Source organism: Rutidosis leptorrhynchoides, chromosome 4 (assembly GCF_046630445.1).
Source record: "Rutidosis leptorrhynchoides isolate AG116_Rl617_1_P2 chromosome 4, CSIRO_AGI_Rlap_v1, whole genome shotgun sequence".
In the NCBI taxonomy this organism is placed as follows: Eukaryota; Viridiplantae; Streptophyta; class Magnoliopsida; order Asterales; family Asteraceae; genus Rutidosis; species Rutidosis leptorrhynchoides.
Window position 1 is genome coordinate 12,192,261 of NC_092336.1, and position 72,089 is coordinate 12,264,349.

Below are 72,089 nucleotides of genomic sequence, written 5' to 3' on the forward strand. Positions count from 1 at the left end.
CTCTTGACCCGCAAACACTTATAACGCCTATCATACATCGTTGGAAAGGTATTTTGACGAGTAAAACAACTAAACACATATCATCAATCAAACTTCCACTTGCAACAACCAAAAACCGCAATTAATGTTCCTCATTCAATGCATACAAGTCATAAATGCAATTTAATGATTTGGCAACCAAATTACATGAACGATATGCCGTTTCGAAGGTAATTAAGCATACAACACAGCCTAACACTTACAATTAACATTATCAAGCATTTAATGCATCAAGATTCAATTTACTTCTATCAAACCCTAACCCAAAATCACAAATTCAACAATCATGATTATGAAACTAATCCATGTCAACCTACATACCAATTTGAAGCTAGTGATGTTAGGAACACAATTAAAACATGAACTTTCATCATCAAACAACATATGAACACCTAAAACTCAAGATTATGCAAGTATTCTTTCATAATGAACTAGTTACATCAAAATTGCAAGAACAAGCATACAAATCACATAATCATACTAGACTTGAGCCATAGACACTAATTAACAACTTTATAACTCAAAAATCTCAAGAACACATAAAATTAGTGATTTTAGAAAGTTACCCAAAATTGATGAAATCGGTATGGAATCGAAGAGGAGATCACGAGGAATTCAAATATGTAATTTGTTTTGATTGAATCCTTCTTGAACGAATTTGGATGATGATTTCCTTTTGATGAAATTAGAGAAAAATATGGAAGTATTTTAGAAAAAGAGAAATGAATGGATAATGGTGGGGAGGTGGTTGACTTAGTCAAAAGCTAGTCACCACTTTGGTGTTTTGGCAGAACTAGTCCCTCGAGTTCGGTTGCGGGTGCGTTAAATTACCTAAACATGATAATTTAAAACGCGTATTAACGAGATGTGTTATAAACATATAACGGAACTTAAATAGTTAAACGGAAAATTGACGGAAAAAGGCGGGATGTTACATTAAAACACTACATGTATATACATTTTAACTGAGTCGTTAAGTCATCGTTAGTCGTTACATGTAAGTGTTGTTTTGAAACCTTTAGGTTAACGATCTTGTTAAATGTTGTTAACCCAATGTTTATAATATCAAATTAGATTTTAAATTATTATATTATCATGATATTATCATGTATGAATATCTCTTAATATGATATATATACATTAAATGTCTTTACAACGATAATCGTTACATATATGTCTCGTTTAAAAATCATTAGTAGTCTTGTTTTTACATATGTAGTTTATTGTTAATATACTTAATGATATGTTTAATTATCATAGTATCATGTTAACTATATATATATATATCCATATATATGTCATCATATAGTTTTTACAAGTTTTAACGTTCGTGAATCACCGGTCAACTTGGGTGGTCAATTGTCTATATGAAACATATTTCAATTAATCAAGTCTTAACAAGTTTGATTGCTTAACATGTTGGAAATATTTAATCATGTAAATATCAATCTCAATTAATATATATAAACATGGAAAAGTTCGGGTCACTACACTCGGGACCAGTTAATTGTCGATCTCCTACTTCATTCCAACAGATAGGGGATCTACACTTCCTTCCATACAGTGCTTCAAATGGTGCAGCTTTAATGCTCGCATGATAACTGTTATTATACGAGAATTCTGCTAATGGTAGATACTTATCCCATCCGTTTCCAAAATCGATCACACATGCCCTGAGCATGTCTTCAAGAGTCTGAATTGTTCTTTCACTCTGCCCGTCAGTTTGTGGATGATATGCGGTGCTCATATCCAAACGAGTTCCCAGGGCCTCCTGTAGTGATTGCCAAAACTTTGATGTAAATCTACTATCACGATCGGATATAATGGAAATAGGTATTCCATGACTTTAAACAATCTCCTTTATGTATAATCGTAATAGTTTCTCCATTCTATCTGTTTCCTTTATAGGCAAGAAATGTGCAGATTTGGTGAGACGATCAACTATTACCCAAATGGTGTCATAACCCCAGGCAGTCTTAGGTAACTTTGTGATGAAATCCATGGTAATACTGTCCCATTTCCATTCTGGGATTTCTGGTTGTTGAAGTAACCCTGACGGCTTCTGGTGTTCTGCTTTGACTTTGGAACAAGTTAAACATTCCCCAACATATGTTGCAACATCTGTCTTTAAATTAGGCCACCAATAATGCGTCTTAAGATCTTGATACATCTTTCCAACTCCAGGATGTATCGAGTATCTTGTCTTATGTGCCTCATTCAATATCAACTTCCTTAATCCACCCAACTTCGGTACCCAAATACGGTTTGCAAAATATTGAATTCCGTCTTCCCGCATAACGAGTTGCTTCTCATACTTCTTCATTATTTCATTTCCTATGTTTTCTTTAGTAAGAGCTTCTCATTGACCCTCTTTGATTTGTGAGTTGAGATTCATGCGAATTTTTTTGTTCATTGCTCGTACTCGAATTGGTTCCCGTTCCTTTCTGCTTAGAGCGTCGGCCACTATATTCGCTTTCCCGGGATGATAGCGAATCTCACAATCATAGTCTTTTATCAGCTCGACCCACCTACGTTGCCTCATGTTCAGCTGTTTCTGATCGAAGATATGTTGAAGGCTTTTATGATCGGTAAACACAGTGCATTTAACCCCATATAAGTAGTGTCTCCATATCTTCAATGCAAACACTACTGCTCCCAGTTCTAGATCATGCGTCGTGTAATTCCGCTCGTGAATCTTCAATTGACGAGATGCGTATGCAATAACTTTCTTCCGTTGCATAAGGACACAACCAAAACCTTGTCGCGAAGCGTCACAATATATCTCAAAATCATCGTTCCCTTCAGGTAACGATAAAATAGGTGCTGTAGTCAACTTCTTCTTCAGAAATTGAAATGCACTCTCCTACTCAGAAGTCCATTCGTACTTCTTCCCTTTTTGTGTTAATGCTGTTAATGGTTTAGCTATTCGGGAAAAATCTTGAATAAACCTTCTATAATAACCAGCAAAACCCAAAAATTGGCGTATCTGCGTTGGTGTCTTAGGAGTCTCCCATTTTTCAATGGCCTCAATTTTAGCTGGATCAACCTGAATTCCTTTGCTACTAACAACGTGGCCAAGAAATTGCACTTCTTTCAACCAAAAGGCACACTTAGAAAATTTGGCGTATAACTGTTCTTTTCTTAACAATTCTAATACCAACCTTAAATGCTGCTCATGCTCTTGCTCACTCTTGGAATAGATAAGAATATCTTCAATGAAAACGATAACAAACTTATCTAAATACGGACTACAAACTCGATTCATGAGGTCCATGAATACAGCTGGCGCATTAGTCAACCCAAACGACATAACCAAAAATTCGTAATGACCATAACGTGTCCGAAAAGCAGTTTTCGGAAAATCTTCTTCTTTGACGCGTAGTTGATGATAGCCCGACCTTAAGTCAATTTTCGAGTACACACATGATCCTTGCAGTTGATCAAATAAGTCGTCAATTCTCGGTAGTGGATACCGATTCTTGATAGTTAACTTATTTAATTAACAATAATCTATACACATCCTAAAAGATCCATCTTTCTTCTTGACGAATAAAATCGGAGCTCCCCACGGTGAAGTACTTGGTAGTATGAATCCACGGTCCAGTAATTCTTTTAACTGGCTTTGTAACTCTTTCATCTCAGATGGTGCAAGTCTATATAGAGCACGAGCCACTGGTGTAGCTCCCGGTACTAGATTTATTTAAAATTCTACAGATCTAAATGGAGGTAATCTCGGCAACTCTTCCGGAAAGACTTCAGGAAAATCTCTTGCCACAGGCACGCCATTGATGCTCTTCACTTTTTCCTTCGTTTCGAATTTATTAACATGTGCTAAGATAGCATAACACCCTTTCTTCAAGCACTTTTGAGCTTTCAAACAACTAATGAGTTTTAGCTTTGAGTTACCCTTCTTTCCATAAATTATTACTGGCGTTTAATCCTTACGAGGAATGCGAATTGCCTTCTTGGCACACACAACTTCAGCTCCTATTTTGGACATCCAGTCCATGCCGACTATTACATCAAAACTTCCTAATTCTACGGGTATCAAATCAATCTTAAATATTTCTCCGGCTAAATTTATTTTACAATCACGGCAAATTTTATCGGCTTTAATTAGTTTACCATTAGCTAACGTAATCATGTACTTAGCATCTAGAGGTAATGAGGAACAATTCAATTTAGCGTGAAAGTCTCTACACACGTAACTTCTATCGGCACCAGTATCAAATATAATAGATGCGGATAAGTTATTAATGGTAAACGTACCCGTAACAAGCTCCGGGTCTTCGCACGCCTCTCTAGCATTAATAACAAATGCTCTTCCACGTGCAGATCCGTTATTCTTCTCTGAATTCGGGCACTGACTCTTATAATGACCCTGTTTCCCACACCCATAACAAGTAACAGTGGCCAAGGCAGTTCTATTTGCATTGGTGGCAGGAGTCTTGGTACCGTTTGTATTTGTAGCGGGAACCCTACAATCTTCAGCAAGATGACCTTTTCGATTACAATTGTTGCACACCACATTACAATAACCAGAGTGATGTTTGTGGCATCTGTTACATAAAGGATTTCGTCCCTTGTAACCTGAGTTCGAACCGCTACCCGCACCTTGCGTGGTTTCTTGTTTCTTGTTGGATTGTTGATGATTACCTTCCCACTTTCTTTTATTTCCCGATGTCTTGACATCAGTGTTCTTATCTAGAATAATCTGGTCCATCAACTCTTTCGCCGTGGTGATAGCTTCATGAATAGTCTTGGGTTTGGATGCTGTAACATTTGCCTTGACCTTTTTAGGCAAACCATCTTTGTACAGTTCAATCTTCCGTTCTTCGGTTGGTACTAATTCGGGACATAGCAAAGCTAATTCCATGAATCGCTGATTGTAGTTGGTGAGTTCAGTACCAACAACTTTCAGGCTTCGTAATTCAGCTTCCAACTTCCTAACCTCGTTCCTTGGACAATACTCGTTGATTAGCATTGTTTTGAATTCTTCCCAGGGAGTATCATAAGCTACATCTCCTCCTACGGCCTTCACGTAGTTTTTCCACCATGTGAGTGCACTATCTTATAAGGTGCACGATGCATACTTGGTCATGTCCTTCTCAATACAACCACTGATTTTAAACACAGACTCAATCTTTTCGATCCACCGGGTTAAACCGACTGGTCCTTTTGTTCCACTGAATGATGAGGGCTTGCAACCTTGAAAAGTTTTGTAAGTACATCTCACACGAGGATTTGGGTTAACTGCAGCACCTCTCACAGCCTCGACCCATAACATTCTGTCGTCCACTCGCTGATTGATGAGTTCCTCGATTTCTTGTTCCGTCATTCGGTTCAATCGCGCCATAATCTTCAATAAGAATGAAAAAAAAATAATTATTCACATGGAATATTATAGATGTATTATGTATTTACAGTACATCGTAGCTTATTAATAATATGAACCAGTTATTATTATAAAAGCCTTTTCTTCTTATTAGCGTTTTATAATTATATCTAGGGTAGTACCTACCCGTTAAAGTTCATACTTAATAGCTTAGTACAGAAATCAATTACTATCACCCAAATAATACTCAACCATGGAAAATTATTGCATTTCACACTTCACTATTTTACATATGCTTATCTTACATCAAACATTAAGCAAACCACACTAGTAATATAATACAAAACGTTATATGATCCCATGGTTTAAAACAACAGCGCATCATTTAACCCAAAACGTTTGTGTTCAAAGAAATCGCTTATAGGTTATCTTGACTTTCTCCCTGCGTTTTGGCGGAGGGGCTGAAGAACTGGATGCCGAGATAGAACTAATAGGAATAGCGGGAATAGGGGTGGAAGTGTCTGGTGGAGTTGGTGCCACAACATCCTCTCTAGACTCGGGATTTGGATTTTCCAATTCAGTAGCCTTTCGTTTCTTTCCTCTTTCAAACTTGTCTTTCGTAATTTCCTGTATTTCTTCCTCCTCAGGATCACTTTCCGGTTCCTCTTCAATTGATTCATCCGAAAATTGTGAGTCTTCCCCAAAGGTATCGTTTTCATCATCGGACAGGTTAATGACTGGAACACCATCTGAAGATTCTGGTTCGGAGTCGCTGAATGTGATAACAAGTTCTAAGCCAGACATCTATCACATAACAACTAGCACGTTAGTACCACATAATATTTACATATTAATTTTTTTTTAACCAACAAGGATAAGCAATAGTTTTCGAAATCAAACACGGTCAAAGTCCAGACTCACTAATGCATCCTAACAAACTCGATAAGACACACTAATGCAAATTTTCTGGTTCTCTAAGACCAACGCTCTGATACCACATGTCATAACCCGACCTTAACCATAAGGACGAATACAATAACATATGATTTCATCGCGAGGTATTGACCTCTATATGCGACATTTTTCAAAAACTGCATTCGGTTTTACAATACAAACCATAGCTTTTATTACAAATACAAGGTTTAAACAACTTAATAATGATTATCGTTTAGCGATAATCTTAGACTTACAAACTTTACATGTGATAATAACAATACGACTTCCAACATATTTTACATTACAAATCCTCCGATATGCAGTTTTATTTTTGACACAAATATGCATACTCAAGATCTTGCTTAAATTCAACATGTTGCAGCGAAAGCTTTTAGTTATCACCTGAGAATAAACATGCTTAAAACTTCAACATAAAGTTGGTGAGATATAGGTTTAATGCCGGCAGCGTTATAAATATAGACCACAAGATTTCATATATAAACGTTTTAATAAAAATATTCTAAGTTGTTGAGCACTTGATAACCATACTTAACATTTAATCAACGTCGCATATTCCCTTTATTATGAAATCTTACTACACCGTACCAAGTGTAGTCACCGAAACGAAGTACTGTGCAACCGTTGAATACTGGTCGTCCAGTCCGGTTGGGGTTGTCAGGCCCGATAGATCTATCAACAGGATTCGCGTTTACAATACCTCATGTAAATAATAGTTACTAAGTTACAGGGAAGTATGCCAGTGGTACAACTCAACGTAGAATATATATTTTTAATCACTTGTGTCCATAACGTAAATCATAAAATGCATGTATTCTCATCCCGAAATATTTAGAGTTTAAAAGTGGGACTATATACTCACTTTTGCCTTGAAGGTATTTATCACAACTTGGTCTCCGATAGATATCACGAACCTAACCATATATATAATATATCAACATATTTTTGTTTTAAGTAATCGTTATATATATATATATATATATATATATATATATATATATATATATATATATATATATATATATATATATATATATATATATACTTTTAATACTTTTAATATTTTTTTAGTCCGTAGTTAGCAGTCCGATGTTAGTGGTCCACAATTAGTTGCTTAAATAAAATAAATAAAGACCCCATCGTATTCGTATTGATCAGAATTAATCTCGACCCATGGTACCATGTTGTCAAGTGACGTGTTGCGTACATAAAGTACCGTGTTGTCAAATGACGTGTTGCGTACAATCATGAGGTCTTATGATTAATCTTCTCGTGTTGTTTACGGGTGGCCTTAAATATATAAAATCAAATCATAAGTAAATATATATGAAATATCATATTAATTAGAAATATATGATTAATTTAATTTTTATCCAAATATTTTCGTAGCTAAACTAGCTTCGGATACCCGATCTTGTTTTAGTCGTAGTTTCTTCATTACAACTCCGTTTTTGTTGGTTCAACTTGCCACTTCATTAGAACGAGTCAAATTTTAAGAATATGAACTGAAAATACCTTAGGTTGTATTCGAAATCACAGGTTATAGGTCAAACTTTGGTGAAACTTATGAAAGTGATCATTTTCCACCATAAAAACAACATTTAATGATCATTTTTCTAAAAATACTTACACTTTGAGTTAAACCATGAAATTTTTATGTGTTAACATATTCATAAGAAATATCATTTTTCCAGAACATGAACTTCCAATTCAAAGCTTAAGATGGTTTTTAATTATCCAACCCAAAACAGCCCCCGGTTGCACTCCGACGACGTAGATTCAGTTTTTAAGATGTTCCTTGTAAAACCAAGTTATATCTTGTTAAGTTAGCATATAATTATGATATATTACAGGTCTTGAAGTGTTTTAAAAGTTAAGTTAGAAGGATCTATTTAGTTTGCAAACAAGTTTAAAATCATTCAAACTATGTTCTTGTTGTTAAAATTTTACAACACAAAATAAGATAGCTATATAAATATGAATCGAATAAGGTTATGAACAAGGTTACTACCTCAAGTTACTTGAACAAAGTTACTGTAAAAGATGAGAAAAATCTTAGAACCAAAAGAGTGGTGGAGTTGGATCAAAAGGTTGGAAGTAAACTTGTATTTTTGGAAGGATTATTGAAGTTTTCTTGTAAGGAATTTATTATGATGATTAAGGCTTGTTTTTGAAGCTAGATATTCATGGTTATTTGCTGAGATTGTGAAGAACACTTAAGGTTCCTAAGAGTGTGTTTTTGGTTAGAGAAAATGTGTAGTAAAAATGAAATTGGAATGGAGTATAAATGGTGGTGAAAAGATGTATAAATTTGTAATATTGTGCAAAAGTCTTGTAATATGCCAAATTGATTAATCATGCATGCTAAGATCCAAAATTGGCTGACTCATGGCTGCTAATAAAGTGATTGTGATGTGTATATACTAATAGTAAATACGTATAGGAGCTGGGTATGATACGAGTACATATACTCTAGGTATACGTGTAGAAATTTTGAGGAGACGGAACGAGAATTCAAATATAGCTATCTTTTGTAAATATACTTATATTGTTTTATGTATATAAGCCCTTTAAAAGTGATTAAATACATATTTATACGATACTTGTATAAGTATTATAGGTTAAAGGTATATATGTCAAATAACGTTACGTATAGTTATCATTTTGAAAACTTAAGTTAGTAGTCTCAAAGTATACTTATAACTTATTGTTATTAGTACACAATGAGATGTTAAACCATTCTTAGATCATGTTAAATATATATAAATACATATATATACACAAACGTATAATTATCGTTTGTTATATAGTTCGTGATATCATCGGTCAAATTGGACGGTCAAACGTTGTGTAAAACTCTTTTTAAAAACATAAATCTCAACAATTTAGATTACTTATCATGTTGGTAAGGTTTAATTTATGTAAATATTAATCTCATAGGTATAAAATGATCGGAAAAATCCGGGTCGTTACACACGGAGCCGGTAGCATCGAAGTGTGAACCACGGAGCCAGTAGCACTATAAAATAAAGTGTGAACCACGGAGCCAGTAGCACTATAAAAGAGTATGACTTAAATGCATAGTGACGTGAACCACGGAGCCGGTAGCGTCATAGCATTGCGTATGGTGTGAACCACAGAGCCGGTAGCACCATGACGCGAAAACGGTTAACCATATAGTTGTTTATGTTTACGTTGACGTTGTAAAGTAGAATATTATATTGTCATGGAGTATATGATGTTGATTCATGCTAGTCGTGGTAATTGGAGGTGATTAGCTTATACTTGGAGTTTGTATGCTAATTGTTAATACTAGCGAATATGCGGTGTGTGTGTGTAAGTGTATGCAAGTAGGTATATTATATATGTATATGTATAATTTCTGCATTCACTAAGCTTTGCTTACCCTATCGTTGTTTATCTTTTTATAGGCCCCGGCGTTGACAAGGGTAAGGGCATTCGATTGGATTAGAGATCCCGCTTGTTGTTTAGGGGACGCTTTTAGGTTATGATAGCTTTTGGAGTCTGACCGAGACTTGGGTAGTTTAACCCCCAAACACCATGCTCATAGTGTCGTTTGGAAATTAAACTAATGTGGTCGAAACTCATGATTTGTACGAAACTCGTAAAACGGCCGATGTGGGCCCCGTTTTGTAAAACTCGTTTCGATGTTGGAAATCTATTAGTTTTACTTAAATTGATATGTTGTAAAAAGGTTTTCGTTTAATAGTGCTGGGAAGCGGGATTTCCGCTCACGTAATTGAGCACGGGGATCAGTCCCTGACAGTGAAATGGGACGCCGTCCAAAAAGGCTGGACGCCGTCCAGGCCTTCAGTACTGGATGCCGTCCAGGCCTTCAGTACTGGACGCCGTCCAAGAACTTGGACGCCGTCCAGATGTACAGGTCCAGAAAAAAAAAATATGGCGTATTTTTGGTATAACGGAGACGGGTCGTTACAGTCCAGCAGATATGTTTTCACATGCATGATCCGAAGGTTAGTCACATGCAAGCACTGCGTCATGTTATTCGTTACTTACAAGGGACTATTTCCTTCGGTCTTCAGCTCACACGATCATCTCTTCATTCCTTAGTATCATACACGGATGCAGATTGGGGTGGATGTCCAGATACACGAAGATCGACTTCAGGTTATTGTGTATTTTTTGGTAATAGTTTAGTATCCTGGTCCGCCAAGCGTCAACCGACAGTTTCTCGTTCCAATGCCGAAGCAGAATATCGGGGTGTCGCAAATGTTGTTTCGGAATCCTGTTGGCTACGCAACCTTCTTCTAGAGCTTCATTGTCCCATCTCTAAGGCGACAATCGTTTTTTGTGATAACGTTAGTGCTATTTATTTATCCAAGAATCCAGTTCAGCATCAGCGTACCAAGCACATTGAAATGGATATCCACTTTGTTCGTGAGAAAGTGGCCCGTGGGCATGTTCGCGTACTACATATACCGACACGTTTTCAAATTGCTGACATCTTCACTAAAGGCTTGCCTCTTGTTTTATTTGAGATTTCAGAAACAGTTTAAGCGTTTAGCCACCTCCCGCTCAAACTGAGGGGTTATATTAGACATAGTCAACTGTACAAAATATGGAATAGATATAGTGTATATTGTAAAGAGATTAGGATTGATATCTTTACCTTATTTGTAGCATTGAAAACGCGTAGGACAAGCTGTATATATACCGATGCATATTATCAATAAAATTCATTCGATCATTATCATATAACACATACATATTTTTCAAATGTACATGTGAATGTGGTTTGATACATGTAACCTACATGAATGTTCACTGTGATACCGGATTTCTTTTTGAAAAAATATGAATGCTATTAATTACCATTTATAAACTAATCATTAGTTCTCCATTGCAATTCCACATCAAGCTGACTCATTCCTCTTTGAAGCTTGTATGTATGGATGATCCGTTTGTGGTTCACCACCTCCGCAAGGCTTAAATCAATATCCGCTATAGATTCCTAACGAAAAGAGCATTGGGTTTGCATTAGAAAAGTCGAAGTTTCAAGTTTTAGACTCATACGAATTAAGATAGATGATTCGTTACAAATACCGTTCGTTGAATTGGTTCTATCCATGGAGTATTAGTGACTTTCAGATGCAAAGTTTCGTCCATCGGTGGCTGTTTTAAGATGAAAGTGAAGACTTCTTCCCATATTGGATCTTTGTTGTTCATCATAGTCTGAAGAAATTCAAACAAACAGAATATACAAGTAAAATGATAGCGAAATCTAAGAAGCTTTTGCAACATGTTACTAGCAGGGCGTCTTCGACACATGTGCAAAGTGTGCAACAGAACATGACCAAAAATTTTGAAGGGGTCCAAGATTTTGAAGATGCATATATTTATATACAAAAGCGGAATATTATTCAAATAGAGATATGACCATAAGATATAAATGTGTAGCCCTTTAAATTGCGAGCGTTTAAGCTTATGAATCAACTAAATTCGTATATGTATGAAGGAGATATGACCAAAATGATGAGAACCTACAAACATTGCAAGCCTTCATTATCTTGATCATGTCTCATATTCAAAAATTCTAAACATTTGTAACTCAATTTAATACAAGTTTCATCTTTATTTCGTGGGCCACAACCCCTCCCTGCTCAAAAAGCTCACTTTTTGCCTCAAATAATAAGGGTCCATTTATACATATCTAACAGGGTCTTCGAAAATAGTGAGATGAACCTGATTACTAGTAAAGTCACTACAAGTATGTAGTAAAAAACATACCACAGTTTTTCTTAATTCCCGTCCGAAAAGGACCCATACGCGTGGATTTATGTAATATTTTCCTTGAAGAGATCTGGCTTCATGGATGATAACGATAAGCATTCCTCCACCACGAACCAGTTCATTCTGAATTGCACTGTTAAGTTCTATTTGAGTCGGGATTAGATCAACTGCGTAAGGTTGGTACGCCATCTCAATAATGAGATTTCCCATTATGCTGTAATTTGTACCCATGTTAATATAATTCATACCCATGCTAATGTAACTCATACCGAAGATATGAAGATCTCGATAATCTTGATGTTCAGAACTAAGATTTGTCAATGACAAAAAGTTCTCTCCTATCATGTCATGCTTCTTTACCTACAAAACATATACTATCAATATTCATCACTTTAACTACTCGTGACACACTACTAATATCTCTACATTCAAGATACATAACCATCATGTAACAACAAGATTGAACTTCTTATAACGAACTTCAGCAAGTTCATGAGTCTAAACGAGCCTTTCATTTATATACATTAATTATCATTTTGACAAGACTATATTATATAACCACATAACTTATAATTAATCTATGTAAATATAAACGAAGACGTGTTTGAGCCGAGCTCGAGTTTGAATCATATCAAATGATCTAAAATCGAGCTTTATATATCAGGCTTGAAACGAACCGAGGTCGAGCTCTTTGAATTTTAAACGAACTGTGCTAGAGGTTTGTCGAGCTCGAGTCTAGTCGAGATCAAGCTTGATCTCGACTCAACTCATTTACACTCTTATCCTCTCTGTTAAAATCAATCCGACAACGATAATTTAATGACATCTTAGTATAAGGGGAAGAAAAGATTTATTAATGTTAATTTGTATTGATTGAAAATTAAACTTGTTATGGCCATGTGTCTAGTGGTATCGAGTTAATCCATCAATTTTGAATTTGTCGGTATAAGTCCTAAAGTGAAACTATTTTTAAATTTAAAAGGTTATTCGTGATATGGTGTATGTTTACCTATAAAAATGTTAAAACTTTGTATTATATATTAGTCATAATTACATAGTACACCTTGCAACTATATAACTTTTACCCCTAATTTACTTCTAGGTACACTTGGGCACTTGGCTTAGATTATTTGTAATGGTAATAGTGACGTGATAAGGCGTTAGGGTTTTTTGGATGATGACGGTGACGTGACATAGGTTTTGGATTGAAGGTAAGTAGTGAAGAAAGTGTTAGGGAAAGATGTTGTAAAAGATTTGGATGTTATGTGAGGTTAAGGTTGAAAGTTGAGTGTAAAATAGAATAAAGGTAACAAAGTAATCAACCACGTCTGGTATATGTCATGTGTTTCCATCCGACCAACACACCCCTAGAAAATGTCTCCAGCACACCACACACACCAATACTTATGTGTTTATCAGACACCACTAAATATAATTATGAGACCTCATATGTTTTTAAGATTTATGATTTTATGGTATGAACCATTAAGGTATATAAGATTAAGTCATTTAGAGATTAGCCACTGGCCCAAAACCTCTTATAAGTGTATTCAAGAGTTAATTTACTTGTTTGGGTTTCTAGTAACATACCGACGTTGCGTTCATAACAGATATATGTAAACATTGAAAGTCAAGATCTTCCACATATAAAGTGAATTCTTCATTCCACTCAGGAGTCGTCGTGTCCTTTACACTAGTTTTCTTTGCGCATTGAAGACTACTTTGAGTTAGTTTCAGAATCACATAAGGCATTGTGGAGGTTAAAAAGTTCATTCTTTTGAGATTCAAAGCTCTTATAACTTTCACCTTTAAGATTCCGAATTTTCGGCCACTCTACAAAAAATTTGTTGATAGTAATCAGTATAAAAGAAGGTTGTTAGACTCTCCCTATCATAACTAACATAACTGAACTTCTTAATTCCCAAATCAACACTACACAATACCTATCATAACTAAATAATCCCACAATTAAACTCCACAAACTTTAAATAACACAAATAAAATAAAGAACTGAGAATTCGTGAGGTAGAGAACAAAGGGGTTTAAACGGAAGCCATAACCCTTATGCCTTCTGTGTCCATGCTACCTTGAAAATGGCGAACCAAACCTCTCATTCACAAAGCTTTTAACGAAGCAAAGGGAGTGATCTTACTACGTTGAATTTGGCTAGTTCAAAAGTACCGAACAAGAGCCCACATTGACTTGGTAAACAATTTGAGAATTTCAAACCCTACCATTTCCTTATAAATATATCCTTTTGGAACAGTTTGTTTTTTTAATGGGGAACATTTTTGAAGATTTTTTTCATAATAGATACTATTAGTTGGGGTTAAGTGTTTCCATATGTAGTTAACATCATATATTATCGCTTTCGCTCTTTCTCCCTTTACTTATTAGAATGTATCGAATTAATCAAACTTCAACAACTTTTGTACTTATTTTGTTGACACAACAACTTATAACGTGCAACGTGACAAATGGTACTAATAAAAGTACAATAAATCACATACAAAAGTAAAGACAACTTACTTGACATTTAAGTGCAACCTCAAGTGCTTTCACGATTTGCGTCATCAATGGACGTTCTTCACGGTTTCTATGTAAACACTGATAAGCTATTTCCGTAAAGACTTTCAATGAACCCGGTTGTATTTCCTCTTTTATACTATCATGTACTAACTCATTTACCACATTATTTTCATAGGCTTGTCTCACTAATCCAATTAAAGGCTTACGTTTGTTGTTACCAAAACACAACCTCCCACATAACACCTCAAACAAAACCACACCAAAAGAGTAAACATCCGACTCTTTCGTTAAAAAACCTAACTCTGCGTACAGAGGATCACAATAACCAAATGTTCCTACGGCATCAGAGACGAGATATGTGAATAGTTGATTCGCAGGACCAAATTTAGAGAGGCCGAAATCAGAGATTTTAGCATTCCAATTTTCGTCTAATAAAATATTAGAACTCTTAATATCACGATGCAATACTCTAAGTTGCGTCTCAGAAGGAGCATGAAGATACTCTAGTCCACGAGCCGCCCCTATGCATATATTAAGGCGTCGAACCCAAGTTAAATCATCGTTGTCTAGATGCAAGTCAAGACTTCTTTTAGATGCGTACTCGTACGCAAGGATCTTTTCATTTTGATCGTCACAATACCCTAGAAGAGAGATGATATTCTCATGTTTATAAAACGAAAGCATCATTATTTCTTTCCAAAATTCGGGGTCTCCTTGACCAAATGCACGAATTAGACGCTTCCAAGCAACCGTCATCTCGCCCTTGGAACTGTCCACAATTTTGCCTTGATAAACCTTCCCAAATCCACCTTTTCCGATACAATTTTCATCAGCGAAGTTGTTGGTTGCTGAGTTTATGACTTGTAGTTGTATTTTGAGATGTTGAAATTGCTTCAAGTGGGCCATAATTTTGGTCCACCGGTGACTAGATAACACAAAACACGAAGTATGAGCTCCTCTGTTTTATTAATGAAGATGTTGATTGTAAAACGACATTAACAAATGTATGTGTTTGTTTAATTTATCTCTCGCTTTCACATACTAGACTTCTTATTTTTTTTTAGTTAATTTAACTAATTTGCTTTGATAATTCAACGATTCTATCCATTCTATATATTATTTGTTGCTAGGTTGCCGATTAACACTATTCACTAGTAATAATAATATAATTGTAGTTCTCTCTAGTTCCATTCTCACAACGACTTTGAAGATTTCAAACGTTTCATCACCGATTACGTGTCTAATGTTTCCTTTTCTATTACCATGTACTATTTTTAAGAATTCAGTGACTTAATTTGACCCAAAAAAAATCTAGAATGATATGATAAGATGTGTTCAGTGGCGGAACTTGAACCCGAATACAGATGGGTCGAGTGTAAAAATTAAATAAATTTTTCATCGTCATGAGGGGTAAACACTAAAAAAACCTTAGTTTTTTAGTAATTTTTTTTTTTTAGTGTAAAAATTTTTTCCCGTGAAATCCAGGTGGCGCGAATACCCCTTTTGGGTTATACTAAGTAGCGCCACTGGATGTGTTATCGAAGCGAATATTTTCACACCCCACATCTCCAGTTTACTGATAAGTCATCGGCGTTAAGAAAACGAATTATGAATACAAGAAATCTATATGGCAACTCTGACGATCGCTCCAAATCCACTTGGACGAATACGTCATTCATCGATTTCATTGCGAGGTATTTGACCTCTATATGATACGTTTTATAAACATTGCATTCTTTTGAAAAGGTACACCATAAATGAATATTTAAATCCAAGGTCTTCGACATCTTATGATTTCTACTTATAGACAATCACCGTAAATAATAGTTTACAATAATACATCTGTTGACAATGCAGTCGAAATAGATACATAATGATGGTTTTGTGAATGCAACGTTTTCTTGAATAAAGCATGTATGACTCCATGCACAAAGTTTGTCTAACATATAAGCAAACAGCGGAAGACTTCAAGGAACCTGAGAATAAACATGCTTGAAAGTGTCAACACAAAGGTTGGTGAGTTCATAGTTTTAATGTTTCGCATAATCTGTATATAAAGGTGGATCACAAGATTTCAGTTGTTTCATCCAGAAACGTTTATCAAAATATTCTACAAAATTGAGCACCCTGGTAACTAAACTTAACGTATATATAATTTATACCCTTTGTATAATCATCTTAATAATACACGCAAACCAACGTGTACGCTTCTCAAATATCATACGTCCGTTAAAAGGCTAGTGCTCTAGCTCGGACGGGGATATCAAGCCCTATGGATCCATATACTACTACTCGCGCTCACCAATTCTTATAACCGGCAGTTACTAGTTACCAAAGCTAAGGGATTTTCAGTTCAAACTCGGTGTAGAATTTAGTATGTACTTGTATCCATTGCGTTTAAAAATAAAGTGCATGTATTCTCAGCCCAAAAATATAGATTGCAAAAGCAATTAAAAAGGGAGCAAATGAAACTCACATTAGCAGCATATAAAGTCGTTCACCAAAATGTGACTGAAACTCGGATTACCAAATAACCGTAGATCTCAACCTAGAGAACATATGTTGGTCAATAAATGTCTTTCAAGCTAGGTCAAGTCATAGTGTATCACAATCCTAATGCTCGAGATCGACATACAAGAGTTATCAAAAGTCAATTTCAAAAAGTCAATCTGACTCAATACAATAGTTGAATGATCATGGCAATCGAAACATTTTAACATTTCACATAGTTTCCCAATTCTTGTAGAATTAAACTATAGTTTTTATAAGGCTTTAAAATATGATAAAACAATCAGTTTTGACAATTGTTCAACAAAACGAGACGTGCCTTATATAAGATTTCATTTACTCGGCTGGTAATATTTAAAAATTCATTTTATCAATCTCGTAAACAAGTTGTTTAAATCTTAATTGCAGATTCAAAAGCAATTTCAATTAACGTCATTCATAATTCAGTTGATCATATCTTTTAATCCGTTCATCGAAACTATTCGATATCTAAATGAAAATTTATTGATTTTTCGCCAGCTTTCCAAAAACATGCATATCATATACATTTTATCAGTAATATATGTATTTAATTCGTGATTCATCATAAACTGTTTAACGACGAAATTTAGCATACAAGCATGCCTAAACATATATACTCGAGCACTAGACATGTATACACTATTAATATATAAAAGATAAGATATGAATGCTCACGTATCAATATTGTGATTCAATATTGCAGGAAAGTACGTAGACGCAACAGAGATGATAAACACTAGGTTTGACTTGCGAACAGTACCCATGAATATTACCCATAACCTCCATAGCTATAACCCATAGTTTCCTTATCTCTATCCCGCTCGAAAACCCATTTTAAAAATGACACGCTCATAACCTCGTCGTAGTATTTTATGTATAATACTACTAATAATAATAATAAGATTAATAATAATAATATTAATCTTAATAATAATAATAATAATAATAATAATAATAATAATAATAATAATAATAATAATAATAATAATATATATATATATATATATATATATATATATATATATATATATATATATATATATATGTACGGAGATAGAGAGGAGTGAATGAGCAAACAAAACAAAGAATTCGATCGAATTTATAGCACTTGGCCTGTCCCAGCCCTCCATGCGATCGCATGGTTTTTGGGCATCAAGGCCATGCGATCGCATGGCCCTCTGATCCAGTTCACATTCGTTTAACTTCTAGTTTGTCGACATATTTAAATATTAATATGATATATATAATTTAAATTAATTAATTATATATTATATTATATTCTCGTGTATAGGTGTCTTGTAATTTTCATTCCGATAAGTCGTACGTCGTCACTCGACTCTTGTCTTGGTTTCGGTTTTTCGAACGTCTTTTCGTACGTTGAGAAAACTTGCATTTTTCGTTTCGTGACTCGTACATTTGTCAAAATATAAACTTAAATTATCCATAAACTAGTCACTCAAAGTATATCTTAAACTTTCGAGTGTTTTGGTCATTTACTTCTATAAATCATTGTCTCGCTATTAGTGAATATATATAATATCAAATCGTTTTATGACCAAGTTAAAATATATTTTTAATATTCATAAACACATTCTAAAATACACATCGCACGTTATTCATATATCTAATTCTAACAGTTAATATTCCTTATTATTGTATATGTCCAAATTACAAAATTTAAACAAACACACTTAATTAACAAATTCTATTATATCGAAGAATGTTTTCGAACGTTTGAAACAAAATCAATTGTATGTTATGCAGTTTAGTTCTCCATTAACTTTTATCTAACTTTCATTATCTAACACTTTACCATTTATTCCGAATATCATTAAAAAGGAATGATTTCTCAAATCAGCGTGGACCTTATAACAGAGACCCGTAATAATATCATAATTCTTAAGGGACTCAGTAAATATCTTTTAATTCAATTGTTTGGCATAATCTTTTAACTTTGTAGCTGGATATATCAATCAGATAATCAAACCAATAAGTTTAACGCACAGTATCATTTACCTAACACTTTGTTACGTTTTCAAGTTATAGTATATATATTTATCTATTTACATATAATTGTTCGCGAATCGTTGAGAACAATCGAAGGGTATCTGAATAGTTCAAGAATTTTGAGATTCAACTTTACAGACTTTGTTTATCGTGTCAGAAACGTTAAAGATTAAGTTTAAATTTGGTCAGAAATTTCCGGGTCATCACAGTACCTCCCCGTTAAAGAAATTTCGTCCCGAAATTTGAGTGAGGTCATCATGGCTAACAATAAAAATGTTTTCATGGCGTACATGAGTTGATAAATAGAGTTTTATTACTGTTGAATAATATGGATAAAACAATCCAATTACTCGAAGCGTATGAGAGAAGTTATCGTAAAAGAGTGAAATGAGGAAATAGAGATTCGTTTTAACTTTTGACGTAGTAACGATTGATTTCCGGAATTTAAGAAATAGAAAATCTTCATTATCTAAATAAGATTTGATTTTTCGGAATTTGCAAAAATTAGGATTTTCTTTGATTAAATGCGTAATCTGCCTCGATTGCTATGTCTGATATTTCGAGATAAATTGACCTCTTCCGTTTCATTTATCTTCACTACTCCTATAATCTCCTCCCTTATTTCATACTTCCAAAAGATTGTAAAAATGCTTCATCCAGTTCTGATTCTTGATATACTCCTAACTTTCATATCCGTCATTCTTCTTTTTCATCTACCACCAGAGGAAGTTATTTTCTTCTACCATTACCTTGGGGTTATAGTGTTTTTCATTCTCCCGTGTCTTTATATTGCTATACGCATTGATATATACGGTTTGTAATTTCTGGTTTGTTTTCGGGCTTTATATTTTCCATTATATTTCGGAGCTTCATACTTTCGTTTTCTCTTCCCAACCTTAAGTCAAGCGAATAATGGTCCAGAATTCGTAGGTATGAAGTTTCAGATGAACATAACTAATGTGCTAAGAAAGAAATGGTAATCGCACGGTCTTGATTTGTCAAATTACCAGAATATTCGGAAAAGACCGAATCATCAAGAAAATTATTTTCTTGATATGTCGAGAGGTTAAATAGAATGGAAGAGTTATGTTACATGGTTCATGATGAGGGTGTGATCTGTGAACCTTTATCACATTCCATTAGAAACTTAGCATGACTTACTGTAATATAATTACGTTGATTAAGTGTCATTATATTATACTAACTCATGCTTTAATTTCCAACATTACTTCAAAACATCTATTTTTCGAATTTTTCAGATTTTAGAAACTAAAATAGTTTCTTTTATGATGTAACACAGATAGCGCGAAGAGATGAATGATTTCAGATAAGAATGGTTATAAAAAAATATATTCAGAAATATGGAGGATATTTATAATGGAAGATACGATGATATCTTAGAATATTTAAGATAAGATGATGATGAAGAATATTGTCCACAAAGGTTTTAGAATAAGGAGCAAGGTATTCGTTAATATCTTCAGCAGATACTGAATCATTTGGATTCTTTGAAGGCAGGTTTAGTCTTTGTGATTTGTCCACAGCTTCCTTCATGATTTGCTCAATCCGTTTTCCAGTTCCAAACCTTCTCTTTTTCTGAGCTTTGCCAACACACAATTCTTTATCATCAAACTTTTGGCTGTTAAAGTCGTTTACAGTTTTTGCTGCTTCATCAGCTTTTTCAACATTCAGGGTATTGATTCGTAAACTGGTTGCTTTTCAGAATTTCAGAATGAAAGCTCATAATTCTAAGAGATGAATGTTATATGTTTACATATGATGTTCTAGTACAGTTTTGAATTCAAAGTATGGCATTTGAAAGATGTAAGAATCTAAGAGTGATGTTTTCGGTTAAATCTGGGCTTGGATTCTGATTTTTTTCAAAATCAGAATATGTAATCAAATTTGGATGCGAATGGTTGTTTTGATTTCTATGAAAGAATGTATATTGTTGTGAAAGTAGTGAATATAGTTGATGATTGCTGAATCAGATTCGAAAAATGTAACATATTATTTGTGAATTTATATATCTTTTGGGTATTACCTGCCCGTTAAAAGTTTCACAAATAATATTTTGTACAAGAGAATTTTATCACAATTTTTATGAAAATATTAGTATGTATATTTTCTTCAAATGTAATACAGATTTAATGAGTTAATATCATATTAAGCTCATTTAATTTTCAGCTGGAACTATAAATGAATAATCTCTAAAACTTTAGAAATTTCGTAATCTTCGTGGATTATCTCTTCAACGTAAATGAAATTATGAATCAATACTTCGTTATTCATTTTTATTGATATTTCCTCGGTGAATGATGTTAGTGCTTGTGGAATTCTTATGAACTTCATAAGATATAAATGATGTTTTCTAGAAAGTTTCGAGTACATCGAAGATAAAAGTGTAAAATCAAACATGTAGTTGATTAATATACTAAGTTTATTATGAAATGGAATTTATTGAGTTGAAACAGATATTGTAGTTAACGATGGTTAAGTCGTTAACGAAGGATGTACATCATAGCATATTAGTAATATGAATTAGCCGAGTAGTACCTACTAGTTAAGATTCACACGTAATAGCTTAGTACGAAAAGATTTATTTTGATCTCAGAATTCATATATATATATAAAATATACATATAATTTCTTTAGAGGGAATGAGTTAATACTTCATAACTCGTTGATACGATATACGCCTTGTTGATTAGTGATTATGTTTGCGGTGATTATGGATCTGGCGGAGCTTGTGGTTGTTGTAGATGCTGCTGATGCTGACGATGCTGATGGTACTGACGGTGCTGCTGCTAACAGATCTAGCTTGTAAATCGTGCACCATTCCTATCAGGATTTTATTTCATTATTTCTATTCGCTCACTCATCTGGTTTACAATCAGAACTATAATAAGTAATCTCTAAAACTTTTTGACACTACATATGTAACATCCCGCCTTTTTCCGTTTACTTATTTAAAGTCCGTTATATGTTTATAACATCTCCCGTTGATACGCGTTTTAAATTATCTCGTTTAGGTAATTCACGCACTCGAATGAAACTTGAAGTACCAAACTTGCCAAATGACCAAACCTTTGACTAGGTCAAAGTGGTCAAACCATCCTCATCCATTCATCACTCCTCTTTCATCTTTACTACTTCCTCCATTTTCTCTCAACACCCAATTTCAAAGAATCATCATCCAAATCCGAGCTAGCGGGTGTTTTGCAAAACAAATTACATTTTTGAAATCCTTGCAACTTCCTCTTCGATTCTATACCGATTTCATTACATTTGGGTAACTTTCTAAAATCACTAGATTTTGTGTTCTTGATGTTTTTAACTTATAAAGTTGTTAATTAGTGTCTATGGCTCAAGTCTAACATGAATATATGATTTATATGCTCGATCTCGTTGTTTTAGTGTAACTAGCATGAACATGAAAAGTGTGTGTTTGATTTCGAGTTTTGGATGATTTACATGTTGTTGATATGATAAAGTGCAAGTATTAAATGTGTTCCTAATATCACTAGTTTCAATTTGATGTGTAGGTTGCTTTAGAAAACTTCATGAACTTGATTATTGATTTTGGCAAATTTGGGCTAGGGTTTGATGAACTTTAAATGGACTTTGGATGCTTTGAATGACATGAGATGTTATTAGTAAGTGTTAGGTTGTATTGTTTGCTTGATTACCTACGAAATGGCGTATTGAATGTAGGTAGTAAGTTTTCGAATCATTAATTTGCATTTATGAGCTTGAATGTCATTAATGTTGAGCATTCAATGTGATTTTGGTTGTTGTAAGTGGTAGATTGATTGATGAAATGTGCTTGGTTGTTTTCATTGTCAAAATACCTTTCCGATGATATAAAATACATGTTATAAGTGTTTGCGGATCATAAATTGTGTTTGGTTGCGTTTTGGTTCGTGCACTTGTGTGTTTTCAGCATAGCAGACCTGTATACCAATCTGGACGCCGTCCAGATTATTGGACGCCGTCCAGGCCTTCAATACTGGACACCGTCCAGCCTTTTTGGACGCCGTCCAGTTTGCCTATCAGGGGACTGTCCAACTTGGTCATTTTATGAAAAATGTTTGCCATGCTATGGACCTCCGATTCACATGTAACTTGTTCTAGCATGCTCATATATGATTAAAAACCTCAGAAAAATAGTTCGGGACCCGACCCGAACGTGTTGACTTTTTCATTGACTTTGACCCGACCAAAGTTGACTTTTAATCAAACTTAACCAAATGTTTGTGCAATCGTTCTAACATGCTTTTATACTTGTACCTTGCATGAAACATGCCAATTTGATTCACATGCTATTATAATCGAGTCTTACGAGCCATAGGACTAATTGAACACTTTGACCGACCGTGTTTACCGATATTGATACAAACCTATTTGTTTAGGTCAAGACTAGCACTCGTTCTTGCACACGTTTACTTGTTGAAGTACCTTTTAATACGTGCACTCAAGGTGAGATCATAGTCCCACTTTACTCTTTTGAACTTACATTTGGGATGAGAAAACATAAACGTTTCTTTTTACTAAGTGAACACAAGTACAGGAAAACAAACATTCTACATACGAGTTTGAACAAAAATCCTCAATTCGATTATCATTAGTTACACTTGCCGGGTGTAAGCGAGAACTTATGTTATATGGACATATAGGTTTGACAAACCCTCATTCAGACGGTTCGCTACCGTTTACGAATGGAATATATTTTCGAGAAACAATGTATGTTCTAACACTATTGTGATGGGGTTCTATGGAAGGAATGTTAAGCATTGATAATTGGGTGCTCGTGAATATTACTTTTGGAATGTATTACTATTATATCACTGTTACAAAATCTTGTGGTTCACTTGTACATACTTACTTAAACCTATGATTTTACCAACGTTTTCGTTGACAGATTTCTATGTTTTTCTCAGGTCCTTGAACGTTTTGTGATACATGCTTCCGCTCATTACTTTTGATACTTGCTTGGATGTCGAGTATACATGCATAAGTGGAGCGTCTTTTGGCTACTTTCAAATTGTGTCGCATATGTTTCAATTGTACTTTAAACTTTGTTATGTAACTAATTGTCGAACTACTTTATAAACCTTGAAACATCTTTACTTTTGAAATGAATGCGACATACTTTTGGTCAAACGTTATTTTAAAGACTTATGACCACGTAACGGGACCTAAGTAGACGGCGCCGTCAATGCCAATTTTGTCGGGTCGCTACAGATGGTATCAGAGCGTTGGTTGTAGGGATTTAGAGTTCATTGGTGTCAACCCCGAGTTATAGGGTACATTAGTGAGTCTAGACTACAACCGGCATATAGACTTGAAGTAGGAATTACTTGACTACTTGTGCATTTATACTCGAACGTTTCTACTCATATCTACTCTTATTTCATCTTAATCTCACAACGTTTAATTTGATTGGCACGCCACCTTGACTTAGTGAAATAATGTCGAATGCACATATGAATTAGGGTAATATAATTTCCGGGATTATATTACGGTGACTCGTATGAACATTACGACATTATGGCATAAAGAATTTAAGGCGAGTCAAGGAAAATTTTTCTCTATCCTTATTCCATATCATGATTAGTATTATTAAAAATACTAATCAACGGTATTCTTGTGTTTTGAAGGAACAATGCCTCCTCGTCGTGTGTCACGCCATGAGACTCCCGAACAAGCTCTACAACGAATGATAGCCACCACCGTAGATGCGGCCATGGCCGGTCACTCCTCCAACAACAACAATAACAATAACCACAACAACAACAATCAAGGGGCCGGTAACTTAAGTGAAGGGTGCTCCTACAAAGCCTTCATGGGGTGCAAGCCTCATACTTTTGATGGGACTGGGGGACCGGTTACTCTCACTCGATGGTTCGAACAAATGGAGACCGTCTTTAGCATAAGCGGTTGTCGGGACCAATATAAGGTCAAATACTCCACTCACACTTTCGCCGGTGTCACCCTCACATGGTGGAACACCTATGTACAATCGGTGGGTACCGATGAAGCTCACGCCCTCTCTTGGGCCGACTTAAGGGAAAAGATGATCGTCGAATATTTCCCTCGTGAAGAAACCCGAAGGCTCGAACAAGAGCTAAGAACTTTAAAAGCGGTCGGAAACGATCTCAAGGCTTATAATCAACGATTTTCCGAACTAGCCTTGATGTGCCCAAACCTTGTGAACCCCGAAGCTTTAAGGGTTGAACTTTACATGGATGGTCTTCTAAAGAGCATCAAACACGGGGTAATGTCATCCAAACCCGCTAATCATCAAGAAGCTTTGAGCATGGCCCACAAGTTGATAGAAACGATGGACGAAATCGTAGTGCCGGAACCTAAAGCCGAGGATAAGTCGGGTAACAACAAAAGAAAATGGGAATCCCCTCAATCAAACAACAACTTTGCCAAAAAGCCTTACACCTCCGACGGCAAGAAGGGTTATGCCGGAAACCTACCTCTTTGCAACAAATGCAACAAGCATCACTTTGGTGAATGTGGCAAGCTAATTTGCCATCGGTGCCAAGGAGTTGGTCATAAGGCCAACGAATGTAAAAGTGTCACCCCCATCGCTCGAAAGGGGCCTAATGCACCAAAGACGGGCACTTGTTACGAAAGTGGCCAAACGGGCCATTATAGAAATACATGCCCGAAGAAAAAAGATAACCCTAATACGCGTGGCCGAGCTTTCAACATCAACACCAAGGAATCCCGAGATGACAATGAATTAGTCACGGGTACGTTTATTCTCAACAACTCTTATGTTACTTGCTTATTTGATTCGGGTGCCGATAAATGCTTTGTATCCAAGACTTTGACTTATTCTTTTAGCACTCCACCACTTCCACTAGATACCACTTATACCATTGAAGTGGCCAACGGAAAACTATTGAGTGCCAACACATATTACCGGGGGTGTACGTTAAACATTTTGGGTAATGAGTTTGAAATTGACTTGATACCCATGGAACTAGGAAGCTTCGATGTGATAATCGGTATGAATTGGTTAGCCAAAACGAAATCTCATATCCTTTGTGATCTTAACGCAATCCGAATTCCTATCGAGAATGGTGAACCCTTGATTGTTTATGGCGATAAGAGTTGCACCGGACTCAACCTCGTTTCGTGCCTTAAAGTTAGAAAACTACTCCGTAAGGGTTGTTTTGCGATCCTTGCCCACGTTAAGAAAGTCGAGTCCGATGAGAAGCATATCGATGATGTGCCAATTGTTAGTGACTTTTCTGATGTATTTCCCGACGAATTGCCGGGTCTTCCACCTCATCGACCGGTAGAATTCCAAATCGATCTTATTCCGGGAGCCGCACCCGTAGGACGTGCACCATATAGACTTGCTCCATCCAAAATGCAAGAATTGCAAAGTCAAATCCAAGAACTACTTGGCCGTGGTTTTATCCAACCTAGCCATTCACCATGGGGCGCTCCGATTTTGTTTGTTAAAAAGAAAGACGGATCCCTACGAATGTGTATCGATTATCGTGAACTAAATAAATTGATGGTTAAGAATCGATACCCTCTTCCTCTCATCGATGACCTCTTTGATCAACTACAAGGATCTCGTGTATATTCTAAAATCGATCTCCGCTCGGGTTATCATCAATTAAGGGTTATGGGGGAAGATGTCTCCAAAACCGCTTTCCGGACTCGTTATGGTAGTTATGAATTTCTTGTCATGCCATTTGGTCTCACTAATGCACCGGCGGTGTTCATGGATCTTATGAACCGCGTGTGCAAACCGTATCTCGATAAATTCGTTATTATGTTCATTGATGACATCTTGGTCTATTCTAAAAGCGAAGAAGAACACGAACAACATCTCCGACTTGTGCTTGAACTCTTGAGACAAGAACGACTCTATGCCAAATTCTCCAAGTGTGAATTTTGGTTGAAGGAAGTTCAATTTCTTGGTCATGTTGTAAGTGATCAAGGTATTAAAGTCGATCCCTCGAAAATCGAAGCCATTAGTAAATGGGAGACTCCTACTACTCCTACTCACATTCGTCAATTTTTGGGTCTCGCCGGATACTACTGTAGATTCATCAAGGATTTCTCTTTGGTTGCTCGTCCTCTAACCGCGTTAACTCACAAGCTAAAGAAATTCATTTGGGCGACCGAACAAGAATCCGCATTTCAAATCTTGAAAACAAAGCTAACCACCGCTCCTATCTTGTCACTTCCCGAAGGCAATGACGATTTTATTGTATATTGCGATGCCTCGAAACATGGTTTTGGGTGTGTATTGATGCAACGAAAGAAAGTCATTGCTTATGCCTCTCGACAACTCAAAATTCATGAACGAAACTACACGACACATGATCTCGAACTCAGAGCCGTTGTCTTCGCACTTAAAATGTGGAGACATTATCTTTATGGAACCAAAAGTACCATCTTCACCGATCACAAAAGTCTTCAACACATCTTCGATCAAAAACAACTAAACATGAGACAACGACGGTGGATTGAAACTTTAAACGATTATGATTGTGAGCTTCGTTACCATCCCGGGAAGGCAAACGTAGTAGCCGATGCCTTGAGTCGAAAAGAAAGAGCGGTGCCTCTTCGTGTCCGAGCTTTAAACATCACCATTCACACCAACCTCAATAGTCAAATTCGTGTAGCCCAAGACGAGGCTCTCAAGGATGAAAACATCCCTCTCGAACACTTGAACGTCCTCACCTCTCGATTCGAAGTTAAGGAAACCGAACTCCGATATTTCGTATGAAGAATTTGGGTTCCTAGTTATGGGGACTTGCGAAGCCTTATTTTAGACGAAGCCCGTAAGTCAAGATATTCGATTCACCCCGGTGCCAATAAGATGTACCACGACCTCAAAGAACAATATTGGTGGCCGAACATTAAAAAGGACGTTGCTACTTATGTTGGAAAGTGCCTAACTTGCTCCAAAGTCAAAGCCGAACATCAAAGACCGTCCGGACTACTTCAACAACCCGAAATCCCACAATGGAAGTAGGAAAGGATAACGATGGATTTTATCACCAAACTACCAAAGACGGTTGGCGGTTATGATATTATTTGGGTTATTGTTGACAGTCTCACCAAATCCGCACATTTCCTAGCCATGAAGGAAACCGACAACATGGAGAAACTCGCACAACTTTACATTAAAGAAATCGTAGCCCGACACGGTGTACCCTTATCGATTATATCCGACCGAGATGGCCATTTTGTTTCTAGATTTTGGCGTACTTTACAAGAAGCGTTGGGAACGCATTTAAACATGAGCACCGCATATCATCCACAAACCGACGGACAAAGCGAACGCACAATTCAAACTTTGGAAGACATGCTACAAGCTTGCGTTGTCGACTTTGGAAAAGCTTGGGATAAGCACTTGCCTCTCGCCGAATTCTCCTACAACAATAGTTATCACGCGAGTATTAATGCCGCACTATTCAAAGCTTTATATGGCCGAAAATGTCGTTCTCCTCTTTGTTGGGCCAAAGTAGGCGACACACAAATCACCGGACCTGAACTCATTCATGAAACCACCAAGAAGATCGTTCAAATCCGAGATAGGCTTAGGACGGCCCGAAGTCGTCAAAAGAGCTATACTGACAAACGACGCAACGACCTTGAATTTCAATTCAGTGATCGAGTAATGTTAAAAGTCGCACCTTGGAAAGGTGTAATCCGTTTTGGGAAACGCGGGAAGCTAAATCTGCGGTATATTGGTCCTTTCGAAATCTTGGAGCGTGTTGGAACCGTTGCTTATCGTTTAGATCTTCCACCTCAATTGAGCTCCGTTCATCCTACTTTCCATGTATCCAACTTGAAAAAGTACCTTGCCGAACCCGATATCGTCATCGCTCTCGAGGAGCTTACCATTGATGACAAACTTCATTTCGTGGAGGAACCGGTTGAAATTGTGGACACCTCCGTTAAAACGTTAAAACAAAGCCGAATTCCAATTGTCAAGGTCCGCTGGAACGCTAAAAGGGGACCCGAGTTTACTTGGGAAAGACAAGATCAAATGCAAAAGAAATTCCCTCATTTATTCGCGAATTCGGAAACCCAAAATCCCGAGGAAGAAACAACGACTACTACGCCTACTTAAATTTCGGGACGAAATTTCTTTTAAGAAGTAGGTAATGTAACATCCCGCCTTTTTTTGTTTACTTTTCCGTTTACTTATTTAAAGTCCGTTATATGTTTATAACATCTCCCGTTGATACACGTTTTAAATTATCTCGTTTAGGTAATTCACGCACCCGAATGAAACTTGAAGTACCAAACTTGCCAAATGATCAAACCTTTGACTAGGTCAAAGTGGTCAAACCATCCTCATCCATTCATCACTCCTCTTTCATCTTTACTACTTCCTCCATTTTCTCTCAACACCCAATTTCAAAGAATCATCATCCAAATCCGAGCTAGCGGGTGTTTTGCAAAACAAATTACATTTTTGAAATCCTTGCAACTTCCTCTTCGATTCTATACCGATTTCATTACATTTGGATAACTTTCTAAAATCACTAGATTTTGTGTTCTTGATGTTTTTAACTTATAAAGTTGTTAATTAGTGTCTATGGCTCAAGTCTAACATGAATATATGATTTATATGCTCGATCTCGTTGTTTTAGTGTAACTAGCATGAACATGAAAAGTGTGTGTTTGATTTCGAGTTTTGGATGATTTAAATGTTGTTGATATGATAAAGTGCAAGTATTAAATGTGTTCCTAGTATCACTAGCTTCAATTTGATGTGTAGGTTACTTTAGAAAACTTCATGAACTTGATTATTGATTTTGGTGAATTTGGGCTAGGGTTTGATGAACTTGAAATGGACTTTGGATGCTTTGAATGACATGAGATGTTATTAGTAAGTGTTTGGTTATATTGTATGCTTGATTACCTACGAAATGGCGTATTGTATGTAGGTAGTAAGTTTCCGAATCATTGATTTGCATTTATGAGCTTGAATGTCATTAATGTTGAGCATTCAATGTGATTTTGGTTGTTGTAAGCGGTAGATTGATTGATGAAATGTGCTTGGTTGTTTTCATTGTCAAAATACCTTTCCGATGATATAAAATACATGTTATAAGTGTTTGCGGATCATAAATTGTGTTTGGTTGCGTTTTCGTTCGTGCACTTGTGTGTTTTCAGCATAGCAGACCTGTATACCAATCTGGACGCCGTCCAGGCCTTCAATACTGGACGCCGTCCAGCCATTTTGGACGCCGTCCAGTTTGCCTATCAGGGGACTGTCCAACTTGGTCATTTTATGAAAAATGTTTGCCATGCTATGGACCTCCGATTCACATGTAACTTGTTCTAACATGCTCATATATGATTAAAAACCTCAGAAAAATAGTTCAGGACCCGACCCGAATGTGTTGACTTTTTCGTTGACTTTGACCCGACCAAAGTTGACTTTTAATCAAACTTAACCAAATGTTTGTGCAATCGTTCTAACATGCTTTTATACTTGTACCTTGCATGAAACATGACAATTTGATTCACATGCTATTATAATCGAGTCTTAACGAGCCATAGGACTAATTGAACACTTTGACCGACCGTGTTTACCGATATTGATACAAACCTATTTGTTTAGGTCAAGACTAGCACTCGTTCTTGCACACGTTTACTTGTTGAAGTACCTTTTCATATGTAGCGACCCGACCAAATCATGTTTGACAGCGCCGACTACTTAGGTCCCGTTACATGGTCATAAGTCTTTAACATGACGTTTGACCAAAACATGTCGCATTCATTTCATAAGCAAAAGGATGTTTCAAGTTTACAAATGTAGTTCAAAAGACTAGTAACATTACAAAGTTTAACGTACGAATGAAACCCATGTGACACAATTTAAAGTAGTCAAAAGACGCTCCAACTATGCATGTATACTCGACATCCAAGCAAGTATCAAAAAGAGTGCGGAAGCATGTATCAAGTAGCTTTCAAGGACCTTGAGTGCAAGAGTGTAGTAGTACTTCAACAAGTAAATGTGCAAAGAACAATGCTAGTCTTGACCCAAACTTGATGAAGTCGGTATGGATTCGAAGAGGAAGTTGCAAGGATTCCAAATATGTAATTTGTTTTGCAAGACACCCGCTAGCTTGGATTTAGATGATGATTCTTTGATATGGAGTTTGAGAGAAAATTAGAAAGTAGTAAAGAAAAATAGAAATGAAATGAAAAAGGTGGGAGGAAGGGGTTGACTAGTCAAATGCTAGTCACCTCTTTGGCACTTTGGCGAAACTAGTCCCTCAAGTTCGGTTGCGGTGAGTGAATTACCTAGACGAGATATTTTTAAAATGCATATTAACGGGAGATGTTATAAACATATAACAGGATTTAAATAGTTAAACGGAAAAGTAAACGGAAAAGGGCGGGATGTTACATTACCTACTCCTTAAAAGAAATTTCGTCCCAAAATTTAAGTAGGCGTAGTAGTCGTTGTTTCTTCCTCGGAATTTCGCGTTTCCGGAATCGGGAATAAATGAGGGTATTTCTTTTGCATTTGATCTTGCCTTTCCCAAGTAAACTCGGGTCCCCTTTTGGAGTTCCAACGGACTTTAACAATCGGAATTCGGCTTTGTTTCAATGTCTTGACGGAGGTGTCCACAATTTCAACCGGCTCCTCCACAAAATGAAGTTTGTCATCAATAGTAAGTTCCTCGAGAGGGATGGCGATATCGGGTTCGGCAAGACACTTTTTCAAGTTAGATACATGGAAGGTAGGATGGACGGAGTTCAATTGAGGCGGAAGATCTAAACGATAAGCAATGGTTCCAATACGCTCCAAAATTTCGAAAGGACCAATATACCGCGGATTTAGCTTTCCGCGTTTCTCGAAACGAATTACACCTTTCCAAGGCGCGACTTTCAACATTACGCGGTCACCGACTTGAAATTTAAGGTCGTTGCATCGTTTGTCGGTATAGCTCTTTTGACGACTTCGGGCCGTCCGAAGCCTATCTCGGATTTGAACGATAATCTAGGTGGTTTCGTGAATGAGTTCGGGTCCGGTGATTTGTACGTCGCCTACTTCGGCCCAACAAAGAGGAGAACGGCATTTTCAGCCATATAACGCTTCGAATGGGGCGGCTTTAATACTCGCGTGATAACTATTGTTGTAAGAGAACTCTGCGAGAGGTAAGTGCTTGTCCCAAGCTTTTCCAAAATCCACCACGCAAGCTCGTAACATGTCCTCCAAGGTTTGAATTGTGCGTTCGTTTTATCCATCGGTTTGGGGATGATATGCGGTGCTCATGTCTAAACGCGTTCCCAACGCTTCTTGCAAGGTACGCCAAAATCTAGAAACAAAACGGCCATCTCGGTCGGAGATAATCGATAAAGGTATACCGTGTCGAGCTACGATCTCCTTTATGTAAAGTTGTGCAAGTTTCTCCATTTTGTCGGTTTCTTTCATAGCGAGAAAGTGTACGGATTTGGTGAGACGGTCAACAATAACCCAAATGGTATCATAACCGCCCGTCGTTTTTGGTAGTTTGGTGATAAAATCCATTGTTATTCTTTCCCACTTCCATTGCGGGATTTCGGGTTGTTGAAGTAGTCCGGACGGTCTCTGGTGTTCGGCTTTGACTTTGGAACATGTCAAACACTTGGAAACATAAGTAGCTATGTCCCTTTTGATGTTCGGCCACCAATATAGTTGTTTAAGGTCGTGGTACATCTTATTGGCACCGGGGTGAATCGAGTATCGTGACTTATGGGCTTCATCTAAAATAAGGCTTCGTAGGTTCCCATAACTAGGCACCCAAAATCCTTTCGGCGAAATATCGGAGTCCGGTTTCCTTGATTTCGAATCGAGAGACGAGAATATTCAAGAGCTCGTGTGAAATGTTTTCATCCTTGAGAGCCTCATCATTGGCTACCTGAATCTGGCTATTAAGGTTGGTGTGGATGGTGATGTTTAAGGCTCGGACACGAAGAGGCACCGCTCTTTCTTTTCGACTTAAGGCATCGGCTACTACATTTGCCTTCCCGGGATGGTAACGAAGCTCGCAATCATAATCGTTTAAGGTTTCAATCCACCGTCGTTGTCTCATGTTTAGTTGCTTTTGGTCGAAGATGTGTTGGAGACTTTTGTGATCGGTAAAGATAGTACTCTTGGTTCCATAAAGATAGTGTCTCCACATTTTAAGTGCAAAGACCACGGCTTCGAGTTCGAGATCATGTGTCATGTAGTTTCGTTCATGAATTTTGAGTTGTCGAGAAGCATAAGAAATGACTTTCGTTCGTTGCATCAACACACACCCAAAACCATGTTTTGAGGCGTCGCAATACACAACAAAATCGTCATTGCCTTCGGGAAGTGACAAGATAGGAGCGGTGGCTAGCTTTGTTTTCAAGATTTGAAATGCGGATTCTTGTTCGGTCGCCCAATTGAATTTCTTTCCCTTGTGAGTTAAAGCGGTTAGAGGACGAGCAACCAAAGAAAAATCCTTGATGAATCTACGGTAGTATCCGGCGAGACCCAAGAATTGACGAATGTGAGTAGGTGTAGTAGGAGTCTCCCATTTACTAATGGCTTCGATTTTCAATGGATCGACTTTAATACCTTGATCACTTACAACATGACCAAGAAATTGAACTTCCTTCAACCAAAATTCACACTTGGAGAATTTGGCATAGAGTCGTTCTTGTCTTAAAAGTTCAAGCACAAGTCGGAGGTGTTCCTCGTGTTCTTCTTCGTTTTTTGAATAAACTAAAATATCATCGATGAACACGATAACGAATTTGTCAAGATACGGTTTGCACACGCGGTTCATAAGATCCATGAACACCGCCGGTGCGTTAGTGAGACCAAATGGCACTACAAGAAATTCATAACTACCATAACGAGTTCGGAAAGCGGTTTTGGAGACATCTTCCCCCTTAACCCTCAATTGATGATAACCCGAGAGGAGATCGATTTTTGAATATACACAAGACCCTTGTAATTGATCAAAGAGGTCATCGATGCGAGGAAGAGGATATCGGTTCTTAACCGTCAATTTGTTTAGTTCACGATAGTGAATGCACATTCGTAGGGATCCGTCTTTCTTTTTAACAAACAAAATCGGAGCGCCCCAAGGTGAATGGCTAGGTTGGATAAAACCACGATCAAGTAGTTCTTGGATTTGACTTTGCAATTCTTGCATTTCGGATGGAGCGAGTCTATATGGTGCACGTGCTACGGGAGCGGCTCCCGGAATAAGTTCGATTTGGAATTCAAGCGGTCGATGAGGTGAAAGACCCGGCAATTCGTCGGGAAATACATCGGAATAGTCACTAACAATTGGCACATCATCGATGTGTGCTTCTCATCGGACTCGACTTTCTTAACGTGAGCAAGGATCGCAAAACAACCCTTACGGAGTAGTTTTCTAACTTTAATACACGAAACGAGGTTGAGTCCGGTGCAACTCTTATCGCCATAGACGATCAAAGGTTCACCATTCTCGATAGGGATTCGAATTGCGTTAAGATCACAAAGGATGTGAGATTTCGTTTTGGCTAGCCAATTCATACCGATTATTACATCGAAGCTCCCTAGTTCCATGGGTATCAAGTCAATTTCAAACTCTTTACCCAAAATGTTTAACGTACACCCCCGGTAATATGTGTCGGCACTCAATAGTTTTCCGTTGGCCACTTCAATGGTATAGGTGGTATCCAGTGGAAGTGGTGGAGTGTTAAAAGAATGAGTCAAAGTCTTGGATACAAAACTCTTATCGGCACCCGAATCGAATAAACAAGTAACATAAGTGTTGTTGAGGAGAAACGTACCCGTGACTAATTCATTGTCATCTCGGGCTTCCTCGGTGTTGATGTTGAAAGCTCGTCCGCGTGTGTTGGTGTTGGCTTTCTTCTTCGGACATGCATTTCTAAAATGACCCGTTTGGCCGCATTCGTAACAAGTACCCGGTTTTGGTACATTGGGCACCTTTTGAGCGACGGGGGCGGAACTTCTACAATCGTTGGCCACATGACCACCCCTTTGGCACCGGTGGCAAAATAGATTGCTACATTCACCATAGTGGTGTTTGTGGCATTTGTTGCAAAAGGGTTTATTTCCGCCATAACTTTTCTTGGCGTCGGAGGTGTAAGGCTTCTTAGCAAAGTTGTTGTTGCTTGATTGGGAGGGTTCCCACTTTCTTTTGTTGCCGCCCGATTTATCCTCGGCCTTAGGTGCCGGAACTACGATTTCGTCAACCGTTTCGATCAATTGGCGGGCCATGTTCAATGCTTGTTGTAGGTTAGCGGGTTTGGATGACATCACCCCTTGTTTGATGCTCTTTGGAAGACCATACATATAAAGTTCGACCCTTTGAGATTCGGGGTTCACGAGGTTTGGACACATCAAGGATAGTTCGGCGAATCGTTGATTATAGGCCTTGAGATCGTTTCCGACCGCCTCTAAGGTTCTTAGCTCTTGTTCGAGCTTTCGGGTTTCTTCGCGAGGGAAATATTCGATGACCATCTTTTCCCTTAAATCGGCCCAAGAGAGGGCGTGAGCTTCATCGGTACCCACCGATTGTACATAAGTATTCCACCATGTAAGAGCGACACCGGCGAAGGTGTGAGTGGAGTATTTGACCTTGTCTTGGTCCCGACAACCGCTTATGCTAAAGACAGCTTCCGTTTGCTCAAACCATCGGGTGATCACAACCGGTCCCCCGGTTCCATCAAAAGTGTGAGGTTTGCACCTCATGAAGGATTTGTAGGAGCACCCTTCGTTTGAGTTACCGGCTCCATTGTTGTTGTTGTTGTTGTGATTGTTGTTATTGTTGGAGGAGTGATCGGCCATGGCCGCTTCCACGATGGTGGCTATCATTTGTTGTAGAGCTTGTTCGGGAGTCTCATGGCGTGACACATGACGAGGAGGCATTGTTCCTTCAAAACACAAGAATACCGTTGATTAGTATTCTTAATAATACTAACCATGATATGGGATAAGGATAGAGAAAAATTTTCCTTGGCTCGCCTTAAATTCTTTATGTCATAATGTCAGAATGTTCATATGAGTCACCGTAATATAATCTCGAAAATTATATTACCCTAATTCATATGTGCATTCGACACTAATTCATATAGTCAAGGTGGCGCATCAATTAAATTAAGTAACGTGAGATTAAGGTTGAATAAGAATTAGATGTGATAGACGAGTTCGAGTATAATGCACAAGTAGTCAAGTAATTCCTACTTCAAGTCTATATGCTGGTTGTAGTCTAGACTCACTAATGTACCCTATGACTCGGGGTTGACACCAATGAACTCTAAATCCCTACAACCAATGCTCTGATACCATCTGTAGCGACCCGACCAAATCATGTTTGACGGCGCCGACTACTTAGGTCCCGTTACATGGTCATAAGTCTTTAACATGACGTTTGACCAAAACAAGTTGCATTCATTTCATAAGCAAAAGAATGTTTCAAGTTTACAAATGTAGTTCAAAAGACTAGTTACATTACAAAGTTTACGTACGAATGAAACCCATGCGACACAATTTAAAGTAGTCAAAAGACGCTCCAACTATGCATGTATACTCGACATCCAAGCAAGTATCAAAAAGAGTGCGGAAGCATGTATCAAGTAGCTTTCAAGGACCTTGAGTGCAAGAGTGTAGTAGTACTTCAACAAGTAAATGTGCAAAGAACAATGCTAGTCTTGACCCAAACTTGATGAAGTCGGTATGGATTCGAAGAGGAAGTTGCAAGGATTCCAAATATGTAATTTGTTTTGCAAGACACCCGCTAGCTTGGATTTAGATGATGATTCTTTGATATGGAGTTTAAGAGAAAATTGGAAAGTAGTAAAGAAAAAGAGAAATGAAATGAAAAAGGTGGGAGGAAGGGGTTGACTAGTCAAATGCTAGTCACCTCTTTGGCACTTTGGCGAAACTAGTCCCTCAAGTTCGGTTGCGGGTGCGTGAATTACCTAAACGAGATATTTTTAAAATGCGTATTAACGGGAGATGTTATAAACATATAACGGGATTTAAATAGTTAAACGAAAAAGTAAACGGAAAAAGGCGGGATGTTACATCATACGTGCACTCAAGGTGAGATCATAGTCCCACTTTACTCTTTTGAACTTACATTTGGGATGAGAAAACATAAACGTTTCTTTTTACTAAGTGAACACAAGTACAGGAAAACAAACATTCTACATACGAGTTTGAACAAAAATCCTCAATTCGATTATCATTAGTTACACTTGCCGGGTGTAAGCGAGAACTTATGTTATATGGCCATATGGGTTTGACAAACCCTCATTCAGACGGTTCGCTACCGTTTACGAATGGAATATATTTTCGAGAAACAATGTATGTTCTAACACTATTGTGATGGGGTTCTATGGAAGGAATGTTAAGCATTGATAATTGGGTGCTCGTGAATATTACTTTTGGAATGTATTACTATTATATCACTGTTACAAAATCTTGTGGTTCACTTGTACATACTTATTTAAACCTATGATTTCACCAACGTTTTCGTTGACAGATTTCTATGTTTTTCTCAGGTCCTTGAACGTTTTGGGATACATGCTTCCGCTCATTACTTTTGATACTTGCTTGGATGTCGAGTATACATGCATACATGGAGCGTCTTTTGGCTACTTTCAAATTGTGTCGCTTATGTTTCAATTGTACTTTAAACTTTGTTATGGAACTAGTTGTCGAACTACTTTATAAACCTTGAAACATCTTTACTTTTGAAATGAATGCGACATACTTTTGGTCAAACGTTGTTTTAAAGACTTATGACCACGTAACGGGACCTAAGTAGACGACGCCGTCAATGACAATTTTGTCGGCTCGCTACAACATATTCTCTGCAGAATATTTCTTCGATGAAGTTATGAATCAATACTTAATCGTTTGTTGTTGTTGGTATTCCTTGGTATCTATGGTGCGTATGACGTTAATGTTCGAGGTACAGATTGTGATGTTGAGGTGTGGGATGCGGATGTGGTTGTTGTTGGTGGTGATGGTACTGTTGGTGTTGCTGATGGTGGTACTGTTGCTACCGGTGCTGCTGCTGGTGCTTGTAACCTTTGCACCATGTTCTCCAAAGCCACTACTCGAGCGCGAAGCTCGTTGACTTCTTCTATTACACCGGGATGATTGTCGGTTCGGACGAGCGGGTGAATGAGATCTAGAATGTGAGATAGTATATAATCATGACGAGATACTCTGGAAATGAGAGAGAAAATGGTATTACGAACAGGTTCGCCGGTAAGTGCTTCAGGTTCTTCGCCAAGAGGGCAATGTGGTGGATGGAAGGGATCGCCTTCTTCTTGTCTCCAATGATTAAGTAGACTACGAACCCATCCCCAATTCATCCAGAATAGATGATGGCTAATTGGTTGATCCATTCCGGTTACACTGTCTTCTGAGTTCAGGTGAATATCCATATCGGAATAGCTGTCGGAGTTTAAGAAATTTGAACTAGCTACGGGATTCATCTTGTATAATTAGGGAGATGATTTTTGATATGAATTAGATTATAGAATTTAGTTTGGTATTCTTCAATACATAATTTACATATGTATATATAATACCAAATTCCATAAATCACGGAGAAATTTTCGGAGGATGTCACGAAAAGTTTACAGTAACAGATACGCTAAGATATGAATTTTTGTCTATACACTATTTATGAAATAAATTCAGGAAAACGTGTCTAGACTTAAGAACGATAAGCATGTAATTTCTGACAAGAAATGATAAGCAAAACTTTTAACATGCAGACACGGTCGAAGTCCAGACTTACTAATGCATCCTAACAACTATCAGTTAGACACACTCATGCAAGACCTGATTCGCTAGGACCAACGCTCTGATACCAACTGTGACGATCGCTCCAAATCCACTTGGACGAATACGTCATTCATCGATTTCATTGCGAGGTATTTGACCTCTATATGATAAGTTTTATAAATATTGCATTCTTTTGAAAAGGTATACCATAAATGAATATTTAAATCCAAGGTTTTCGACATCTGATGATTTCTACATATAGACAATCACTGTAAATAATAGTTTACAATAATACATCCGTTGACAATGCAGTCGAAATAGATACATGATGATGGTTTTGTGAATGCAACGTTTTCTTGAATAAAGCATGTATGACTCCATGCACAAAGTTTGTCTAACATATAAGCAAACAGCGGAAGACTTCAAGGAACCTGAGAATAAACATGCTTGAAAGTGTCAACACAAAGGTTGGTGAGTTCATAGTTTTAATGTTTCGCATAATCTGTATATAAAGGTGGATCACGAGATTTCAGTTGTTTCATCCAGAAATGTTTATCAAAATATTCTACAAAATTGAGCACCCTGGTAACTAAACTTAACGTATATATAATTTATACCCTTTGTATAATCATCTTAATAATACACGCAAACCAACGTGTACGCTTCTCAAATAGTATACGTCCGTTAAAAGGCTAGTGCTCTAGCTCGGACGGGAATATCAAGCCCTATGGATCCATATACTACTACTCGCGCCCACCAGTTCTTAAAACCGGTAGTTACTAGTTACCAAAGCTAAGAGATTTTCAGTTCAAACTCGGTGTAGAATTTAGTATGTACTTGTATCCATTGCGTTTAAAAATAAAGTGCATGTATTCTCAGCCCAAAAATATAGATTGCAAAAGCAATTAAAAAGGGAGCAAATGAAACTCACATTAGCAGCATATAAAGTCGTTCACCAAAATGTGACTGAAACTCGGATTACCAAATAACCGTAGATCTCAACCTAGAGAACATATGTTGGTCAATAAATGTCTATCAAGCTAGGTCAAGTCATAGGGGGTGTTTGGCTTGACGATTGAAACTAGATTATTTAATTATCACGTTTTGAAATCACAAATAATCACTTTTTAGTGTTTGGCAAATTAATTATAAAAAGTGATTTTTTACGTTTTAATTACTTGAAAACGCAAAAATGGAGAAGTGATATATGGGTTACTGCATGAAAAACGCTCATCCCATTTAAATTCTTTGTTACTTTAATTTACTATTATACCCATGCATATAGCTTAAAACTCTTTTATCGTACCGAGCTTCCCTTTTACAGCTTTAGTAACCTATGGTAGGTTGCTCTACTCTTGTTTTCTATTGGCCACCATCACAATTTAGTATTTATTCTATATAGAAAATAAAATGGCAATTTAATATTTATTTCTTATTTCATCATTGTAATATTGTTATTAATTTTTAATTTCCTTAACAAATTCTCATTTTGACAATGTGGTGTATTTGTCTCTCGATTGTTTTAATGAACAGCTTTTTGTTTTTAAAATGATGTCCCTTTTAGTAATTTTATGAATTATCAAATCATCTAATTTTCTAAACACTAAGAAAATTAATTATCTGATTATCGCGATATCAAACAGCATAATCAAATCCAAACATCGTTTTCCTAAATCACGTTTTGATACAGCTGATTATTTGCTTCTGATTATTTAAAACGCATAATCAATTTTCAAAACGCTAATCCAAACACCCCCATAGTGTATCACAATCCTAATGCTCGAGATCGACATACAAGAGTTATCAAAAGTCAATTTCAAAAAGTCAATCTGACTCAATACAATAGTTGAATGATCATGGCAATCGAAACATTTTAACATTTCACATAGTTTCCCAATTCTTGTAGAATTAAACTATAGTTTTTATAAGGCTTTAAAATATGATAAAACAATCAGTTTTGACAATTGTTCAACAAAACGAGACGTGCCTTATATAAGATTTCATTTACTCGGCTGGTAATATTTAAAAATTCATTTTATCAATCTCGTAAACAAGTTGTTTAAATCTTAATTGCAGATTCAAAAGCAATTTCAATTAACGTCAATCATAATTCAGTTGATCATATCTTTTAATCCGTTCATCGAAACTATTCGATATCTAAATGAAAAGTTATTGATTTTTCGCCAGCTTTCCAAAAACATGCATATCATATACCTTTTATCAGTAATATATGTATTTAATTCGTGATTCATCATAAACTGTTTAACGACAAAATTTAGCATACAAGCATGCCTAAACATATATACTCGAGCACTAGACATGTATACACTATTAATATATAAAAGATAAGATATGAATGCTCACGTATCAATATTGTGATTCAATATTGCAAGAAAGTACGTAGACGCAACAGAGATGATAAACACTAGGTTTGACTTGCGAACAGTACTCATGAATATTACCCATAACCTCCATAGCTATAACCCATAGTTTCCTTATCTCTATCCCGCTCGAAAACTCATTTTGAAAGTGACACGCTCATAACCTCGTCGTAGTATTTTATGTATAATACTACTACTAATAATAATAAGATTAATAATAATAATAATAATAATAATAATAATAATGATAATAATAATAATAATAATAATAATAATAATAATAATAATAATAATAATAAATATATATATATATATATAAGGAGATAGAGAGGAGTGAATGAGCAAATAAAACAAAGAATTCGATCGAATTTATAGCACTTGGCCTGTCCCAGCCCTCCATGCGATCGCATGGTTTTTGGGCATCAAGGTCATGCGATCGCATGGCCCTCTGATCCAGCTCACATTCGTTTTACTTCTAGTTTGTCGACATATTTAAATATTAATATAATATATATAATTTAAATTAATTAATTATATATTATATTATATTCTCGTGTATAGGTGTCTTGTAATTTTCGTTCCGATAAGTCGTACGTCGTCAATCGACTCATGTCCTGGTTCCGGTTTTTCGAACGTCTTTTCGTACGTTGAGAAAACTTGCATTTTTCGTTTCGTGACTCGTACCTTTGTCAAAATATAAACTTAAATTATCCATAAACTATATCACTCAAAGTATATCTTAAACTTTCGAGTGTTTTGGTCATTTACTTCTATAAATCATTGTCTCGCTATTTGTGAATATATATAATATCAAATCGTTTTATGACCAAGTTAAAATATATTTTTAATATTCATACACACATTCTAAAATACACATCGCACGTTATTCATATATCTAATTCTAACAGTTAATATTCCTTATTATTGTATGTGTCCAAATTACGTTATTTAAACAAACACACTTAATTAACAAATTCTATTATATCGAAAAACGTTTTCGCACGTTTGAAACAAAATCAATTGTATATTATGCAGTTTAGTTCTCCATTAACTTTTATCTAACTTTCATTATCTAACACTTTACCATTTATTCCGAATATCGTTAAAAATGAATGATTTCTCAAATCAGCGTGGACCTTATAACAGAGACCCGTAATAATATCATAATCATTAAGGGACTCGGTACATATCTTTTAATTCAATTGTTTGGCATAATCTTTTAACTCTGTAGCTAGATATATCAATCAGATAATCAAACCAATAAGTTTAACGCACAGTATCATTTACCTAACACTTTGTTACGTTTTTAAGTTATAGTATATATATTTATCTATTTACATATAATTGTTCGCGAATCGTTGAGAACAATCGAAGGGTATCTGAATAATTCAAAAATTTTGAGATTCAACTTTACAGACTTTGCTTATCGTGTCGGAAACGTTAAAGATTAAGTTTAAATTTGGTCAGAAATTTCCGGGAACTAACAAGCTTTAGCTTTAAATTGCATTGCAAGCTTGTCAAGAAGATTTTCTGCACAGGAGATTCGGTCGAACTTGAATAATTTTTAAAGATTTCGTTTGTGATAACAGTTACAATGGAAAGTTTTTCGTTTATAATCCCATTGATCTTCTTTTACAATGGCATGAGTCTTTTATATCTGAAAAACCATAAAAACGAACTAAAAATAATGGCTCCAGTAACTCCCGTTATCACCAAGACCCATGTAAATGCTGACGGGCTATCAAACAATGGTATCATAAAATTCATGCCAAATATGCCTGCTACCACTCCAAAGATGGCCACAACAAATGTTGCCGTAGTCAGTATCAACTCAAATTGTATAAGCTGATTGCGGACGTTATCCTGCAGTCCAGATATTCAAAACTCAGCAAATAAAAAAAAAAAATTTAAAAATTAACTGTAGCGCTTTTGACCCAGTTACTTATAAACGGGAGTTCAATTTGGGTTATGTATTATCTCAAACAAGTCCAATGGGTGAAAAATTAACTTTAAAAAGGGAAGTAGGGAACAGGTTGGATGAACGTGTAAAAAGTTGTCCAACATACATTCTGATGTATAAACCCTCCTAAGTAAATTTATTAGAAATATTAGATTACTATGGAACTAATACAATCTATTAACATAAAGTAGGATACTAGTGTATGGACCCACCAACCCAATTAATTACCCATTTAACCTTTTGACCTGTTACACAACTTGCATGACCCGTCGAATAATAGGGTCAACCTGAGTAAAATAATCGCCTTCCTTGGGCAACCTAAACAGGGAAACCTCCTCTGTTTTATGTAGTTATTAGTGTTAACTTTGTGGTACGTACAATTAGTGCAAAAAAGAAAAAGAAAATATACCAGCTGGATGTTGATGAAGTCTTCAGTGTCATCAATGTATTCCTTCAGCTGGTACAACACAAAAGGAAGTCTGTTAACAATATGGGTAATCGCTAAATACGGGTAACCTTTTCTGCGTATCAGGATAACCCAAAGATTTTATGTCTGAAGTTTTTTATATTCGAATATAATGATTATAAAGAAACACATTATAAAAGTGAATTAAGAATGTGCTACAAAATAAAATAGAAAGAAAAACACTTCAGAGAGAAATAAGGCAGTGTAACAGGTTTAAACATGAAACTTTTGCCTAATGTTGGGTTCAGTTGACCCGAAACACATTTTCCAGATTTATAATTATCAGTGTATTAAAATATGACTGTATTTATTATGATAACAATCTACCTTTACAAAATACACTTCTGGCAGATTTAACAAGTCTGTCCAGTCCAATCCTATATGACCCGTAGTATTCTTGACTATTATGTTTTCATTTCACCCATTTTGCCCATAAGATATACTCTTACCCAAATCAACCCATTTTTTAATCATTTATTCTATGGGTTGATATTGACAACTCTAGTCTTGAAAGTGCAATAATTAATTAATTACCGATGTCAACTTATTAAGAGTACTATCAATGACCACAAAATAAGCCTCCAACAGCATCTCAAGTTCTTCAATGTTTTCTGTACCACTTTCTGAACTCCTCATGCTATCGTGCCTACTTCTTGCAATGCTCAAAGTTTTATCAAGCCTTCGACTTTCAGGTGGAGAAGAAACTGGAGAAACGGGAGCAGATATGGATTGTTGACCATCGTTTGACCTGTATCCAATCACAGATTGTTCTGCTCCATCGAATAACGAATCCATTCGCCTTTTCTTCTCAGTAAGGTACATTTCCGCCATATCTCCATCATCATCCATTAATTGCTCTATTTCATCTCTTACCTGTGTTGTCAAAAATAAACAATTCTGAAGATTTTTTATGGATCAAGATACATTTTTGAAGACTTCCATCCATTTGACCCGTTCCAGTTTTAGATATACCATTCAGCTTAACCCATTTTGACCTCCTAGAGATTAAACATATCCTGAATTAACCTATTTAGATATTTTGACATGTTAAGAGATAAAACATACATCATATCAACCCATCTATTAATGGGTCAAAGTGGCTATGTTGTGTACAAGTAAAAAGGGAAGCATAAACTATTTATAGTACCTTCTGAACCCTTCGAGTCAATGCAACAAGTCTGCTTTTCAGTCTACGAACACGTTCCAAGTTCAGAGTGCTGATCTTTGAAGTAAGTTCATCTAGCAACGGATAAGCTTCAATTTCTAGTTCAGCTGCCTGATTATTTCAGAAAAAGATCTTTCTTGTGAGGAGTTGATCAGCAGTTAAATATTTCTTTGTTTGGGAATAAAATAACCTTACTCATTTTGATGAATGATTCAGCTATTAGATGTGATATGGTACTCATGGACCACATAATACATCAGGCACATAATAGCACGACACATTACGTATCTTTCATATACCAATAACTAGTCCAACTGACTAATAATCTTTAGCATGCAAAACAACTTAGCATTACACAGGGTTTCTCACAAATTATAGCGATTGACAATTTCAGTACAATATGACCACTTACTCTAAGTTAACTTAGTCTCATAAAAAACTTCAATCTGAATGATATAAAACAATTTCTATCATTACATTAAAAAACGTTTGAAACAAAAAAACGGGTTAAATTATTATAATTAAAAGGTAATAACATAGTAGCAGTTCTATGTTCTTTCAATAAGACTACATCATGGCTAGAAACTAAGCAAATGCTTCACAAGCTTTGTCTATACCTTCAATTATCCTCCCACACAGGTCCTAGTTGTCCAAATATATATATTTTTTTATAAACAAAGTACTTGATATCAGCTGTAAGAATGGGTAGTTATGTAACAAACCTGTGTATCTAAAAATGTACAAGCAGCCTCTAAAGCAACTTCAAGAGCCCTGAACTCAAAGGGCAAGTAATCAGGGGACGTGTTTCCAAACATGTCACCAAAGTCCCTATTTCCAATACGTCTGTTCAATTCATGGCCTTCTGCAGCTCTCAAACGTCTTTGCAATTCCACCACGTATTGCAACACATAACTATCAAGAGAATTCAAAAGCAGAACTTCATCAGCTGTTATAATACAACGAATCTGCTCCAAATTTACAACTATAGCCTTCTCTCTACCCAGAATTGTTGATGGATAGACAAATAATGGATCAAGTAGACGAAGATCTCGAGCAGGAAGATCGCACCGACGCATTATAGTGAACTTGTCAACCTCAATAACTTGTGAATCCCCAGTAGCAGCATCAACACGAATCCATGAACGAAGACCTTGGCCACGCTTTTTGAGACCTAAAACATCAACCCCTTGATAGGGCTGACGACCAGATGCAGATGGCCTATAAGATGCATCTCGAAGGTTCATAGCTGATGCAGGTTTTGGTGGCAGCATTCGTTCTTTTAAGTCTGCCATTATAGAGGTCTAACTGCAAAAGCACAAATGTAAAGCATCAGATAACAATTGGCAAATTCAACCTGCAAAATCATACTTCCTGTTTCTGTTTTGATACAAAATATTTATATGCACAAATATCAAAAACGAAAGCTGAGATACCGTCAAATTTGTGGATTATGACATCAAAACTACCTAGTAGACCTTTTGTTGTTAGGTAACTCATTTAAAAGCAAGAATACAAAATATATACCGCTAAGGAAGTATCTAGTTATAAATTGTGATACACCAAAATATGGCAATACTGGTCCATACTGTAATTCGTATGTCACATCCACTTTAAACAAAATGTAATAAACGGTATATAACGATAAACACAACATATACTTATATTAGTAATGAAATGTTCATATAGTCAATTAAGCCTCCACATAACATATTTAAATTCAAATTCTGATAGTATCGAATTATACGCAACCTTCAATAACAGCAGGTGTAAACAATTTCATATTGCAATAACACAGTTGCTTATATATATTCAATTATAAACATAGACCTAATTTTTAATCAAAGTAATCAAAAAAGTACTTACCCTCCAATTGATAGAACTAGGGTTTCAATTAGCAAAAAACCTCAAACAACATGAAAAAACAACAGAAACACTATAAAACTAAATATCAATTATTAGGTATAGATATAGATATAGATATATAAACAAATATATAACAGTATGAATGAACTTACAGATGCATGAATTGATTTGTATCGTAATGAATTGAATGTGAATTTATGATGAAATAATGAATGAGATGTACAGAAGTATCAGAGAAGTTTGTTGCCGCTTATTAAAAGACCTACAGATACAGAGGTGTTGGTGTATGTAATGATGATGATGATGATGATGATGATGAAAAGAATGAAATCTGCAATTAATCTGGAAGCAAACATAACCAAACTCTGATGATTGCCTACCGGATTTTATGATTGCGTGTGGTGGAGTTCGTTAAACGATGTCGTATTTGTATGGTAACTCAACGATTAGATTATTACGGAGTATTATTAGGTATGTAGGCTTGTAGTTTTTGAAAAATAAGTGTAACAATAATCTATATCTATAATCTATCTATAATCTTCTATAATCTATAATCTATAATCTATCTATCTATAACATAATATAAATCGTGAAGATTAGTCTGATGTGTCAGTCCCTAATCTGTCCTTAAACCTATATGCTGACGTGTAAATCACTAAGTTAATTCCAATTACTACAAATTAACATATGTATTTACACGCTGGAACCTATAACCAGTATACACACACACAAAAAAGCTCCAGAAATCTGATTCCTCTTCTCCTACGGCGACTCTCTGAACCATCGCCTACAAACCCTAAACCTCAACACGACCTCGTGGCCATTTTAATTGGTGAAGGGAATAAGAAAACGCATACCAGATTAGTTTTAGGATTCTCCAGCCATTTTTTCGGGTTTCAACTATCAAAATTCACAAATCTCAAATTATCCATCTATTATCACGTCTTCCAGATTATCATCTACAAAAATCAAGATTAACTATGTTCATAATTGGTTTATGTTTCGCTAGATGGAATAGGATTACGATCAATCGATTAGGGCTTCAGAAAAAATGGCGACGTTCATACAAAATCTCCAACAACAGCAAAAGGTATAGTTCAACTGATTTCTCTATTTTTACGATATGTTTCGTCTGATTTCATGTCATGATCAATTAACCTGATGTTTAAACCTAACCCTTTTGATTTTCGATTGTAATTATCAATTATCAAACATTGAACCATTTGATTCATTATAATAGATAACCATAAAGTATATGAATGTACGTGTCCTGGCGTATTAGTTAACTTTGGAATTAAAAGTATGGTTTGATAATTTGATCAATATAATGAGAAATTCTTTGACACTTTAGGTATTGAAATTTATAGTACTGTACATTTATAAAGTATTAGGACATGTTGATGTTGAATTTTGTGAAATAGGTATCTGCTTTAATTTTTTAGTTTAAGATCATAAGAATAAGAACAAAATAAATTGCGGATGTAAATCTTGAAAAGGTGTTTTTGTGATTGATATCGTACACATTTGAAGAAATGTTTAATCGTATGTTGGGACATTCGTAGGTCATAACTTATAAGTGGTATAGGCATCATAAGCGTTTAAAATAAAACCAATTTTGTATTGTTCTAATTCTAGATAGTTAAAATTAGTACAATATAATTCAATAATCAATAGTGATTAATTTTTTTTTCACTACTAGTGCTGTCTTATTTTGATTATGAATTCATTATTAAATTATGGGTTTTAAGCAACTGTTCGTATGTTATTATGTTTTGAACAGATCAACGAGTTTGATAACTTTTCCTAAATTTATCTGTTATTTGATGATTATATCTATGTTCTTAACAGATCAACGAGTTTGTGAAACGTGATAGGGCTGCCTAGATCCATGCTTACATCATGAACCAGTTTAAGAAGAAGATGCCTAGTGAAATGTCCCGTTCTTATTGATTAAAAACGTTCCATATTAATTGATTTCGTTGCGAGGTTTTGACCTCTATATGAGACGTTTTTCAAAGACTGCATTCATTTTAAAACAAACCATAACCTTCATTTCATCAATAAAGGTTTAAAAAGCTTTACGTAGATTATCAAATAATGATAATCTAAAATATCCTGTTTGCACACGACCATTACATAATGGTTTACAATACAAATATGTTACAACAAAATAAGTTTCTTGAATGCAGTTTTTACACAATATCATACAAGCATGGACTCCAAATCTCGTCCTTATTTAAGTATGCGACAGCGGAAGCTCTTAATAATCACCTGAGAATAAACATGCTTAAAACGTCAACAAAAATGTTGGTGAGTTATAGGTTTAACCTATATATATCAAATCGTAACAATAGACCACAAGATTTCATATTTCAATACACATCCCATACATAGAGATAAAAATCATTCATATGGTGAACACCTGGTAACCGACATTAACAAGATGCATATATAAGAATATCCCCATCATTCCGGGACACCCTTCGGATATGATATAAATTTCGAAGTACTAAAGCATCCGGTACTTTGGATGGGGTTTGTTAGGCCCAATAGATCTATCTTTAGGATTCGCGTCAATTAGGGTGTCTGTTCCCTAATTCTTAGATTACCAGACTTAATAAAAAGGGGCATATTCGATTTCGATAATTCAACCATAGAATGTAGTTTCACGTACTTGTGTCTATTTTGTAAATCATTTATAAAACCTGCATGTATTCTCATCCCAAAAATATTAGATTTTAAAAGTGGGACTATAACTCACTTTCACAGATTTTTTACTTCGTCGAGAAGTAAGACTTGGCCACTGGTTGATTCACGAACCTATAACAATATATACATATATATCAAAGTATGTTCAAAATATATTTACAACACTTTTAATATATTTTGATGTTTTAAGTTTATTAAGTCAGCTGTCCTCGTTAGTAACCTACAACTAGTTGTCCACAGTTAGATATACAGAAATAAATCGATAAATATTATCTTGAATCAATCCACGACCCAGTGTATACGTATCTCAGTATTGATCACAACTCAAACTATACATATTTTGGAATCAACCTCAACCCTGTATAGCTAACTCCAACATTCACATATAGAGTGTCTATGGTTGTTCCGAAATATATATAGATGTGTCGACATGATAAGTCGAAACATTGTATACGTGTCTATGGTATCTCAAGATTACATAATATACAATACAAGTTGATTAAGTTATGGTTGGAATATATTTGTTACCAATTTTCACGTAGCTAAAATGAGAAAAATTATCCAATCTTGTTTTACCCATAACTTCTTCATTTTAAATCCGTTTTGAGTGAATCAAATTGCTATGGTTTCATATTGAACTCTATTTTATGAATCTAAATAGAAAAAGTATAGGTTTATAGTCGGAAAAATAAGTTACAAGTCGTTTTTGTAAAGGTAGTCATTTCAGTCGAAAGAACGACGTCTAGATGACCATTTTAGAAAACATACTTCCACTTTGAGTTTAACCATAATTTTTGGATATAGTTTCATGTTCATAATAAAAATCATTTTCTCAGAATAACAACTTTTAAATCAAAGTTTATCATAGTTTTTAATTAACTAACCCAAAACAGCCCGCGGTGTTACTACGACGGCGTAAATCCGGTTTTACGGTGTTTTTCGTGTTTCCAGGTTTTAAATCATTAATTTAGCATATCATATAGATATAGAACATGTGTTTAGTTAATTTTAAAAGTCAAGTTAGAAGGATTAACTTTTGTTTGCGAACAAGTTTAGAATTAACTAAACTATGTTCTAGTGATTACGAGTTTAAACCTTCGAATAAGATAGTTTTATATATATGAATCGAATGATGTTATGAACATCATTACTACCTCAAGTTTAGTAGGTAAACCTACTGGAAGTGACAAGAAATGATCTAGCTTCAAAGGATCTTGGATGGCTTGAAAGTTCTTGAAGTAGGATCATGACACAAAAACAAGTTCAAGTAAGATTTTTACTCGAATTAAGATAGTTTATAGTTATAGAAATTGAATCAAAGTTTGAATATGAATATTACCTTGAATAAGAAAGATAACCTACTGTATATAACAAAGGTTTCTTGATCTTAGATGATTACTTGGAATGGATTAGAAAGCTTGGACGTAAATTAGTAAATTTGAAGGGATTTTTGAAGTGTTCTTGAAGTGTTCTTCCTATGATGATTATAGCTTGATTCTTGAAGTGATTTTTGATGAAGATGATGATTAACTACTGGAAAAATACGTTCATAATAGTGTGTGTGTGTGTGTTAAGAGAGAATTAGAAAGAGAATTGGAAGTGAAATGGAGTGAATGATGAGTGGTAATTGGTGAGTGGTGAGTGGGGTTAAAAGGAGTTCTAGTTAGTTGACTAGCTCATGGTAGAAGTTAAAATTAATTAGTCATACATGACATAATCAAGAGTGGAATCTCATGCTAGTTCCTATTGGTATATACCCATAGTAAGTACGTTTTGAAGCTGTGTATAATACGGGTAAGAATACGACTAGAATTCTTGATGAAAGAAAAGAATGGAAAAGTAACTGTAACCATTTTCGTTAAGTATGAGTGTTTTGATATATGTCTTGAAGTCTTCCAAAAGTATTTTAATACATCTAAATACACTACATGTATATACATTTTAACTGAGTCATTAAGTCATCGTTAGTCGTTACATGTAAGTGTTGTTTTGAAACCTTTAAGTTAACGATCTCAATTAATGTTGTTAACCCATTGTTTATTATATCTAATGAGATGTTAAATTATTATATTATCATGATATTATGATATATTAATATATCTTAATATGATATATATACATTTAAATGTCGTTACAACGATAATCGTTACATATATGTCTCGTTTCGAAATCCTTAAGTTAGTAGTCTTGTTTATATGTATATAACTCATTGTTAATATATTTATGGAGATACTTACTTATCATAATCTCATGTTAACCATATGTATATCCATATATATATCGTCATGTCATTTTTACAAGTTTTAACGTTCGTGAATCGCCGGTTAACTTGGGTGGTCAATTGTCTATATGAAACATATTTCAATTAATCAAGTCTTAACAAGTTTGATTGCTTAACATGTTGGAAACATTTAATCATGTAAATATCAATCTCAATTAATATATATAAACATGGAAAAGTTCGGGTCACTACAGTACCTACCCGTTAAATAAATTTCGTCCCGAAATTTTAAGCTGTTGAAGGTGTTGATGAATCTTCTGGAAATAGATGCGGGTATTTCTTCTTCATCTGATCTTCACGCTCCCAGGTGAACTCAGGTCCTCTACGAGCATTCCATCGAACCTTAACAATTGGTATCTTGTTTTGCTTAAGTCTTTGAACCTCACGATCCATTATTTCGACGGGTTCTTCGATGAATTGGAGTTTTTCGTTGATTTGGATTTCATCTAACGGAATAGTGAGATCTTCTTTAGCAAAACATTTCTTTAAATTCGAGACGTGGAAAGTGTTATGTACAGCCGCGAGTTGTTGAGGTAACTCAAGTCGGTAAGCTACTGGTCCGACACGATCAATAATCTTGAATGGTCCAATATACCTTGGATTTAATTTCCCTCGTTTACCAAATCGAACAACGCCTTTCCAAGGTGCAATTTTAAGCATGACCATCTCTCCAATTTCAAATTCTATATCTTTTCTTTTAATGTCAGCGTAGCTCTTTTGTCGACTTTGGGCGGTTTTCAACCGTTGTTGGATTTGGATGATCTTCTCGGTAGTTTTTTGTATAATCTCCGGACCCGTAATCTGTCTATCCCCCACTTCACTCCAACAAATCGGAGACCTGCACTTTCTACCATAAAGTGCTTCAAACAGCGCCATCTCAATGCTTGAATGGTAGCTGTTGTTGTAGGAAAATTTTGCTAACGGTAGATGTCGATCCCAACTGTTTCCGAAATCAATAACACATGCTCGTAGCATGTCTTCAAGCGTTTGTATCGTCCTTTCGCTCTGCCCATCAGTTTGTGGATGATAGGCAGTACTCATGTCTAGACGAGTTCCTAATGCTTGCTGTAATGTCTGCCAGAATCTTGAAATAAATCTGCCATCCCTATCAGAGATAATAGAGATTGGTATTCCATGTCTGGAGATGACTTCCTTCAAATACAGTCGTGCTAACTTCTCCATCTTGTCATCTTCTCTTATTGGCAGGAAGTGTGCTGATTTGGTGAGACGATCAACTATTACCCAAATAGTATCAAAACCACTTGCAGTCCTTGGCAATTTAGTGATGAAATCCATGGTAATGTTTTCCCATTTCCATTCTGGGATTTCGGGTTGTTGAAGTAGACCTGATGGTTTCTGATGCTCAGCTTTGACCTTAGAACACGTCAAACATTCTCCTACGTATTTAGCAACATCGGCTTTCATACCCGGCCACCAAAAATGTTTCTTGAGATCCTTGTACATCTTCTCCGTTCCAGGATGTATTGAGTATCTGGTTTTATGAGCTTCTCTAAGTACCATTTCTCTCATCTCTCCAAATTTTGGTACCCAAATCCTTTCAGCCCTATACCGGGTTCCGTCTTCCCGAATATTAAGATGCTTCTCCGATCCTTTGGGTATTTCATCCTTTAAATTTCCCTCTTTTAAAACTCCTTGTTGTGCCTCCTTTATTTGAGTAGTAATGTTATTATGAATCATTATATTCATAGATTTTACTCGAATGGGTTCTCTGTCCTTCCTGCTCAAGGCATCGGCTACCACATTTGCCTTCCCCGGGTGGTAACGAATCTCAAAGTCGTAATCATTCAATAATTCAATCCACCTACGCTGCCTCATATTCAATTATTTCTGATTAAATATGTGTTGAAGACTTTTGTGGTCGGTATATATAATACTTTTGACCCCATATAAGTAGTGCCTCCAAGTCTTTAATGCAAAAACAACCGCGCCTAATTCCAAATCATGCGTCGTATAATTTTGCTCGTGAATCATCAATTGTCTAGATGCATAAGCAATCACCTTCGTTCGTTGCATTAATACACAACCGAGACCTTGCTTTGATGCGTCACAATAAATCACAAAATCATCATTCCCTTCAGGCAATGACAATATAGGTGCCGTAGTTAGCTTTTTCTTCAATAACTGAAACGCTTTCTCTTGTTCATCCTTCCATTCAAATTTCTTCCCTTTATGCGTTAATGCAGTCAAGGGTTTTGCTATTCTGGAAAAGTCTTGGATGAACCTTCTGTAGTAACCAGCTAGTCCTAAAAACTGGCGTATGTGTTTCAGAGTTTTCGGGGTTTCCCACTTTTCAACAGTTTCTATCTTTGTCGGATCCACCTTAATACCTTCTTTGTTCACTATGTGACCGAGGAATTGAACTTCTTCCAACCAAAATGTACACTTTGAAAACTTAGCGTACAATTCTTCCTTCCTCAATACTTCTAACACCTTTCTCAAATGTTCACCGTGTTCTTGGTCATTCTTTGAGTAAATAAGTATGTCATCAATGAAAACAATGACAAACTTGTCAAGGTATGGTCCACACACTCGGTTCATAAGGTCCATGAACACAGCTGGTGCATTAGTTAAACCAAACAGCATGACCATAAACTCGTAATGACCGTAACGTGTTCTGAAAGCAGTCTTTTGAATATCATCTTCTTTCACCCGCATTTGATGATACCCGGAACGTAAGTCAATCTTTGAATAAACAGACGAGCCTTGTAGTTGATCAAATAAGTCGTCGATTCTCGGTAGTGGGTAGCGGTTCTTGATGGTAAGTTTGTTCAACTCTCGGTAGTCGATACACAACCTGAATGTACCATCTTTCTTCTTGACAAACAAAACAGGAGCTCCCCACGGTGATGTGCTTGGTCGAATGAAACCATGCTCTAAAAGTTCTTGTAATTGGCTTTGCAGTTCTTTCATCTCGCTGGGTGCGAGTCTGTAAGGAGCACGAGCTATTGGTGCAGCTCCTGGTACAAGATCTATTTGAAATTCAACGGATCGATGTGGGGGTAATCCCGGTAATTCTTTCGGAAATACATCGGGAAATTCTTTTGCGACGGGAACATCATTGATGCTCTTTTCTTCAGTTTGTACTTTCTCGACGTGTGCTAGAATAGCATAGCAACCTTTTCTTATTAGTTTTTGTGCCTTCAAATTACTAATAAGATGTAGCTTCGTGTTGCCCTTTTCTCCGTACACCATTAAGGGTTTTCCTTTTTCTCGTATAATGCGAATTGCATTTTTGTAACAAACGATCTCTGCTTTCACTTCTTTCAACCAGTCCATACCGATTATCACATCAAAACTCCCTAACTCTACTTGTATCAAGTCAATCTTAAATGTTTCGCTAACCAGTTTAATTTCTCGATTCCGACATATATTATCTGCTGAAATTAATTTACCATTTGCTAATTCGAGTAAAAATTTACTATCCAAAGGCGTCAATGGACAACTTAATTTAGCACAAAAATCTCTACTCATATAGCTTCTATCCGCACCCGAATCAAATAAAACGTAAGCAGATTTATTGTCAATAAGAAACGTACCCGTAACAAGCTCCGGGTCTTCCTGTGCCTCTGCCGCATTAATATTGAAAACTCTTCCGCGGCCTTGTCCATTCGTGTTCTCCTGGTTCGGGAAATTTCTAATAATGTGGCCCGGTTTTCCACATTTATAACAAACTACATTGGCATAACTTGCTCCAACACTACTTGCTCCGCCATTACTCGTTCCGACACCATTTGTTCCTTTCGTTCTATTAACCCCTGGTCCGTAGACCTCACACTTCGCCGCGCTATGACCATTTCTTTTACACTTGTTGCAAAATTTGGTGCAGAACCCCGAGTGATACTTTTCACACCTTTGGCATAGCTGCTTCTGATTGTTGTTGTTGTTGCGGTTATTATTGTTGTTGGAATGATTGTTGTAGTTGCTGTTGTTGGTGTTGTTGTTGTTGTTGTTGTTGTTGGGCCGTTTGTTGTAGTTGCGATTGATGTTGCGATTGCTGGGATAATTGTTGCGATTATTGTTGTAATTGCTGTTGTTGTTGTATTGGTGATTCTTATCACCGTTTTCCTCCTACTTTCTTTTGACTTGCTTCACATTGGTCTCTTCAGCAGTCTGTTCTTTAATTCTTTCTTCAATCTGGTTCACTAGTTTGTGAGCCATTCTACATGCCTGTTGTATGGAGGCGGGCTCGTGTGAACTTATATCTTCTTGGATTCTTTTCGGTAATCCTTTCACAAACGCGTCGATCTTCTCTTCCTCATCTTCGAATGCTCCCGGACACAATAGGCACAATTCTGTGAATCGTCTTTCGTACGTGGTAATATCAAATCCTTGGGTTCGTAACCCTCTAAGTTCTGTCTTGAGCTTATTGACCTCGGTTCTGGGACGGTACTTCTCGTTCATCAAGTGCTTGAATGCTGACCACGGTAGTGCGTGCGCATCGTCTTGTCCCACTTGCTCTAGATAGGTATTCCACCATGTTAACGCAGAACCTGTGAAGGTATGCGTAGCGTACTTCACTTTGTCCTCTTCAGTACACTTACTTATGGCAAACACCGATTCGACCTTCTCGGTCCACCTTTTCAATCCGATAGGTCCTTCGGTTCCATCAAATTCCAAAGGTTTGCAGGCAGTGAATTCTTTGTAGGTGCATCCTACACGATTTCCTGTATTGCTAGATCCAAGGTTATTGTTGGTATGTAGCGCAGCCTGTACTGCGGCTATGTTTGAAGCTAGAAAAGTACGGAATTCCTCTTCATTCATATTCACTGTGTGTCGAGTAGTCGGTGCCATTTCCTTCAATATAGTCAAATGGAACAAGTTAATCATACAGAATATTAAGAGTAGTTAATAGTATTTCGTAGCATAATATGAACTCATTTATAAAAGCTTTTTCTTCATATTAGCGTTTTATAAGTTTAAATTCGGGTAGTACCTACCCGTTAAGTTCATACTTAGTAGCTAATATACAATTCAACTACTACAATTCTATATGAAAAACTGATTATAATAATATTTCGCGTTCAAACTTTTATACAATATTTTACAAACTTACAATACCGCTTATTTTACATAAAGCATGAAATATAGCATACAATAACTTTGATACAAGATAGTTGTGAAGATAATTCTAGCTAGTACACAAGTCGTTCAGCAAAGGCAATAAAGACACGTAATTCATACGTCCAGAAACAAGTCATGCATTCTGGTTTTACTAGGACTACTTCCCATCCTTGGTCTTGTGGAACATAACCGTTATGGCCGTTGATAAGACAGCGTGTTGTAACGTCGTCAAAGGGACGAGGGTTACGTAATGTCCAACAGTCCCGTAACAATCTAAAAACCTCATTTCTTACCCCAATTACCGACTCCGTCACTTGTGGGAACGTTTTGTTTAATAGTTGTAGGCCGATGTTCTTGTTCTCACTTTGGTGAGAAGCGAACATTACTAATCCGTAAGCATAACATGCTTCTTTATGTTGCATGTTAGCCGCTTTTTCTAAATCACGAAGTCCAATATTCGGATATATTGAGTCAAAATAATTTCTTAACCCATTGCGTAAAATAGCATTTGGGTTCCCCGCAATATATGCGTCAAAGTAAACACATCATAACTTATGGATTTCCCAATGTGATATCCCCCATCTTTCGAACGAAAGCCTTTTATAAACCAAGGCATTCTTGGAACGTTCTTCGAATGTCTTACAAACTGATCTCGCCTTAAATAGTTGTGCCGAAGAATTCTGACTGACTCTAGACAAGATTTCATCAATCATGTCTCCGGGTAGGTCTCTTAAAATATTGGGTTGTCTATCCATTTTGTGTTTTTATACTGTAAAATAGACAAGAGTTAGATTCATAAAAAAAATACTTATTAAGCAATTTTTACATATATCATAAAGCATAAGCACACTATATTACATATATTACACCACACGAATACAACTATCTTATTCCGACTCGCTCGTTTCTTCTTGTTCGGTTTTGGTTCGTTTTGCCAAGTTTCTAGGGATATATGATGTTCCCCTAATACGAGCCGTCGTTGTCCACATTGGTTTAGAAAAACCTGGTGGTTTAGAGGTTCCCGGGTCATTGTTACAACTTAAGGACTTCGGGGGTTGACGATACATATAAAGTTCATCGGGGTTGGAATTAGATTTCTCTATTTTTATGCCCTTTCCCTTATTATTTTCTTTTGCCTTTTTAAATTCAGTTGGGGTAATTTCTATAACATCATCGGAATTCTCGTCGGAATCCGATTAATCGGAGAATTGGTAATCCTCCCAATATTTTGCTTCCTTGGCGGAAACACCATTGACCATAATTAACCTTGGTCGGTTGGTTGAGGATTTTCTTTTACTTAACCGTTTTATTATTTCCCCCACCGGTTCTATTTCATCATCCGGTTCTGATTCTTCTTCCGGTTCTGATTCTTCTTCCGGTTCCGACACTTCTTCCGGTTCCTCTTCGGGAACTTGTGAATCAGTCCACGAATCATTCCAATTTACATTTGACTCTTCATTATTATTAGGTGAGTCAATGGGACTTGTTCTAGAGGTAGACATCTATCACATAATATCAAACGCGTTAAGAGATTAATATATCACATAATATTCACATGTTAAAAATATATAGTTTCCAACAAAATTTGTTAAGCAATCATTTTTCAAGTAAACACGGTCGAAGTCCAGACTCACTAATGCATCCTAACAAACTCGATAAGACATACTAATGCAAAATTCTAGTTCTCTAAGACCAACGCTCTGATACCAACTGAAATGTCCCGTTCTTATTGATTAAAAACGTTCCATATTAATTGATTTCGTTACGAGGTTTTGACCTCTATATGAGACGTTTTTCAAAGACTGCATTCATTTTAAAACAAACCATAACCTTCATTTCATCAATAAAGGTTTAAAAAGCTTTACGTAGATTATTAAATAATGATAATCTAAAATATCCTGTTTGCACACGACCATTACATAATGGTTTACAATACAAATATGTTACAACAAAATAAGTTTCTTGAATGTAGTTTTTACACAATATCATACAAGCATGGACTCCAAATCTCGTCCTTATTTAAGTATGCGACAGCGGAAGCTCTTAATAATCACCTGAGAATAAACATGCTTAAAACGTCAATAAAAATGTTGGTGAGTTATAGGTTTAACCTATATATATCAAATCGTAACAATAGACCACAAGATTTCATATTTCAATACACATCCCATACATAGAGATAAAAATCATTCATATGGTGAACACCTGGTAACCGACATTAACAAGATGCATATATAAGAATATCCCCATCATTCCGGGATACCCTTCGGATATGATATAAATTTCGAAGTACTAAAGCATCCGGTACTTTGGATGGGGTTTGTTAGGCCCAATAGATCTATCTTTAGGATTCGCGTCAATTAGGGTGTATGTTCCCTAATTCTTAGATTACCAGACTTAATAAAAAGGGGCATATTCGATTTCGATAATTCAACCATAGAATGTAGTTTCACGTACTTGTGTCTATTTTGTAAATCATTTATAAAACCTGCATGTATTCTCATCCCAAAAATATTAGATTTTAAAAGTGGGACTATAACTCACTTTCACAGATTTTTTACTTCGTCGAGAAGTAAGACTTGGCCACTGGTTGATTCACGAACCTATAACAATATATACATATATATCAAAGTATGTTCAAAATATATTTACAACACTTTTAATATATTTTGATGTTTTAAGTTTATTAAGTCAGCTGTCCTCGTTAGTAACCTACAACTAGTTGTCCACAGTTAGATATACAGAAATAAATCGATAAATATTATCTTGAATCAATCCACGACCCAGTGTATACGTATCTCAGTATTGATCACAACTCAAACTATACATATTTTGGAATCAACCTCAATCCTGTATAGCTAACTCCAACATTCACATATAGAGTGTCTATGGTTGTTCCGAAATATATATAGATGTGTCGACATGATAGGTCGAAACATTGTATACGTGTCTATGGTATCTCAAGATTACATAATATACAATACAAGTTGATTAAGTTATGGTTGGAATATATTTGTTACCAATTTTCACGTAGCTAAAATGAGAAAAATTATCCAATCTTGTTTTACCCATAACTTCTTCATTTTAAATCCGTTTTGAGTGAATCAAATTGCTATGGTTTCATATTGAACTCTATTTTATGAATCTAAACAGAAAAAGTATAGGTTTATAGTCGGAAAAATAAGTTACAAGTCGTTTTTGTAAAGGTAGTCATTTCAGTCGAAAGAACGACGTCTAGATGACCATTTTAGAAAACATACTTTCACTTTGAGTTTAACCATAATTTTTGGATATAGTTTCATGTTCATAATAAAAATCATTTTCTCAGAATAACAACTTTTAAATCAAAGTTTATCATAGTTTTTAATTAACTAACACAAAACAGCCCGCGGTGTTACTACGACGGCGTAAATCTGGTTTTACGGTGTTTTTCGTGTTTCCAGGTTTTAAATCATTAAGTTAGCATATCATATAGATATAGAACATGTGTTTAGTTAATTTTAAAAGTCAAGTTAGAAGGATTAACTTTTATTTGCGAACAAGTTTAGAATTAACTAAACTATGTTCTAGTGATTACGAGTTTAAACCTTCGAATAAGATAGTTTTATATATATGAATCGAATGATGTTATGAACATCATTACTACCTCAATTTTAGTAGGTAAACCTACTGGAAGTGACAAGAAATGATCTAGCTTCAAAGGATCTTGGATGGCTTGAAAGTTTTTGAAGTAGGATCATGACACAAAAACAAGTTCAAGTAAGATTTTTACTCGAATTAAGATAGTTTATAGTTATAGAAATTGAATCAAAGTTTGAATATGAATATTACCTTGAATAAGAAAGATAACCTACTGTATATAACAAATGTTTCTTGATCTTAGATGATTACTTGGAATGGATTAGAAAGCTTGGAAGTAAATTAGTAAATTTGAAGGGATTTTTGAAGTGTTCTTGAAGTGTTCTTCCTATGATGATTATAGCTTGATTCTTGAAGTGATTTTTGATGAAGATGATGATTAACTACTGGAAAAATATGTTCATAATAGTGTGTGTGTGTTGAGAGAGAATTAGAAAGAGAATTGGAAGTGAAATGGAGTGAATGATGAGTGGTAATTGGTGAGTGGTGAGTGGGGTTAAAAGGAGTTCTAGTTAGTTGAATAGCTCATGGTAGAAGTTAAAATTAATTAGTCATACATGACATAATCAAGGGTGGAATCCCATGCTAGTTCCTATTGGTATATACCCATAGTAAGTACGTTTTGAAGCTGTGTATAATACGGGTAAGAATACGACTAGAATTCTTGATGAAAGAAAAGAATGGAAAATTAACTTTAACCATTTTCGTTAAGTATGAGTGTTTTGATATATGTCTTGAAGTCTTCCAAAAGTATTTTAATACATCTAAATACACTACATGTATATACATTAACTGAGTCGTTAAGTCATCGTTAGTCGTTACATGTAAGTGTTGTTTTGAAACCTTTAAGTTAACGATCTCAATTAATGTTGTTAACCCATTGTTTATTATATCTAATGAGATGTTAAATTATTATATTATCATGATATTATGATATATTAATATATCTTAATATGATATATATATACATTTAAATGTCGTTACAACGATAATCGTTACATATATGTCTCGTTTCGAAATCCTTAAGTTAGTAGTCTTGTTTATATGTATATAACTCATTGTTAATATATTTATGGAGATACTTACTTATCATAATCTCATGTTAACCATATGTATATCCATATATATATCGTCATGTCGTTTTTACAAGTTTTAACGTTCGTGAATCGCCGGTCAACTTGGGTGGTCAATTGTCTATATGAAACATATTTCAATTAATCAAGTCTTAACAAGTTTGATTGCTTAACATGTTGGAAACATTTAATCATGTAAATATCAATCTCAATTAATATATATAAACATGGAAAAGTTCGGGTCACTACACCTAGGTGGATCGGCAAGGCTAAGGCTCAGCAGAGGCTCATCGATAATCTTGAGACACTTTTTGAAAAGGTTCTAATCCTCTTACAGATGGCAAAAGGGATGGTTTGAGGGACGGGTCAAATGGGTCGGCTTATTAGTGCCCAATTTTCTTGACTTTCTTTTTTTTTTTTTTAATAAAATTAACTCGTGTGGCAACTGGATTTCAACAACTACATTATTCTAATATAAATTCATATTTTGCATGAAATGATTTAGAAGGTTTTATTAAATAAAATGCACATTTAGTAGTTTTCGATGTGTTTGACCCATTTTGACATGTTTCCATTTTAGCTGAACTCTATTCTTTATAAATGTCATATCTACATTTGGTATGTCACATAGTATTTTAAAATGGTATTTGATATTTTGATCTTTTTTGGTTGATCACATCTCCCTAGATCGATATTTAATCGTCTTTGGTTGATCCATCATATGAAACACCAAGATTTTTATGCAAATTGAAAATTTAATCATCTTTTCTCGATCCATCAGATGAAAGAGCATGATTGTTATGCAAATCGAAACTTACCCTACAATCATCGCGATTGAAGAACGGATTCAGGTATTATCAAATACTACACAAGATGTTATTATGTAGTAGACAACGATTAAAATTTTATGAATATCACCACATTTTTGTGTTTTTGTAGACATTTTTCGTGTGAATTTGAAAAAATTCAGTATTTGATGTAATAAATCATGCCAATAATCAGCGAGACTACTAATAAACGGTTTTAATCGATTGATAGGACACGATGTCGGGACACGATTTGTACTTCAAGTTTGAGGGCATCAGGTATGTTTAATCAAATTGAGTTCTCTTTATAAACAAATTATCATGTATGTTTCTTGACTTTAATGTTAAAAAACTGTTTTTAATATTTACTTCTTATTGCGAGTCTGAATCAGGATAACAATGCATAACAATCGAATTCACTTTTGAAGTTAAACGATTTCCTTGCAGGTACGTTATTAACGACATCAGCAAACGATGTTAACTTTGGGTTTTTTTAATGTTTAATAGCATTGTAAATCGACTAAACTGGTAAATTTCAAATGTTGTTCTTTGAAGGTAAATGTAAGTTTTCGGATATTATAATCATATTACTCATCTTGATATGCATAAATGATTGATAAAACATGGTTTTTGATCTTCGTAAAAAACGGAGGTTATTTGTTTTATGTTTTTAGAAAAATTGTTAATGATTCGGTTTATAACTATATCAATTACATTTTAAAGAATGTATATTTATGATCAATAATTGATATCATCTAATATGCAGGTAAGACGATACAATTTTTTACTATCCAGGCAAAACGATACAACTTTACAGTAGGTGTAAAACTTACTTATTAGGTGAACAAATCAATAGTTTTAATTTATGCTTGATTTAGGTTTTAATATGTTGAATTCTTGCATTTGTGTCTTTTTAGGATACAATGGGACAACCAATGTTTGGGATAATAACTCAAGGTTTGTAAATTCTAATGGAGTTGATTTGTCTCATATCAGATTTGCTTAGTTATTTTATCATGTTATAGTTATTGTTTAAAGTTTGCGTCTTTTTTTTTTTGTGTATGATGATAATAATTCGTTTTCAAAAACTCTTGACCGTGACTAATCTAAGCAGGTATGCTATTGTATCTTTATCGTGAAAATTTGTGATTTTCTATTTCATTTGATTATATTGTGTGCTATTATTTATGTTATATCGTTAATGAAAGTATTAATTTATTTGAAAAGGGTAATCTTCCTCTTAAGAAGCTGCCGACTTGCTGAACAATCTGTCATTGGAATCTCAATTAAAGACATTGGAAATTCCTTATCCCGATAAGAAGGTGAATAGGAATATGTTAAATTTATTGTTTTATCCGTTTAAAATTCAGATTTTAATTGCGTACGAATGATTTCTATTTATCTTGCAGCCTTCAGGTGATTCTCTTGACACTAGGAATGTTTAGAACCAATCTTTAGATAGGTCGGGGGCCGGGGGGTACCCCTTTGATTCTGGCTTAGATGGATCCGACGGTGACTTATTTTCTCAACTATGTATACACCACTTTTTACTATCCAGGTAAGACAATACAACGATATGAAATGCCCCGTTCATATACAATATAAACGATTCACAATAGTTGATTACATTGCGAGGTAATTGACCTCTATATGATACATTTTACAAACATTGCATTCGTTTTTAAAAGACAAACTTTCTTTACATCGAAAGTTGAAGGCAAGCATACTATTTCATAATACCTCCAACTATAATTGACTTAATAATAATCTTGATGAACTCGACGACTCGAATGCAATGTCTTTTGAAATATGTCATGAATGACTCCAAGTAATATCTCTAATATGAGCAAATGCACAGCGAAAGATTTCTTTCATACCTGAGAATAAACATGATTTAAAGTGTCAACCAAAAGGTTGGTGAGTTCATAGGTTTATCATAAAACAAAAAAAATTCATCATTTTGATAGACCACAAGATTTAAATATTGCATGGTACAAATGGGCCCGAATCCTATACCCACCTGTAACGTACATGCGATATCTTTTAAATACAGTACACCTTTCTCGTGTATGAAATCATCTTTCATAAATCTTAGTAACCGTACACATATCTTGTGCACAAAAATAACATACACATAACCTGTGTATAAAATCATTCTCTCGATACATAACATTCACTTTTCATTGCTTTCATAGCTTGGCTTGGTAACCGACCTTAACATATAATGCGCATAATAATATCCCCAAAACAGAACATCTCGTCTGTATAATAGTCATATAAACTTCGAAGTACTAAACACCACGCCCACTAGCCCTTCCGTCTAGTGAACATTCTGGGTGGGGGTGTTAAATCCGGTAGCTACCTTTAGGATTCGCGTCAATTAGGCGTGCACTAATTCTCAAAATTAGTGATGTTCCCTAATTCTTAGGTTACCAAGCAATAATAATCAGGGGAAAAATATTCATATCAATTGTGGCAATTATCACGTCCACATAATTCAATGGTGGCAATTATCACGTCCACATAATTCATTCGAGAAATTTTTTGCTTGTGTCTATATCGTCAAACATTTATAAAAGCATTTCATGTATTCGCAGTTCAAAATGTATTTCAAAAGCATTTAATAAAGCAGTTGTAAAAGTAGCGCATGTATTCTCAGTTCCAAAAATGTAAAGAGTAAAAGGGAATCAAATGAACTCACCTAATGTATTTTGTAGTAAAAATACATATGATTATATTGAACGACTGAACAATGCAGGGTTGACCTCGGATTCACGAACCTATGTCATCTGTGTGTATATATATATATATATATATATATATATATATATATATATATATATATATATATATATATTAATACACATAATTGTAATCGAATAAATATATATAAATTTCTTAGTTATATCGTTTTTATGTTAATAACTTATATGTTCGGTATATTCATTTTATATATTTTAACTAAATAAGAGATTAAGTTTGTTATGTTTTATATATTAAATATATTTATATATGTATGTATATCATTTGTTTGTTAAAAAAATATTTTATTAATACTAAGATAATATTTGAAGTAATATGATGATAATACTAATATTAAATATAATGATAACATCAGTAGTTTTAATAAGATTAATAGTTTAATAATAATGGTAATGAAATTAATAATTTTGATATTAATACATAATACTTAATAATAATAATAATTATAACAACCTTATTACTAGTGGTAATCCTAATAATAATACTTTTATTCGTAGTAGTAGTAGTAATAATAATAATAATAATAATAATAATAATAATAATAATAATAATAATAATAATAATAATAATAATAATAATAATAATAATAATAATAATAATAATACCTAATAATTGAGACTACGCGTTTTATTTGCCTTTCCCAAAACATATCGAGATAGTTCAAAAACAAAACGCAGGAGATAATATTACGATGTTTCAAAGAATCCTTGATTCAATCAATCGATCAATTGATCAAGTAATCAATCCCTTGTTTCATCATCATCTTTATTCGAGCACCAATCACCACGAATATCGGTTAATTATCACCAGGTATGACGATTATCTCTATTTTATTTGGATTCGAAATTAGTCTCAAGTTTAGATTTGCATAAAACAGAATAATTTATCAAATCGACAACTTAAATAGACCTTCGATTTCACTTCTTACCGACGTATTAAATTATAGGTGTAATTAGGGTTTTGATCTTGATACAATTCAAATTAATTAGTTTAAAGATATGAGTTCTATGGTTGTTCATAAATTATGCAGAGTAATTTTAGATTTCTGATTCGTTTTGAAAAATTGTTAATATTTATATTTTTTTTATTTATATTTTTCTGTGTATATACAATTGTTCATAATTAAGTTTGCAACTTTTAATTTGATGTCATCTTAGTTACAATGGGTAATTGAGGAAATCAAATAAATGAATGATTACACATATAGATTTAAAACTGTACCAGTGTTCTATTGGTCTTCACTTTCGAATAGAAAACAAAATGGATAGTCTAAGTAGGAGCAAGTTGACAAAGATGATGTACTTGGTTTGTGTTTTGATTTGAAACAGATATAATAGCAGCAGCAGTATTGCAACTGTTAGTGGTAGCTTTTGGTGTTCGTAAAGTATCACAGCAGCAAAAATCAAGATGGCGTTTGGTGATTAATGAAACTAGAATCCAAGAAATCGATTTATAGCAAAAGGAAGATGATAGTGTTGGATTAATGATTTCATGAAGGTGATGACTCCGATGGAACAATGGTGATGATAAAGTAAGTTTCTATAGACATAAGTGGTTGTTTAGAATATGATTATGGTTTGATGATACACTTATGTATATATATATATTTATATATAGCAGTGGGTTATTGTTGAAATGTCACGTTCATATTGATTATAAACGTTCCATATTAATTGATTTCGTCGCGAGGTTTTGACCTCTATATGAGACGTTTTTCAAATACTGCATTCATTTTTAAAATAACCATAACCTTTATTTTATCGATAAAGGTTTAAAAGCATTACGTAGATTATCAAATAATGATAATCTAAAATATACCGTTTACACACGACCATTACATAATGGTTTACAATAAGAATATATTACATCAAAAAAATAAGTTTCTTGAATGCAGTTTTTACACAATATCATACAAGCATGGACTCCAAATCTTGTCCTTATTTTAGTATGCAACAGCGGAAGCTCTTAATAATCACCTGAGAATAAACATGCTTAAAACGTCAACAAAAATGTTGGTGAGTTATAGGTTTAACCTATATATTATCAAATCATAATAATAGACTACAAGACTTCATTTTTATAACACATCTCTTATCAGGCATTTCGCAAATTGCATAGAGATAAAAATCATTCATATGTTGAACACCTGGTAACCGACCTTAACAAGATGCATATAGAATATCCCCATCATTCCGGGACTCTCATCGGATATGATAAATCGAAGTACTAAAGCATCCGTAACTCGGATGAGGCTTGTTGGGCCAAATAGATCTATCTTTAGGATTCGCGTCAATTAGGGGCCATTTCCCTAATTATTAGGCTACCAAGCTAAAAAAGAGCATATTCAGTTCGATAATCCAACATAGAGAGTATTTTCGATTACTTGTGTCTATTTTGTAAAACATTTATAAAATCGCATGTATTCTCATCCCAAAAAAATAATAGATTTTAAAAGTGGGACTATAACTCACTTTCACATATTTTTACTTCGTCAGGAAGTAAGACTTGGCCACTGGTCGATTCACGAACCTATAACAAATATGTACATATATATCAAAGTATGTTCAAAATATATTTACAACATTTTTAATACGTTTTACTGTTTTAAGTTTATTAAGTCAGCTGTCCTCGTTAGTAACCTACAACTAGTTGTCCACAGTTAGATGTACAGAAATAATGTGTCCAAGCATGTTGTCTTTCTTTTATAATTCATTTCAGAATGAACATATATAATCTGTGATTGAATAATTTAATAGTGTCAAGATTCGATTGGGTATTGTTTGTATTATGGTAAGATATCAACATTCATCCAATAATTGTACAGAAGGTTTGAAAATTTTGAAAAGTGAAAGTTATGTGTAACTGAATCGTACTATTGATAAGGATAGGTAACATGTTGTAGACTCAAAACAACTTGATTCTGTAACGTACACACAATCTTTTATATTAATAATTAATAATTTTAATTAATTTAACATTTTTAATAATATTAATAATACAATTAATCATAAGAATATTAATATTAACAATAATACTAACAATGATATTAATAATATTATTAATGATAAATGTAATAAATTGTATTATTTTCTCCTAACTATAATAATAATGATAATGATAATATTAGTATGGATACTAATAATAATACTAATCATAATAATATTAGTAATAATAATAATATAACAATTTATATATATTCATTTTCATATTGATAATTACTAATATAAATGCTAATATTGAAAGTAATAATAATATTACTATACCTACTATAACTTAACTTATAATTAAACTTATTATATTAATATTACATTTTATTATTTATGTAATATATATTCTAACATACATTGAATATTACAATATATAGAATTCATATATATATATATATATATATATATATATATATATATATATATATATATATATATATATATATATATATATATATATATATATATATATATTAATAACATTTTAATTATTTTGTATATTACTCTACATATTTAATTCGAATGATTAAATGGTATTATATTAATTAAACACTTATATTTCTATTTACATATATAATTATTTACTTGTTTATTTGCACACAATTGTTCGTGAATCGTCGGAAATGGTCAAAGGTCAAATGCATTCATGAATAATAGTTCAAACATTTTGGGAACTCGGTTTACTAGACTTTGCTCATCGTGTCGAAAACATATAAAGATTAAGTTTAAATTTGGTCGGAAATTTCCGGGTCGTCACACGATATATCTCAATTTTCTAGTTATGTCATATAGAAGAGTACTTTGTGTAATAGTAAAGTTTGATTATGCCGTGCAAAAAATGCTATTATGCACTTTTCAATTTCTATTCAGAAACAAGTAATGAACATGTTCTATTTTATTTCCTTCAGGTACTAACCCATAGTCTATGTTATCCATCTCTTGGTTATGTGTTTAGTTTAGAAAATCATGCTTGACGAACTCACCCGCTAAATCACTTGTGACAATGAATATATGATATGGTTAGTTGATATATCATTTTAAGATTCTCGATCCCTTGCGGAAGAGTTCCCGTGCAACGCACGGGCTCTTAAATCTAGTACAGTATAATACATGATCTCAACATGTGGGTTAAATATTCTTTTGATAATGCCTTTTTAAGCCTAATTAAAAAAATTATAATGAAAAGAGTCAATATATTCGTTCATAGTTGAGTTATTTACTATCAAAAAAATGTAAGTTATCAAAGAGGTTATATATAGACAATCATTCTGCTTATTTTAGAGTCAAAGAAGTCATTTCTATACCATGTATCGAGAACTCATTTCTTAACTTGCGAGTACAAAAAGTCATTCGTCACTCTACTTTAAGGTGGAGTTATTGCTTTTAAAAAGATCTTCGGTTAATAGAAAATAGAAAACGCGCATAGTATAAAAACGATGATGCCTAGAAGGGTTATATGAGAAAAAAATATAACACAATTGATACCACATGATAAAATAAGAATAAAATATGAGGCAACAAAATAAAGTATACATACACATGTTATGCCAGACTATGAATAAGTAATATATAATGCATAACAAACAAATATATAAATGACCAAGTAGGTGAATTCAATTTGGTCTAGTACTATATGAACTAGAAGCCAATAAAAAGGTTAAAAGGACATTAGTGTATTGACATTGTGTGTCCAATAAACACATGAATAGTACGTATTTTAGCAACCTAGTGGTGGGTTACTAATAGTAATTGATTGCGATTTGCGACGTTATTATTTTAAATTGTGTGGTATCTAGTATTTTTGGCCCACTACTTTCATAAATTTCTTTATATTACCCTACTTACAAATTTCATGCGAGGGACCATTAACGTCGACTGTCATGTTACAACTTTTTAATGATTGTATATCGGTTTTAGTTGCAGTTTCATTAAATATTTGATTCTTTGATTATCACATTTTCATATCGTCAATAATCAAATAATCATGTTAGCCGAGTTAACGATAAAAATCAAATAATTGTGATTTGGGAGATTCAAAATGTAAAAATGAACGTAGTTAACCCCTTATTGCAGCAAAACGTGATAATCAATTTTCTTTTGCCGTATACTTTTTCCGCTATTTACTTCTTTAATTTACCATATTAAATAATTCGATTTACCAGACACCGAAAAATAGATTATTTGATTGTTACGTTATCAAACTGAATAATCAAATTCAAACGTCATTAATATACAACATATTTTGTAACAAGTATTATAATTATTTAAAATGTATAATTAAGCTTTAAAATGCAAATTCAAACTGCCCTTAATTTTTATTGTGGGTGTATGTTATCCTAACTACCACGAAAAGGCTAATAATGAAACATAAAAATTAATACTCTATTTTTGTTTTAAATTTTAAATATAATAATAAAAAATAATAATCTTGATATAGTTGCAGTACACAAAAGTCAATTGTATGATTTTATAATTGTGATTGGTTGTTTATTTAGACGTATTTGAGAATATATTGACTTCTTTTTTATATATAGAAGCCTAAAATGTCGAGATTGTTTTTTTGCGTAGAACATTACCATTTAAGAATAGAAGTTTATAATATTTGTCATGTTCTAAAATTACTCGATACGTTATTTTCATGGGAGATGATTCGTATACAGTGAGTGGTAATGTGATGTGCACATCAGTTATCAGTTTTTGTACTACTCTAAAGACAATTACATATACAAATTGATTACCTGCAAATTGGACTTTTCTAAAGTCATGTTATTTATGTCTTTTTTACCTTGTAAATAATGAAAATACTAGTTAAACTTCACTAACTTAAAACTGCACGTTAACTATCGTCTTGAACCATCTCAACATAGCCTATTCATTATGGCCTTAGTATCCCATTGACTGAAAATGCGAAAATGGCCTAGGTGGACCCCACCGAAATACCGAATACAAATTAGGACATTACTGTATATATAAAGCTCATACCAAGTAACCAAACTACGATGTTTTTATTTCTTTTATCCTTGCCCCAGCAAGGTGGGGGCCATGCCACTAGTTATGAATTATCATGAGTGTAAGTAGTTAACTAATAACTACTGCATGGACCAATCCAGTGAAAAACTGAAAACTTAATTCAGAACAAGAAGTTTTTATACACAATCAAAGAGAATGAATGTAATGTTCTGTATTAGATTCTGTTATTGATTGCTTGCACGTACCTGCCTATATCTTGTCAGCAATCTGTATTGTAATTCAACCAAACAAAGGTACCTAATGATAGCATATATGCACACAAGTTTCTCTAATAGCCATCGATATAAAACTCTCGACGTTTTGTGAAAAAACTAGTATCACTGATGTGATTCTGATTTGTGTTTGTTGTCAGGTGATTCGGGTGATTGATCATGAGAAGGTTGTTCTGAAATAGAAGGACCAGCAGTAGATTTGGGGCAATTTTTGAACTGAACCAAAATCATTGTCATGTTGTCACAACCTTCACCACCAGAGGACGGTGCCAAACACCTGTCAAATACCTTCTCGCACACCGCTGAGAGCTTACTTTCCTGTATTGTTATAGGCTGGTTAGTTGTTACGCTAATTTTGACGTGTTCTTATTTTCATTTTTTACACCAGCAGAATTTTAAGTACTAATAAGTTTCATCTCAAACAGTTAAGAGTGCAGGAACTTGGCTAAAAAGGAAATGGGCCAGAGTTTCCCAAAGGGTATATTTCATTAGGTTCAAAATGTAGACTACTGTTCTAACATAATAGTGTTTGTTTTTATATTTATATTTAGAGCATTATTTATTAATTAGTTATTTAAGGAATGGACACAAAAGGTGTTTGTGGGTCCACCCAACCCAATTTGACCATGTAATATACTGAATTTTGTACTAAACAGAATTTGGAACAGCTTGTGAATTAACCAAATTTTGTCCTTGAAAGAAATATCATAAACTT

General features: G+C 34.8%; 3 protein-coding genes across 3 annotated transcripts in view; all 3 read right to left on the minus strand.

Moving 5' to 3' along the window:
• Positions 1–11,055: 11,055 nt before the first annotated feature.
• Positions 11,056–15,683, minus strand: LOC139843598 (uncharacterized). Its single transcript, XM_071833711.1, has 5 exons — positions 14,630–15,683; positions 13,691–13,933; positions 12,098–12,460; positions 11,414–11,542; positions 11,056–11,321 (listed from the first exon to the last, which is right to left on the minus strand). The coding sequence occupies exons 1-5, from the start codon at positions 15,533–15,535 to the stop codon at positions 11,193–11,195; spliced, it is 1,770 nt and encodes a 589-aa protein (XP_071689812.1). The 5' UTR covers positions 15,536–15,683; the 3' UTR covers positions 11,056–11,192.
• A 27,198-nt stretch (positions 15,684–42,881) lies between these two features.
• On the minus strand, positions 42,882–47,235 carry LOC139904474 (magnesium transporter MRS2-1-like). The gene is made up of 6 exons (XM_071886404.1): positions 46,945–47,235; positions 45,652–46,234; positions 44,912–45,040; positions 44,299–44,637; positions 43,708–43,755; positions 42,882–43,201 (listed from the first exon to the last, which is right to left on the minus strand). Exons 2-6 carry the CDS (start codon positions 46,219–46,221, stop codon positions 42,971–42,973), a joined length of 1,317 nt encoding a protein of 438 aa, XP_071742505.1. The 5' UTR covers positions 46,222–46,234; positions 46,945–47,235; the 3' UTR covers positions 42,882–42,970.
• Positions 47,236–71,297: 24,062 nt separating this feature from the next.
• LOC139904481 (probable protein phosphatase 2C 60) overlaps positions 71,298–72,089 on the minus strand; it is a 6,961-nt gene continuing 6,169 nt past the window's right edge. The window contains exon 10 of the mRNA XM_071886406.1: positions 71,298–71,692. Coding sequence (XP_071742507.1) covers positions 71,480–71,692 — 213 coding nt within the window. The 3' untranslated portion in view covers positions 71,298–71,479. The remainder of the gene's footprint in view (positions 71,693–72,089) is intronic.

What these genes read in the sequence shown, in the direction of transcription:
- LOC139904474 (XM_071886404.1), bottom strand. Translation starts at nt 46,221, where the DNA reads ATGGCAGACTTAAAAGAACGAATGCTGCCACCAAAACCTGCATCAGCT. An exon ending in TGACTCGAAGGGTTCAGAAG is followed by an intron (nt 44,638 to 44,911) that starts GTACTATAAATA and finishes TTGACAACACAG; the next exon opens with GTAAGAGATGAAATAGAGCA. An exon ending in CTCTTAATAAGTTGACATCG is followed by an intron (nt 43,756 to 44,298) that starts GTAATTAATTAA and finishes GTGTTGTACCAG; the next exon opens with CTGAAGGAATACATTGATGA.
- LOC139843598 (XM_071833711.1), bottom strand. Translation starts at nt 15,535, where the DNA reads ATGGCCCACTTGAAGCAATTTCAACATCTCAAAATACAACTACAAGTC. An exon ending in AGGTTGCACTTAAATGTCAA is followed by an intron (nt 13,934 to 14,629) that starts GTAAGTTGTCTT and finishes AATTTTTTGTAG; the next exon opens with AGTGGCCGAAAATTCGGAAT. An exon ending in CTGTTATGAACGCAACGTCG is followed by an intron (nt 12,461 to 13,690) that starts GTATGTTACTAG and finishes TATGTTTTGTAG; the next exon opens with GTAAAGAAGCATGACATGAT.